The sequence below is a fragment of the Aethina tumida genome, chromosome 5 (genome assembly GCF_024364675.1).
Source record: "Aethina tumida isolate Nest 87 chromosome 5, icAetTumi1.1, whole genome shotgun sequence".
NCBI lineage: Eukaryota > Metazoa > Arthropoda > Insecta > Coleoptera > Nitidulidae > Aethina > Aethina tumida.
Window position 1 is genome coordinate 8979131 of NC_065439.1, and position 72089 is coordinate 9051219.

Below are 72089 nucleotides of genomic sequence, written 5' to 3' on the forward strand. Positions count from 1 at the left end.
CTTTAGATTCTTTAGATTCTTTAGATTCTTTAGATTCTTTAGATTCTTTAGATTCTTTAGATTCTTTAGATTCTTTAGATTCTTTAGATTCTTTAGATTCTTTAGATTCTTTAGATTCTTTAGATTCTTTAGATTCTTTAGATTCTTTAGATTCTTTAGATTCTTTAGATTCTTTAGATTCTTTAGATTCTTTAGATTCTTTAGATTTTTTAGATTCTTTAGATTCTTTAGATTCTTTAGATTCTTTAGATTCTTTAGATTCTTTAGATCTTTTAGATTCTTTAGATACTTTAGATTCTTTAGATTCTTTAGATTCTTTAGATTTTTAGATTCTTTAGATACTTTAGATTCTTTAGATTCTTTAGATTATTTAGATTCCTTAGACTTTTTATATTCTTCAGATCCTTTAGATTCTTTAGATTCTTTAGATTCTTTAGATTCTTTAGATTCTTTAGATTCTTTAGATTCTTTAGATTCTTTAGATTCTTTAGATTCTTTAGATTCTTTAGATTCTTTAGATTCTTTAGATTCTTTAGATTCTTTAGATTCTTTAGATTCTTTAGATTCTTTAGATTCTTTAGATTCTTTAGATTCTTTAGATTCTTTAGATTCTTTAGATTCTTTAGATTCTTTAGATTCTTTAGATACTTTAGATTCTTTAGATTCTTTAGATTCTTTAGATTCTTTAGATTCTTTAGATTCTTTAGATTCTTTAGATTCTTTAGATTCTTTAGATTCTTTAGATTATTTAGATTATTTAGATTCTTTAGATTCTTTAGATTTTTTAGATTCTTTAGATTCTTTAGATTCTTTAGATTCTTTAAATTCTTTAGGTTCTTTAGATTCTTTAAATTCTTTAGATTCTTTAGTTTCTTTGGATTCTTTAGATCATTTAGATTCTTTAGATTCTTTTGATTCCTTAGATTCTTTAGATTCTTTAGATTCTTTAGAATCTTTAGATTCTTTAGTTTCTTTAGATTCTTTAGATTCTTTAGATTCTTTAGATTCATTAGACTTTTTAGATTTTTTAAATACTTTAGATTCTTTAGATTCTTTAGATTCTTCAGATTCTTTAGATTTTTTAGATTCTTTAGATTCTTTAGATTCTTTAGATTCTTTAGATTTTTAGATTCTTTAGATACTTTAGATTCTTTAGATTCTTTAGATTATTTAGATTCCTTAGACTTTTTATATTTTTCAGAACTTTTAGATTCTTTAGATTCTTTAGATTCTTTAGATTCTTCAGATTGTTTAGATTCTTTAGATTCTTTAGATTCTTTAGATTCTTTAGATTCTTTAGATTCTTTAGATTCTTTAGATTGTTTAGATTCTTTAGATTCTTTAGATTTTTTAGATTCTTTAGATTTTTTAGATTCTTTAGATTCTTTAGGTTCTTTAGATTCTTTAGATTCTTTAGATTCTTTAGATTCTTTAGATTCTTTAGATTCTTTAGATTCTTTAGATTCTTTAGATTCTTTAGATTCTTTAGATTCTTTAGATTCTTTAGATTCTTTAGATTCTTTAGATTCTTTAGATTCTTTAGATTCTTTAGATTCTTTAGATTCTTTAGATTCTTTAGATTCTTTAGATTCTTTAGATTCTTTAGATTCTTTAGATTCTTTAGATTCTTTAGATATTTTAGATTCTTTAGATTCTTTAGATTCTTTAGATTCTTTAGATTCTTTAGATTCTTTAGATTCTTTAGATTCTTTAGATTCTTTAGATTCTTTAGATTCTTTAGATTCTTTAGATTCTTTAGATTCTTTAGATTCTTTAGATTCTTTAGATTCTTTAGATTCTTTAGATTCATTAGATTCTTTAGATTCTTTAGAATCTTTAGATTCTTTAGATTCATTAGATTTTTTAGATTTTTTAAATACTTTAGATTCTTTAGATTCTTTAGATTCTTCAGATTCTTTAGATTTTTTAGATTCTTTAGATTCTTTAGATTCTTTAGATTCTTTAGATTTTTAGATACTTTAGATACTCTAGATTCTTTAGATTCTTTAGATTCCTTAGATTCTTTAGATTCTTTAGATTCTTTAGATTCTTTAGATTCTTTAGATTCTTTAGATTATTTAGATTATTTAGATTCTTTAGATTCTTTAGATTTTTTAGATTCTTTAGATTCTTTAGATTCTTTAGATTCTTTAAATTCTTTAGGTTCTTTAGATTCTTTAAATTCTTTAGATTCTTTAGTTTCTTTGGATTCTTTAGATCATTTAGATTCTTTAGATTCTTTTGATTCCTTAGATTCTTTAGATTCTTTAGATTCTTTAGATTCTTTAGAATCTTTAGATTCTTTAGTTTCTTTAGATTCTTTAGATTCTTTAGATTCTTTAGATTCTTTAGATTCATTAGACTTTTTAGATTTTTTAAATACTTTAGATTCTTTAGATTCTTTAGATTCTTCAGATTCTTTAGATTTTTTAGATTCTTTAGATTCTTTAGATTCTTTAGATTCTTTAGATTTTTAGATTCTTTAGATACTTTAGATTCTTTAGATTCTTTAGATTATTTAGATTCCTTAGACTTTTTATATTTTTCAGAACTTTTAGATTCTTTAGATTCTTTAGATTCTTTAGATTCTTCAGATTGTTTAGATTCTTTAGATTCTTTAGATTCTTTAGATTCTTTAGATTCTTTAGATTCTTTAGATTCTTTAGATTTTTTAGATTCTTTAGATTCTTTAGATTTTTTAGATTCTTTAGATTTTTTAGATTCTTTAGATTCTTTAGGTTCTTTAGATTCTTTAGATTCTTTAGATTCTTTAGATTCTTTAGATTCTTTAGATTCTTTAGATTCTTTAGATTCTTTAGATTCTTTAGATTCTTTAGATTCTTTAGATTCTTTAGATTCTTTAGATTCTTTAGATTCTTTAGATTCTTTAGATTCTTTAGATTCTTTAGATTCTTTAGATTCTTTAGATTCTTTAGATTCTTTAGATTCTTTAGATTCTTTAGATTCTTTAGATATTTTAGATTCTTTAGATTCTTTAGATTCTTTAGATTCTTTAGATTCTTTAGATTCTTTAGATTCTTTAGATTCTTTAGATTCTTTAGATTCTTTAGATTCTTTAGATTCTTTAGATTCTTTAGATTCTTTAGATTCTTTAGATTCTTTAGATTCTTTAGATTCATTAGATTCTTTAGATTCTTTAGAATCTTTAGATTCTTTAGATTCATTAGATTTTTTAGATTTTTTAAATACTTTAGATTCTTTAGATTCTTTAGATTCTTCAGATTCTTTAGATTTTTTAGATTCTTTAGATTCTTTAGATTCTTTAGATTCTTTAGATTTTTAGATACTTTAGATACTCTAGATTCTTTAGATTCTTTAGATTATTTAGATTCCTTAGACTTTTTATATTTTTCAGAACCTTTAGATTTTTTAGATTCTTTAGATTCATTAGATTCTTTAGATTCTTTAGATACTTTAGATTCTTTAGATTCTTTAGATTTTTTAGATTCTTTAGATTCTTTAGATTCTTTAGATTCTTTAGATTTTTTAGATTCTTTAGATTCTTTAGATTCTTTAGATTTTTAGATTCTTTAGATTCTTTAGATTCTTTAGATTCTTTAGATTCTTTAGATTCTTTAGATTCTTTAGATTCTTTAGATTCTTTAGATTCTTTAGATTCTTTAGATTCTTTAGATTCTTTAGATTCTTTAGATTCTTTAGATTCTTTAGATTCTTTAGATTCTTTAGATTCTTTAGATTCTTTAGATTCTTTAGATTCTTTAGATTCTTTAGTTTCTTTAGATTCTTTAGATTCTTTAGATTCTTTAGATTCTTTAGATTCTTTAGATTCTTTAGATTCTTTAGATTCTTTAGATTCTTTAGATTCTTTAGATTCTTTAGATTCTTTAGATTCTTTAGATTCTTTAGATTCTTTAGATTCTTTAGATTCTTTAGATTCTTTAGATTCTTTAGATTCTTTAGATTCTTTAGATTCTTTAGATTCTTTAGATTCTTTAGATTCTTTAGATTCTTTAGATTCTTTAGATTCTTTAGATTCTTTAGATTTTTTAGATTCTTTAGATTCTTTAGATTTTTTAGATTCTTTAGATTCTTTAGATTCTTTAGATTCTTTAGATTCTTTAGATTCTTTAGATTCTTTATATTCTTTCGATTCTTTGGATTCTTTAGATTCTTTAGATTCTTTAGATTCTTTAGATTCTTTAGATTCTTTAGATTCTTTAGATTCTTTAGATTCTTTAGATTCTTTAGATTCTTTAGATTCTTTAGATTCTTTAGATTCTTTAGATTCTTTAGATTCTTTAGATTCTTTAGATTCTTTAGATTCTTTAGATTCTTTAGATTCTTTAGATTCTTTAGATTCTTTAGATTCTTTAGATTCTTTAGATTCTTTAGATTCTTTAGATTCTTTAGATTCTTTAGATTCTTTAGATTCTTTAGATTCTTTAGATTCTTTAGATTCTTTAGATTCTTTAGATTCTTTAGATACTTTAGATTTTGTAGATTCTTTAGATTCTTTAGATTCTTTAGATTCCTTAGATCCTTTAGATTCTTTAGATTTTTAGATTATTTAGATACTTTAGATTCTTTAGATACTTTAGATTATTTAGATTCCTTAGACTTTTTATATTCTTCAGATCCTTTAGATTCTTTAGATTCTTTAGATTAATTAGATTCTTTAGATTCTTTAGATACTTTAGATTCTTTATATTCGTTAGATTCTTTAGATTCTTTAGATTCTTTAGATTATTTAGATTATTTAGATTCTTTAGATTCTTTAGATTTTTTAGATTCTTTAGATTCTTTAGATTCTTTAGATTCTTTAGATTCTTTAGATTCTTTAGATTCTTTAGATTCTTTAGATTCTTTAGATTCTTTAGATTCTTTAGATTCTTTAGATTCTTTAGATTCTTTAGATTCTTTAGATTCTTTAGATTCTTTAGATTCTTTAGATTCTTTAGATTCTTTAGATTCTTTAGATTCTTTAGATTCTTTAGATTCTTTAGATTTTTCAGATTCTTTAGATTCTTTAGATTCTTTAGATTCTTTAGATTCTTTAGATTCTTTAGATTCTTTAGATTCTTTAGATTCTTTAGATTCTTTAGATTCTTTAGATTCTTTAGATTCTTTAGATTTTTTAGATTCTTTAGATTTTTTAGATTCTTTAGATACTTTAGATTCTTTAGATTCTTTAGATTCTTTAGAATCTTTAGATTCTTTAGATTCTTTAGATTCTTTAGATTCTTTAGATTCTTTAGATTCTTTAGATTCTTTAGATTCATTATATTCTTTAGATTCTTTAGATTCTTTAGATTCTTTAGATTCTTTAGATTCTTTAGATTCTTTAGATTCTTTAGATTCTTTAGATTCTTTAGATTCTTTAGATTCTTTAGATTCTTTAGATTCTTTAGATTCTTTAGATTCTTTAGATTCTTTAGATTCTTTAGATTCTTTAGATTCTTTAGATTCTTTAGATTCTTTAGATTTTTTAGATTCTTTAGATACTTTAGATTCTTTAGATTCTTTAGATTCTTTAGATTTTTAGATTCTTTAGATACTTTAGATTCTTTAGATTCTTTAGATTATTTAGATTCCTTAGACTTTTTATATTCTTCAGATCCTTTAGATTCTTTAGATTCTTTAGATTCTTTAGATTCTTTAGATTCTTTAGATTCTTTAGATTCTTTAGATTCTTTAGATTCTTTAGATTCTTTAGATTCTTTAGATTCTTTAGATTCTTTAGATTCTTTAGATTCTTTAGATTCTTTAGATTCTTTAGATTCTTTAGATTCTTTAGATTCTTTAGATTCTTTAGATTCTTTAGATTCTTTAGATTCTTTAGATTCTTTAGATTCTTTAGATTCTTTAGATTCTTTAGATTCTTTAGATTCTTTAGATTCTTTAGATTCTTTAGATTCTTTAGATTCTTTAGATTCTTTAGATTCTTTAGATTCTTTAGATTTTTTAGATTCTTTAGATTCTTTAGATTCTTTAGATTATTTAGATTATTTAGATTCTTTAGATTCTTTAGATTTTTTAGATTCTTTAGATTCTTTAGATTCTTTAGATTCTTTAGATTCTTTAAATTCTTTAGGTTCTTTAGATTCTTTAAATTCTTTAGATTCTTTAGTTTCTTTGGATTCTTTAGATTCTTTAGATTCTTTAGATTCTTTAGATTCTTTTGATTCCTTAGATTCTTTAGATTCTTTAGATTCTTTAGATTCTTTAGATTCTTTAGATTCTTTAGATTCTTTAGATTCTTTAGATTCTTTAGATTCTTTAGATTCTTTAGATTCTTTAGATTCTTTAGATTCTTTAGATTCTTTAGATTCTTTAGATTCTTTAGATTCTTTAGATTCTTTAGATTCTTTAGATTCTTTAGATTCTTTAGATTCTTTAGATTCTTTAGATTCTTTAGATTCTTTAGATTCTTTAGATTCTTTAGATTCTTTAGATTCTTTAGATTCTTTAGATTCTTTAGATTCTTTAGATTCTTTAGATTCTTTAGATTCTTTAGATTCTTTAGATTCTTTAGATTCTTTAGATTCTTTAGATTCTTTAGATTCTTTAGATTCTTTAGATTCTTTAGATTCTTTAGATTCTTTAGATTCTTTAGATTCTTTAGATTCTTTAGATTCTTTAGATTCTTTAGATTCTTTAGATTCTTTAGATTCTTTAGATTCTTTAGATTCTTTAGATTCTTTAGATTCTTTAGATTCTTTAGATTCTTTAGATTTTTTAGATTCTTTAGATTTTTTAGATTCTTTAGATTCTTTAGATTTTTTAGATTGTTTAGATTCTTTAGATTCTTTAGATTCTTTAGATTCTTTAGATTCTTTAGATTCTTTAGATTCTTTAGATTCTTTAGATTCTTTAGATTCTTTAGATTCTTTAGATTCTTTAGATTCTTTAGATTCTTTAGATTCTTTAGATTCTTTAGATTCTTTAGATTCTTTAGATTCTTTAGAATCTTTAGATTCTTTAGATTCATTAGATTTTTTAGATTTTTTAAATACTTTAAATTCTTTAGATTCTTTAGATTCTTCAGATTCTTTAGATTTTTTAGATTCTTTAGATTCTTTAGATTCTTTAGATTCTTTAGATTTTTAGATTCTTTAGATACTTTAGATTCTTTAGATTCTTTAGATTATTTAGATTCCTTAGACTTTTTTTATATTTTTCAGAACTTTTAGATTCTTTAGATTCTTTAGATTCTTCAGATTGTTTAGATTCTTTAGATTCTTTAGATTCTTTAGATTCTTTAGATTCTTTAGATTCTTTAGATTCTTTAGATTCTTTAGATTCTTTAGATTCTTTAGATTCTTTAGATTCTTTAGATTCTTTAGATTCTTTAGATTCTTTAGATTCTTTAGATTCTTTAGATTCTTTAGATTCTTTAGATTCTTTAGATTCTTTAGATTCTTTAGATTCTTTAGATTCTTTAGATTCTTTAGATTCTTTAGATTCTTTAGATTCTTTAGATTCTTTAGATTCTTTAGATTCTTTAGATTCTTTAGATTCTTTAGATTCTTCAGATTTTTTAAATTATTTAGATTCTTTAGATTCTTTAGATTCTTTAGATTTTTTTGATTCTTTAGATTTTTTAGATTCCTTAGATTCGTTAGATTTTGTAGATTTTTTAAATACTTTAGATTCTTTAGATTCTTTATATTCTTTAGATTCTTCAGATTCTTTAGATTCTTTAGATTCTTTAGATTTTTTAGATTTTTTAGATTCTTTAGATTCTTTAGATTCTTTAGATTCTTTAGATTCTTTAGATTCTTTAGATTCTTTAGATTCTTTAGATTCTTTAGATTCTTTATATTCTTTAGATTCTTTATATTCTTTAGATTATTTAGATTCTTTAGGTTATTTAGATTCTTTAGGTTATTTAGATTCTTTAAAATCTTTATATTCTTTAGATTCTTTATATTCTTTAGATTATTTAGATTCTTTAGGTTATTTAGATTCTTTAGATTTTTTAGATTCTTTAGATTCTTTAGATCCTTTAGATTCTTTAGATTCTTTAGATTCTTTAGATTCTTTAGATTCTTTAGATTCTTTAGATTCTTTAGATTCTTTAGATTCTTTAGATTCTTTAGATTCTTTAGATTCTTTAGATTCTTTAGATTCTTTAGATTCTTTAGATTCTTTAGATTCTTTAGATTCTTTAGATTCTTTAGATTCTTTAGATTCTTTAGATTCTTTAGTTTCTCTAGATTCTTTAGATTCTTTAGATTCTTTAGATTCTTTAGATTCTTTAGATTCTTTAGATTCTTTAGATCCTTTAGATTCTTTAGATTCTTTAGATTCTTTAGATTCTTTAGATTCTTTAGATTCTTTAGATTCTTTAGATTCTTTAGATTCTTTAGATTCTTTAGATTCTTTAGATTCTTTAGATTCTTTAGATTCTTTAGATTCTTTAGATTCTTTAGATTCTTTAGATTCTTTAGATTCTTTAGATTCTTTAGATTCTTTACATTCTTTAGATTCTTTAGATTCTTTAGATTCTTTAGATTCTTTAGATTCTTTAGATTCTTTAGATTCTTTAGATTCTTTAGATTCTTTAGATTCCTTAGATTCTTTAGATTCTTTACATTCTGTAGATTCTTTAGATTCTTTAGATTCTTTAGATTATTTAGATTATTTAGATACTTTAGATTCTTTAGATTCTTTAGAATCCTCAGATTTTTTAGGTTCTTTAGATTCTTTAAATTCTTTAGATTCTTTAGATTCTTTAGATTCTTTAGATTCTTTAGATTCTTTAGATTCTTTATATTCTTTAGATTCTTTAGATTCTTTAGATTCTTTAGATTCTTTAGATTCTTTAAATTCTTTAGATTCTTTAGATTCTTTAGATTCTTTAGATTCTTTAGATTCTTTAGATTCTTTAGATTCTTTAGATTCTTTAGATTCTTTAGATTCTTTAGATTCTTTAGATTCTTTAGATTCTTTAGATTCTTTAGATTCTTTAGATTCTTTAGATTCTTTAGATTCTTTAGATTCTTTAGATTCTTTAGATTCTTTAGATTCTTTAGATTCTTTAGATTCTTTAGATTCTTTAGATTCTTTAGATTCTTTAGATTCTTTAGATTCTTTAGATTCTTTAGATTCTTTAGATTCTTTAGATTCTTTAGATTCTTTAGATTCTTTAGATTCTTTAGATTCTTTAGATTCTTTAGATTCTTTAGATTCTTTAGATTCTTTAGATTCTTTGGATTTTTTGGATTCTTTAGATTCATTAGATTCTTTAGATTCTTTGGATTCTTTAGATTCTTTAGATTCTTTAGATTCTTTAGATTCTTTAGATTCTTTAGATTCTTTAGATTCTTTAGATTCTTTAGATTCTTTAGATTCTTTAGATCCTTTAGATTCTTTAGATTCTTTAGATTCTTTAGATTCTTTAGATTCTTTAGATTCTTTAGATTCTTTAGATTCTTTAGATTCTTTAGATTCTTTAGATTCTTTAGATTCTTTAGATTCTTTAGATACTTTAGATTCTTTAGATTCTTTAGATTATTTAGATTCCTTAGACTTTTTTTATATTTTTCAGAACTGTTAGATTCTTTAGATTCTTTAGATTCTTCAGATTGTTTAGATTCTTTAGATTCTTTAGATTCTTTAGATTCTTTAGATTCTTTAGATTCTTTAGATTCTTTAGATTCTTTAGATTCTTTAGATTCTTTAGATTCTTTAGATTCTTTAGATTCTTTAGATTCTTTAGATTCTTTAGATTCTTTAGATTCTTTAGATTCTTTAGATTCTTTAGATTCTTTAGATTCTTTAGATTCTTTAGATTCTTTAGATTCTTTAGATTCTTTAGATTCTTTAGATTCTTTAGATTCTTTAGATTCTTTAGATTCTTTAGATTCTTTAGATTCTTTAGATTCTTTAGATTCTTTAGATTCTTCAGATTTTTTAAATTATTTAGATTCTTTAGATTCTTTAGATTCTTTAGATTTTTTTGATTCTTTAGATTTTTTAGATTCCTTAGATTCGTTAGATTTTGTAGATTTTTTAAATACTTTAGATTCTTTAGATTCTTTATATTCTTTAGATTCTTCAGATTCTTTAGATTCTTTAGATTCTTTAGATTTTTTAGATTTTTTAGATTCTTTAGATTCTTTAGATTCTTTAGATTCTTTAGATTCTTTAGATTCTTTAGATTCTTTAGATTCTTTAGATTCTTTAGATTCTTTATATTCTTTAGATTCTTTATATTCTTTAGATTATTTAGATTCTTTAGGTTATTTAGATTCTTTAGGTTATTTAGATTCTTTAAAATCTTTATATTCTTTAGATTCTTTATATTCTTTAGATTATTTAGATTCTTTAGGTTATTTAGATTCTTTAGATTTTTTAGATTCTTTAGATTCTTTAGATCCTTTAGATTCTTTAGATTCTTTAGATTCTTTAGATTCTTTAGATTCTTTAGATTCTTTAGATTCTTTAGATTCTTTAGATTCTTTAGATTCTTTAGATTCTTTAGATTCTTTAGATTCTTTAGATTCTTTAGATTCTTTAGATTCTTTAGATTCTTTAGATTCTTTAGATTCTTTAGATTCTTTAGATTCTTTAGTTTCTTTAGATTCTTTAGATTCTTTAGATTCTTTAGATTCTTTAGATTCTTTAGATTCTTTAGATTCTTTAGATCCTTTAGATTCTTTAGATTCTTTAGATTCTTTAGATTCTTTAGATTCTTTAGATTCTTTAGATTCTTTAGATTCTTTAGATTCTTTAGATTCTTTAGATTCTTTAGATTCTTTAGATTCTTTAGATTCTTTAGATTCTTTAGATTCTTTAGATTCTTTAGATTCTTTAGATTCTTTAGATTCTTTAGATTCTTTACATTCTTTAGATTCTTTAGATTCTTTAGATTCTTTAGATTCTTTAGATTCTTTAGATTCTTTAGATTCTTTAGATTCTTTAGATTCTTTAGATTCCTTAGATTCTTTAGATTCTTTACATTCTGTAGATTCTTTAGATTCTTTAGATTCTTTAGATTATTTAGATTATTTAGATACTTTAGATTCTTTAGATTCTTTAGAATCCTCAGATTTTTTAGGTTCTTTAGATTCTTTAAATTCTTTAGATTCTTTAGATTCTTTAGATTCTTTAGATTCTTTAGATTCTTTAGATTCTTTATATTCTTTAGATTCTTTAGATTCTTTAGATTCTTTAGATTCTTTAGATTCTTTAAATTCTTTAGATTCTTTAGATTCTTTAGATTCTTTAGATTCTTTAGATTCTTTAGATTCTTTAGATTCTTTAGATTCTTTAGATTCTTTAGATTCTTTAGATTCTTTAGATTCTTTAGATTCTTTAGATTCTTTAGATTCTTTAGATTCTTTAGATTCTTTAGATTCTTTAGATTCTTTAGATTCTTTAGATTCTTTAGATTCTTTAGATTCTTTAGATTCTTTAGATTCTTTAGATTCTTTAGATTCTTTAGATTCTTTAGATTCTTTAGATTCTTTAGATTCTTTAGATTCTTTAGATTCTTTAGATTCTTTAGATTCTTTAGATTCTTTAGATTCTTTAGATTCTTTAGATTCTTTAGATTCTTTAGATTCTTTAGATTCTTTAGATTCTTTAGATTCTTTAGATTCTTTAGATTCTTTAGATTCTTTAGATTCTTTAGATTCTTTAGATTCTTTAGATTCTTTAGATTCTTTAGATTCTTTAGATTCTTTAGATTCTTTAGATTCTTTAGATTCTTTAGATTCTTTAGAATCTTTAGATTCTTTAGATTCATTAGATTTTTTAGATTTTTTAAATACTTTAAATTCTTTAGATTCTTTAGATTCTTCAGATACTTTAGATTTTTTAGATTCTTTAGATTCTTTAGATTCTTTAGATTCTTTAGATTTTTAGATTCTTTAGATACTTTAGATTCTTTAGATTCTTTAGATTATTTAGATTCCTTAGACTTTTTTTATATTTTTCAGAACTTTTAGATTCTTTAGATTCTTTAGATACTTTAGATTCTTCAGATTGTTTAGATTCTTTAGATTCTTTAGATTCTTTAGATTCTTTAGATTCTTTAGATTCTTTAGATTCTTTAGATTCTTTAGATTCTTTAGATTCTTTAGATTCTTTAGATTCTTTAGATTCTTTAGATTCTTTAGATTCTTTAGATTCTTTAGATTCTTTAGATTCTTTAGATTCTTTAGATTCTTTAGATTCTTTAGATTCTTTAGATTCTTTAGATTCTTTAGATTCTTTAGATTCTTTAGATTCTTTAGATTCTTTAGATTCTTTAGATTCTTTAGATTCTTTAGATTCTTCAGATTTTTTAAATTATTTAGATTCTTTAGATTCTTTAGATTCTTTAGATTTTTTTGATTCTTTAGATTTTTTAGATTCCTTAGATTCGTTAGATTTTGTAGATTTTTTAAATACTTTAGATTCTTTAGATTCTTTATATTCTTTAGATTCTTCAGATTCTTTAGATTCTTTAGATTCTTTAGATTTTTTAGATTTTTTAGATTCTTTAGATTCTTTAGATTCTTTAGATTCTTTAGATTCTTTAGATTCTTTAGATTCTTTAGATTCTTTAGATTCTTTAGATTCTTTAGATTCTTTATATTCTTTAGATTCTTTATATTCTTTAGATTATTTAGATTCTTTAGGTTATTTAGATTCTTTAGGTTATTTAGATTCTTTAAATTCTTTATATTCTTTAGATTCTTTATATTCTTTAGATTATTTAGATTCTTTAGGTTATTTAGATTCTTTAGATTTTTTAGATTCTTTAGATTCTTTAGATCCTTTAGATTCTTTAGATTCTTTAGATTCTTTAGATTCTTTAGATTCTTTAGATTCTTTAGATTCTTTAGATTCTTTAGATTCTTTAGATTCTTTAGATTCTTTAGATTCTTTAGATTCTTTAGATTCTTTAGATTCTTTAGATTCTTTAGATTCTTTAGTTTCTTTAGATTCTTTAGATTCTTTAGATTCTTTAGATTCTTTAGATTCTTTAGATTCTTTAGATCCTTTAGATTCTTTAGATTCTTTAGATTCTTTAGATTCTTTAGATTCTTTAGATTCTTTAGATTCTTTAGATTCTTTAGATTCTTTAGATTCTTTAGATTCTTTAGATTCTTTAGATTCTTTAGATTCTTTAGATTCTTTAGATTCTTTAGATTCTTTAGATTCTTTAGATTCTTTAGATTCTTTAGATTCTTTAGATTCTTTAGATTCTTTAGATTCTTTAGATTCTTTACATTCTTTAGATTCTTTAGATTCTTTAGATTCTTTAGATTCTTTAGATTCTTTAGATTCTTTAGATTCTTTAGATTCTTTAGATTCTTTAGATTCTTTAGATTCTTTAGATTCTTTAGATTCTTTAGATTCTGTAGATTCTTTAGATTCTTTAGATTATTTAGATTATTTAGATACTTTAGATTCTTTAGATACTTTAGAATCCTCAGATTTTTTAGGTTCTTTAGATTCTTTAAATTCTTTAGATTCTTTAGATTTTTTAGATTCTTTAGATTCTTTAGATTCTTTAGATTCTTTATATTCTTTAGATTCTTTAGATTCTTTAGATTCTTTAGATTCTTTAGATTCTTTAAATTCTTTAGATTCTTTAGATTCTTTAGATTCTTTAGATTCTTTAGATTCTTTAGATTCTTTAGATTCTTTAGATTCTTTAGATTCTTTAGATTCTTTAGATTCTTTAGATTCTTTAGATTCTTTAGATTCTTTAGATTCTTTAGATTCTTTAGATTCTTTAGATTCTTTAGATTCTTTAGATTCTTTAGATTCTTTAGATTCTTTAGATTCTTTAGATTCTTTAGATTCTTTAGATTCTTTAGATTCTTTAGATTCTTTAGATTCTTTAGATTCTTTAGATTCTTTAGATTCTTTAGATTCTTTAGATTCTTTAGATTCTTTAGATTCTTTAGATTCTTTAGATTCTTTAGATTCTTTAGATTCTTTAGATTCTTTAGATTCTTTAGATTCTTTAGATTCTTTAGATTCTTTAGATTCTTTAGATTCTTTAGATTCTTTAGATTCTTTAGATTCTTTAGATACTTTAGATTCTTTAGATTCTTTAGATTTTTTTGATTCTTTAGATTTTTTAGATTCCTTATATTCGTTGGATTTTGTAGATTTTTTAAATACTTTAGATTCTTTAGATTATTTATATTCTTTAGATTCTTCAGATTCTTTAGATTCTTTAGATTCTTTAGATTTTTTAGATTCTTTAGATTCTTTAGATTCTTTAGAATCTTTAGATTCTTTAGATTCATTAGATTTTTTAGATTTTTTAAATACTTTAGATTCTTTAGATTATTTAGATTCTTTAGATTCTTTAGATTCTTTAGATTCTTTAGATTCTTTAGATTCATTAGATTTTTTAGATTTTTTAAATACTTTAGATTCTTTAGATTCTTTAGATTCTTCAGATTCTTTAGATTTTTTAGATTCTTTAGATTCTTTAGATTCTTTAGATTCTTTAGATTCTTTAGATTCTTTAGATTCTTTAGATTCTTTAGATTCTTTATATTCTTTAGATTCTTTATATTCTTTAGATTATTTAGATTCTTTAGATTTTTTAGATTCTTTAGATTTTTTAGATTCTTTAGATTCTTTAGATTTTTTAGATTCTTTAGATTCTTTAGATTCTTTAGATTCTTTAGATTCTTTAGATTCTTTAGATTGTTTAGATTCTTTAGATTCTTTAGATTCTTTAGATTCTTTAGATTCTTTAGATTCTTTAGATTCTTTAGATTCTTTAGATTCTTTAGATTCTTTAGATTCTTTAGATTCTTTAGATTCTTTAGATTCTTTAGATTCTTTAGATTCTTTAGAATCTTTAGATTCTTTAGATTCTTTAGATTCTTTAGATTCTTTAGATTCTTTAGATTCTTTAGATTCTTTAGATTCTTTAGATTCTTTAGATTCTTTAGATTCTTTAGATTCTTTAGATTCTTTAGATTCTTTAGATTCTTTAGATTCTTTAGATTCTTTAGATTCTTTAGATTCTTTAGATTCTTTAGATTCTTTAGATTCTTTAGATTCTTTAGATTCTTTAGATTCTTTAGATTCTTTAGATTCTTTAGATTCTTTAGATTCTTTAGATTCTTTAGAATCTTTAGATTCTTTAGATTCATTAGATTTTTTAGATTTTTTAAATACTTTAGATTCTTTAGATTCTTTAGATTCTTCAGATTCTTTAGATTTTTTAGATTCTTTAGATTCTTTAGATTCTTTAGATTCTTTAGATTTTTAGATACTTTAGATACTCTAGATTCTTTAGATTCTTTAGATTATTTAGATTCCTTAGACTTTTTATATTTTTCAGAACCTTTAGATTCTTTAGATTCTTTAGATTCATTAGATTCTTTAGATTCTTTAGATACTTTAGATTCTTTAGATTCTTTAGATTTTTTAGATTCTTTAGATTCTTTAGATTCTTTAGATTCTTTAGATTCTTTAGATTCTTTAGATTCTTTAGATTCTTTAGATTCTTTAGATTCTTTAGATTCTTTAGATTCTTTAGATTCTTTAGATTCTTTAGATTCTTTAGATTCTTTAGATTCTTTAGATTCTTTAGATTCTTTAGATTCTTTAGATTCTTTAGATTCTTTAGATTCTTTAGATTCTTTAGATTCTTTACATTCTTTAGATTTTTTAGATTTTTTAGATTCTTTAGATTCTTTAGATTTTTTAGATTCTTTAGATTCTTTAGATTCTTTAGATTCTTTAGATTTTTTAGATTCTTTAGATTCTTTAGATTCTTTAGATTCTTTAGATTCTTTAGATTCTTTAGATTCTTTAGATTCTTTAGATTCTTTAGATTCTTTAGTTTCTTTAGATTCTTTAGATTCTTTAGATTCTTTAGATTCTTTAGATTCTTTAGATTCTTTAGATTCTTTAGATTCTTTAGATTCTTTAGATTCTTTAGATTCTTTAGATTCTTTAGATTCTTTAGATTCTTTAGATTCTTTAGATTCTTTAGATTCTTTAGATTCTTTAGATTCTTTAGATTCTTTAGATTCTTTAGATTCTTTAGATTCTTTAGATTCTTTAGATTCTTTAGATTCTTTAGATTCTTTAGATTCTTTAGATTCTTTAGATTTTTTAGATTCTTTAGATTCTTTAGATTTTTTAGATTCTTTAGATTCTTTAGATTCTTTAGATTCTTTAGATTCTTTAGATTCTTTAGATTCTTTAGATTCTTTAGATTCTTTAGATTATTTAGAATCTTTAGATTCTTTATATTCTTTCGATTCTTTGGATTCTTTAGATTCTTTAGATTCTTTAGATTCTTTAGATTCTTTAGATTCTTTAGATTCTTTAGATTCTTTAGATTCTTTAGATTCTTTAGATTCTTTAGATTCTTTAGATTCTTTAGATTCTTTAGATTCTTTAGATTCTTTAGATTCTTTAGATTCTTTAGATTCTTTAGATTCTTTAGATTCTTTAGATTCTTTAGATTCTTTAGATTCTTTAGATTCTTTAGATTCTTTAGATTCTTTAGATTCTTTAGATTCTTTAGATTCTTTAGATTCTTTAGATTCTTTAGATTCTTTAGATTCTTTAGATTCTTTAGATTCTTTAGATTCTTTAGATTCTTTAGATTCTTTAGATTCTTTAGATTCTTTAGATTCTTTAGATACTTTAGATACTTTAGATTTTGTAGATTCTTTAGATTCTTTAGATTCTTTAGATTCCTTAGATCCTTTAGATTCTTTAGATTTTTAGATTATTTAGATACTTTAGATTCTTTAGATACTTTAGATTATTTAGATTCCTTAGACTTTTTATATTCTTCAGATCCTTTAGATTCTTTAGATTCTTTAGATTAATTAGATTCTTTAGATTCTTTAGATACTTTAGATTCTTTATATTCGTTAGATTTTTTAGATTCTTTAGATTCTTTAGATTATTTAGATTATTTAGATTCTTTAGATTCTTTAGATTTTTTAGATTCTTTAGATTCTTTAGATTCTTTAGATTCTTTAGATTCTTTAGATTCTTTAGATTCTTTAGATTCTTTAGATTCTTTAGATTCTTTAGATTCTTTAGATTCTTTAGATTCTTTAGATTCTTTAGATTCTTTAGATTCTTTAGATTCTTTAGATTCTTTAGATTCTTTAGATTCTTTAGATTCTTTAGATTCTTTAGATTCTTTAGATTCTTTAGATTCTTTAGATTCTTTAGATTCTTTAGATTTTTTAGATTCTTTAGATTCTTTAGATTCTTTAGATTCTTTAGATTCTTTAGATTCTTTAGATTCTTTAGATTCTTTAGATTCTTTAGATTCTTTAGATTCTTTAGATCCTTTAGATTCTTTAGATTCTTTAGATTCTTTAGATTCTTCAGATTCTTTAGATTTTTTAGATTCTTTAGATTTTTTAGATTCTTTAGATTCTTTAGATTCTTTAGATTCTTTAGATTCTTTAGATTCTTTAGATTCTTTAGATTCTTTAGATTCTTTAGATTCTTTAGATTCTTTAGATTCTTTAGATTCTTTAGATTCTTTAGATTCTTTAGATTCTTTAGATTCTTTAGATTCTTTAGATTCTTTAGATTCTTTAGATTCTTTAGATTCTTTAGATTCTTTAGATTCTTTAGATTCTTTAGATTCTTTAGATTCTTTATATTCTTTAGATTCTTTAGATTCTTTAGATTCTTTAGATTTTTTAGATTCTTTAGATACTTTAGATTCTTTAGATTCTTTAGATTCTTTAGATTTTTAGATTCTTTAGATACTTTAGATTCTTTAGATTCTTTAGATTATTTAGATTCCTTAGACTTTTTATATTCTTCAGATCCTTTAGATTCTATAGATTCTTTAGATTTTTTAGATTCTTTAGATTCTTTAGATTCTTTAGATTCTTTAGATTCTTTAGATTCTTTAGATTCTTTAGATTCTTTAGATTCTTTAGATTCTTTAGATTCTTTAGATTCTTTAGATTCTTTAGATTCTTTAGATTCTTTAGATTCTTTAGATTCTTTAGATTCTTTAGATTCTTTAGATTCTTTAGATTCTTTAGATTCTTTAGATTCTTTAGATTCTTTAGATTCTTTAGATTCTTTAGATTCTTTAGATTCTTTAGATTCTTTAGATTCTTTAGATTCTTTAGATTATTTAGATTATTTAGATTCTTTAGATTCTTTAGATTATTTAGATTCTTTAGATTCTTTAGATTCTTTAGATTCTTTAGATTCTTTAAATACTTTAGGTTCTTTAGATTCTTTAAATTCTTTAGATTCTTTAGTTTCTTTGGATTCTTTAGATTTTTTAGATTCTTTAGATTTTTTAGATTCTTTAGATTCTTTAGATTTTTTAGATTGTTTAGATTGTTTAGTTTCTTTAGATTCTTTAGATTCTTTAGATTCTTTAGATTCTTTAGATTCTTTAGATTCTTTAGATTATTTAGATTATTTAGATTCTTTAGATTCTTTAGATTTTTTAGATTCTTTAGATTCTTTAGATTCTTTAGATTCTTTAAATTCTTTAGGTTCTTTAGATTCTTTAAATTCTTTAGATTCTTTAGTTTCTTTGGATTCTTTAGATTCTTTAGATTCTTTAGATTCTTTTGATTCCTTAGATTCTTTAGATTCTTTAGATTCTTTAGATTCTTTAGATTCTTTAGATTCTTTAGATTCTTTAGATTCTTTAGATTCTTTAGATTCTTTAGATTCTTTAGATTCTTTAGATTCTTTAGATTCTTTAGATTCTTTAGATTGTTTAGATTCTTTAGATTCTTTAGATTCTTTAGATTCTTTAGATTCTTTAAATTCTTTAGATTCTTTAGATTCTTTAGATTCTTTAGAATCTTTAGATTCTTTAGATTCATTAGATTTTTTAGATTTTTTAAATACTTTAAATTCTTTAGATTCTTTAGATTCTTCAGATTCTTTAGATTTTTTAGATTCTTTAGATTCTTTAGATTCTTTAGATTCTTTAGATTCTTTAGATTTTTAGATTCTTTAGATACTTTAGATTCTTTAGATTCTTTAGATTATTTAGATTCCTTAGACTTTTTATATTTTTCAGAACTTTTAGATTCTTTAGATTCTTTAGATTCTTTAGATTCTTTAGATTCTTTAGATTCTTCAGATTGTTTAGATTCTTTAGATTCTTTAGATTCTTTAGATTCTTTAGATTCTTTAGATTCTTTAGATTCTTTAGATTCTTTAGATTCTTTAGATTCTTTAGATTCTTTAGATTCTTTAGATTCTTTAGATTCTTTAGATTCTTTAGATTCTTTAGATTCTTTAGATTCTTTAGATTCTTTAGATTCTTTAGATTCTTTAGATTCTTTAGATTCTTTAGATTCTTTAGATTCTTTAGATTCTTTAGATTCTTTAGATTCTTCAGATTTTTTAAATTATTTAGATTCTTTAGATTCTTTAGATTCTTTAGATTCTTTAGATTTTTATGATTCTTTAGATTTTTTAGATTCCTTAGATTCGTTAGATTTTGTAGATTTTTTAAATACTTTAGATTCTTTAGATTCTTTATATTCTTTAGATTCTTCAGATTCTTTAGATTCTTTAGATTCTTTAGATTTTTTAGATTTTTTAGATTCTTTAGATTCTTTAGATTCTTTAGATTCTTTAGATTCTTTAGATTCTTTAGATTCTTTAGATTCTTTAGATTCTTTAGATTCTTTATATTCTTTAGATTCTTTATATTCTTTAGATTATTTAGATTCTTTAGGTTATTTAGATTCTTTAGGTTATTTAGATTCTTTAAATTCTTTATATTCTTTAGATTCTTTATATTCTTTAGATTATTTAGATTCTTTAGGTTATTTAGATTCTTTAGATTTTTTAGATTCTTTAGATTCTTTAGATCCTTTAGATTCTTTAGATTCTTTAGATTCTTTAGATTCTTTAGATTCTTTAGATTCTTTAGATTCTTTAGATTCTTTAGATTCTTTAGATTCTTTAGATTCTTTAGATTCTTTAGATTCTTTAGATTCTTTAGATTCTTTAGATTCTTTAGATTCTTTAGATTCTTTAGATTCTTTAGATTCTTTAGATTCTTTAGATTCTTTAGATTCTTTAGATTCTTTAGATTCTTTAGATTCTTTAGATTCTTTAGATTCTTTAGATTCTTTAGATTCTTTAGATTCTTTAGATTCTTTAGATTCTTTAGATTCTTTAGATTCTTTAGATTCTTTAGATTCTTTAGATTCTTTAGATTCTTTAGATTCTTTAGATTCTTTAGATTCTTTAGATTCTTTAGATTCTTTAGATTCTTTAGATTCTTTAGATTCTTTAGATTCTTTAGATTCTTTAGATTCTTTAGATTCTTTAGATTCTTTAGATTCTTTAGATTCTTTAGATTCTTTAGATTCTTTAGATTCTTTAGATTCTTTAGATTCTTTAGATTCTTTAGATTCTTTAGATTCTTTAGATTCTTTAGATTCTTTAGATTCTTTAGATTCTTTAGATTCTTTAGATTCTTTAGATTCTTTAGATTCTTTAGATTCTTTAGATTCTTTAGATTCTTTAGATTCTTTAGATTCTTTAGATTCTTTAGATTCTTTAGATTCTGTAGATTCTTTAGATTCTTTAGATTATTTAGATTATTTAGATACTTTAGATTCTTTAGATTCTTTAGATTCTTTAGATTCTTTAGATTCTTTAGATTCTTTAGATTCTTTAGATTCTTTAGATTCTTTAGATTCTTTAGATTCTTTAGATTCTTTAGATTCTTTAGATTCTTTAGATTCTTTAGATTCTTTAGATTCTTTAGATTCTTTAGATTCTTTAGATTCTTTAGATTCTTTAGATACTTTAGATTCTTTAGATTCTTTAGATTTTTTGATTCTTTAGATTTTTTAGATTCCTTATATTCGTTAGATTTTGTAGATTTTTTAAATACTTTAGATTCTTTAGATTATTTATATTCTTTAGATTCTTCAGATTCTTTAGATTCTTTAGATTCTTTAGATTTTTTAGATTCTTTAGATTCTTTAGATTCTTTAGAATCTTTAGATTCTTTAGATTCATTAGATTTTTTAGATTTTTTAAATACTTTAGATTCTTTAGATTATTTAGATTCTTTAGATTCTTTAGATTCTTTAGATTCTTTAGATTCATTAGATTTTTTAGATTTTTTAAATACTTTAGATTCTTTAGATTCTTTAGATTCTTCAGATTCTTTAGATTTTTTAGATTCTTTAGATTCTTTAGATTCTTTAGATTCTTTAGATTCTTTAGATTCTTTAGATTCTTTAGATTCTTTAGATTCTTTATTTTCTTTAGATTCTTTATATTCTTTAGATTATTTAGATTCTTTAGATTTTTTAGATTCTTTAGATTTTTTAGATTCTTTAGATTCTTTAGATTTTTTAGATTCTTTAGATTCTTTAGATTCTTTAGATTCTTTAGATTCTTTAGATTGTTTAGATTCTTTAGATTCTTTAGATTCTTTAGATTCTTTAGATTCTTTAGATTCTTTAGATTCTTTAGATTCTTTAGATTCTTTAGATTCTTTAGATTCTTTAGATTCTTTAGATTCTTTAGATTCTTTAGATTCTTTAGATTCTTTAGATTCTTTAGATTCTTTAGATTCTTTAGATTCTTTAGATTCTTTAGATTCTTTAGATTCTTTAGATTCTTTAGATTCTTTAGATTCTTTAGATTCTTTAGATTCTTTAGATTCTTTAGATTCTTTAGATTCTTTAGATTCTTTAGATTCTTTAGATTCTTTAGATTCTTTAGATTCTTTAGATTCTTTAGATTCTTTAGATTCTTTAGATTCTTTAGATTCTTTAGATTCTTTAGATTCTTTAGATTCTTTAGATTCTTTAGATTCTTTAGATTCTTTAGATTCTTTAGATTCTTTAGATTCTTTAGATTCTTTAGATTCTTTAGATTCTTTAGATTCTTTAGATTCTTTAGATTCTTTAGAATCTTTAGATTCTTTAGATTCATTAGATTTTTTAGATTTTTTAAATACTTTAGATTCTTTAGATTCTTTAGATTCTTCAGATTCTTTAGATTTTTTAGATTCTTTAGATTCTTTAGATTCTTTAGATTCTTTAGATTTTTAGATACTTTAGATACTCTAGATTCTTTAGATTCTTTAGATTATTTAGATTCCTTAGACTTTTTATATTTTTCAGAACCTTTAGATTCTTTAGATTCTTTAGATTAATTAGATTCTTTAGATTCTTTAGATACTTTAGATTCTTTAGATTCTTTAGATTTTTTAGATTCTTTAGATTCTTTAGATTCTTTAGATTCTTTAGATTCTTTAGATTCTTTAGATTCTTTAGATTCTTTAGATTCTTTAGATTCTTTAGATTCTTTAGATTCTTTAGATTCTTTAGATTCTTTATATTCTTTAGATTCTTTAGATTCTTTAGATTCTTTAGATTCTTTATATTCTTTAGATTCTTTAGATTCTTTAGATTCTTTAGATTCTTTAGATTCTTTAGATTCTTTAGATTCTTTAGATTCTTTAGATTCTTTAGATTCTTTAGATTCTTTAGATTCTTTAGATTCTTTAGATTCTTTAGATTCTTTAGATTCTTTAGATTCTTTAGATTCTTTAGATTCTTTAGATTCTTTAGATTCTTTAGATTCTTTAGATTCTTTAGATTCTTTAGATTCTTTAGAATCTTTAGATTCTTTAGATTCATTAGATTTTTTAGATTTTTTAAATACTTTAGATTCTTTAGATTCTTTAGATTCTTCAGATTCTTTAGATTTTTTAGATTCTTTAGATTCTTTAGATTCTTTAGATTCTTTAGATTTTTAGATACTTTAGATACTCTAGATTCTTTAGATTCTTTAGATTATTTAGATTCCTTAGACTTTTTATATTTTTCAGAACCTTTAGATTCTTTAGATTCTTTAGATTAATTAGATTCTTTAGATTCTTTAGATACTTTAGATTCTTTAGATTCTTTAGATTTTTTAGATTCTTTAGATTCTTTAGATTCTTTAGATTCTTTAGATTCTTTAGATTCTTTAGATTCTTTAGATTCTTTAGATTCTTTAGATTCTTTAGATTCTTTAGATTCTTTAGATTCTTTAGATTCTTTAGATTCTTTAGATTCTTTAGATTCTTTAGATTCTTTAGATTCTTTAGATTCTTTAGATTCTTTAGATTTTTTACATTCTTTAGATTTTTTAGATTTTTTAGATTCTTTAGATTCTTTAGATTTTTTAGATTCTTTAGATTCTTTAGATTCTTTAGATTCTTTAGATTTTTTAGATTCTTTAGATTCTTTAGATTCTTTAGATTCTTTAGATTCTTTAGATTCTTTAGATTCTTTAGATTCTTTAGATTCTTTAGATTCTTTAGTTTCTTTAGATTCTTTAGATTCTTTAGATTCTTTAGATTCTTTAGATTCTTTAGATTCTTTAGATTCTTTAGATTCTTTAGATTCTTTAGATTCTTTAGATTCTTTAGATTCTTTAGATTCTTTAGATTCTTTAGATTCTTTAGATTCTTTAGATTCTTTAGATTCTTTAGATTCTTTAGATTCTTTAGATTCTTTAGATTCTTTAGATTCTTTAGATTCTTTAGATTCTTTAGATTCTTTAGATTCTTTAGATTCTTTAGATTCTTTAGATTCTTTAGATTTTTTAGATTCTTTAGATTCTTTAGATTTTTTAGATTCTTTAGATTCTTTAGATTCTTTAGATTCTTTAGATTCTTTAGATTCTTTAGATTCTTTAGATTCTTTAGATTATTTAGAATCTTTAGATTCTTTATATTCTTTCGATTCTTTGGATTCTTTAGATTCTTTAGATTCTTTAGATTCTTTAGATTCTTTAGATTCTTTAGATTCTTTAGATTCTTTAGATTCTTTAGATTCTTTAGATTCTTTAGATTCTTTAGATTCTTTAGATTCTTTAGATTCTTTAGATTCTTTAGATTCTTTAGATTCTTTAGATTCTTTAGATTCTTTAGATTCTTTAGATTCTTTAGATTCTTTAGATTCTTTAGATTCTTTAGATTCTTTAGATTCTTTAGATTCTTTAGATTCTTTAGATTCTTTAGATTCTTTAGATTCTTTAGATTCTTTAGATTCTTTAGATTCTTTAGATTCTTTAGATTCTTTAGATTCTTTAGATTCTTTAGATTCTTTAGATTCTTTAGATTCTTTAGATTCTTTAGATTCTTTAGATTCTTTAGATTCTTTAGATTCTTTAGATTCTTTAGATTCCTTAGATCCTTTAGATTCTTTAGATTTTTAGATTATTTAGATACTTTAGATTCTTTAGATACTTTAGATTATTTAGATTCCTTAGACTTTTTATATTCTTCAGATCCTTTAGATTCTTTAGATTCTTTAGATTAATTAGATTCTTTAGATTCTTTAGATACTTTAGATTCTTTATATTCGTTAGATTTTTTAGATTCTTTAGATTCTTTAGATTATTTAGATTATTTAGATTCTTTAGATTCTTTAGATTTTTTAGATTCTTTAGATTCTTTAGATTCTTTAGATTCTTTAGATTCTTTAGATTCTTTAGATTCTTTAGATTCTTTAGATTCTTTAGATTCTTTAGATTCTTTAGATTCTTTAGATTCTTTAGATTCTTTAGATTCTTTAGATTCTTTAGATTCTTTAGATTCTTTAGATTCTTTAGATTCTTTAGATTCTTTAGATTCTTTAGATTCTTTAGATTCTTTAGATTCTTTAGATTCTTTAGATTCTTTAGATTCTTTAGATTCTTTAGATTTTTTAGATTCTTTAGATTCTTTAGATTCTTTAGATTCTTTAGATTCTTTAGATTCTTTAGATTCTTTAGATTCTTTAGATTCTTTAGATTCTTTAGATCCTTTAGATTCTTTAGATTCTTTAGATTCTTTAGATTCTTCAGATTCTTTAGATTTTTTAGATTCTTTAGATTTTTTAGATTCTTTAGATTCTTTAGATTCTTTAGATTCTTTAGATTCTTTAGATTCTTTAGATTCTTTAGATTCTTTAGATTCTTTAGATTCTTTAGATTCTTTAGATTCTTTAGATTCTTTAGATTCTTTAGATTCTTTAGATTCTTTAGATTCTTTAGATTCTTTAGATTCTTTAGATTCTTTAGATTCTTTAGATTCTTTAGATTCTTTAGATTCTTTAGATTCTTTAGATTCTTTAGATTCTTTAGATTCTTTAGATTCTTTAGATTTTTTAGATTCTTTAGATACTTTAGATTCTTTAGATTCTTTAGATTCTTTAGATTTTTAGATTCTTTAGATACTTTAGATTCTTTAGATTCTTTAGATTATTTAGATTTCTTAGACTTTTTATATTCTTCAGATCCTTTAGATTCTATAGATTCTTTAGATTTTTTAGATTCTTTAGATTCTTTAGATTCTTTAGATTCTTTAGATTCTTTAGATTCTTTAGATTCTTTAGATTCTTTAGATTCTTTAGATTCTTTAGATTCTTTAGATTCTTTAGATTCTTTAGATTCTTTAGATTCTTTAGATTCTTTAGATTCTTTAGATTCTTTAGATTCTTTAGATTCTTTAGATTCTTTAGATTCTTTAGATTCTTTAGATTCTTTAGATTCTTTAGATTCTTTAGATTCTTTAGATTCTTTAGATTCTTTAGATTCTTTAGATTATTTAGATTATTTAGATTCTTTAGATTCTTTAGATTATTTAGATTCTTTAGATTCTTTAGATTCTTTAGATTCTTTAGATTCTTTAAATACTTTAGGTTCTTTAGATTCTTTAAATTCTTTAGATTCTTTAGTTTCTTTGGATTCTTTAGATTTTTTAGATTCTTTAGATTTTTTAGATTCTTTAGATTCTTTAGATTTTTTAGATTGTTTAGATTGTTTAGTTTCTTTAGATTCTTTAGATTCTTTAGATTCTTTAGATTCTTTAGATTCTTTAGATTATTTAGATTATTTAGATTCTTTAGATTCTTTAGATTTTTTAGATTCTTTAGATTCTTTAGATTCTTTAGATTCTTTAGATTCTTTAAATTCTTTAGGTTCTTTAGATTCTTTAAATTCTTTAGATTCTTTAGTGTCTTTGGATTCTTTAGATTCTTTAGATTCTTTAGATTCTTTTGATTCCTTAGATTCTTTAGATTCTTTAGATTCTTTAGATTCTTTAGATTCTTTAGATTCTTTAGATTGTTTAGTTTCTTTAGATTCTTTAGATTCTTTAGATTCTTTAGATTCTTTAGATTCTTTAGATTCTTTAGATTATTTAGATTATTTAGATTCTTTAGATTCTTTAGATTTTTTAGATTCTTTAGATTCTTTAGATTCTTTAGATTCTTTAAATTCTTTAGGTTCTTTAGATTCTTTAAATTCTTTAGATTCTTTAGTGTCTTTGGATTCTTTAGATTCTTTAGATTCTTTAGATTCTTTTGATTCCTTAGATTCTTTAGATTCTTTAGATTCTTTAGATTCTTTAGATTCTTTAGATTCTTTAGATTCTTTAGATTCTTTAGATTCTTTAGATTCTTTAGATTCTTTAGATTCTTTAGATTCTTTAGATTCTTTAGGTTATTTAGATTCTTTAGGTTATTTAGATTCTTTAAATTCTTTATATTCTTTAGATTCTTTATATTCTTTAGATTATTTAGATTCTTTAGGTTATTTAGATTCTTTAGATTTTTTAGATTCTTTAGATTCTTTAGATCCTTTAGATTCTTTAGTTTCTTTAGATTCTTTAGATTCTTTAGATTCTTTAGATTCTTTAGATTCTTTAGATTCTTTAGATTCTTTAGATTCTTTAGATTCTTTAGATTCTTTAGATTCTTTAGATTCTTTAGATTCTTTAGATTCTTTAGATTCTTTAGATTCTTTAGATTTTTTAGATTCTTTAGATTCTTTAGATTCTTTAGATTCTTTAGATTCTTTAGATTCTTTAGATTCTTTAGATTCTTTAGATTCTTTAGATTCTTTAGTTTCTTTAGATTCTTTAGATTCTTTAGATTCTTTAGATTCTTTAGATTCTTTAGATTCTTTAGATTCTTTAGATTCTTTAGATTCTTTAGATTCTTTAGATTCTTTAGATTCTTTAGATTCTTTAGATTCTTTAGATTCTTTAGATTCTTTAGATTCTTTAGATTCTTTAGATTCTTTAGATTCTTTAGATTCTTTAGATTCTTTAGATTCTTTAGATTCTTTAGATTCTTTAGATTCTTTAGATTCTTTAGATTCTTTAGATTCTTTAGATTTTTTAGATTCTTTAGATTCTTTAGATTTTTTAGATTCTTTAGATTCTTTAGATTCTTTAGATTCTTTAGATTCTTTAGATTCTTTAGATTCTTTAGATTCTTTAGATTCTTTAGATTATTTAGAATCTTTAGATTCTTTATATTCTTTCGATTCTTTGGATTCTTTAGATTCTTTAGATTCTTTAGATTCTTTAGATTATTTAGATTCTTTAGATTCTTTAGATTCTTTAGATTCTTTAGATTCTTTAGATTCTTTAGATTCTTTAGATTCTTTAGATTCTTTAGATTCTTTAGATTCTTTAGATTCTTTAGATTCTTTAGATTCTTTAGATTCTTTAGATTCTTTAGATTCTTTAGATTCTTTAGATTCTTTAGATTCTTTAGATTCTTTAGATTCTTTAGATTCTTTAGATTCTTTAGATTCTTTAGATTCTTTAGATTCTTTAGATTCTTTAGATTCTTTAGATTCTTTAGATTCTTTAGATTCTTTAGATTCTTTAGATTCTTTAGATTCTTTAGATTCTTTAGATTCTTTAGATTCTTTAGATTCTTTAGATTCTTTAGATTCTTTAGATTCCTTAGATCCTTTAGATTCTTTAGATTTTTAGATTATTTAGATACTTTAGATTCTTTAGATACTTTAGATTATTTAGATTCCTTAGACTTTTTATATTCTTCAGATCCTTTAGATTCTTTAGATTCTTTAGATTAATTAGATTCTTTAGATTCTTTAGATACTTTAGATTCTTTATATTCGTTAGATTATTTAGATTCTTTAGATTCTTTAGATTCTTTAGATTCTTTAGATTCTTTAGATTCTTTAGATTCTTTAGATTCTTTAGATTCTTTAGATTCTTTAGATTCTTTAGATTCTTTAGATTCTTTAGATTCTTTAGATTCTTTAGATTCTTTAGATTCTTTAGATTCTTTAGATTCTTTAGATTCTTTAGATTCTTTAGATTCTTTAGATTCTTTAGATTCTTTAGATTCTTTAGATTCTTTAGATTCTTTAGATTCTTTAGATTCTTTAGATTCTTTAGATTTTTTAGATTCTTTAGATTCTTTAGATTCTTTAGATTCTTTAGATTCTTTAGATTCTTTAGATTCTTTAGATTCTTTAGATTCTTTAGATTCTTTAGATCCTTTAGATTCTTTAGATTCTTTAGATTCTTTAGATTCTTCAGATTCTTTAGATTTTTTAGATTCTTTAGATTTTTTAGATTCTTTAGATTCTTTAGATTTTTTAGATTCTTTAGATTCTTTAGATTCTTTAGATTATTTAGATTCTTTAGATTCTTTAGATTCTTTAGATTCTTTAGATTCTTTAGATTCTTTAGATTCTTTAGATTCTTTAGATTCTTTAGATTCTTTAGATTCTTTAGATTCTTTAGATTCTTTAGATTCTTTAGATTCTTTAGATTCTTTAGATTCTTTAGATTCTTTAGATTCTTTAGATTCTTTAGATTCTTTAGATTCTTTAGATTCTTTAGATTCTTTAGATTCTTTAGATTCTTTAGATTCTTTAGATACTTTAGATTCTTTAGATTCTTTAGATTCTTTAGATTTTTAGATTCTTTAGATACTTTAGATTCTTTAGATTCTTTAGATTATTTAGATTTCTTAGACTTTTTATATTCTTCAGATCCTTTAGATTCTATAGATTCTTTAGATTTTTTAGATTCTTTAGATTCTTTAGATTCTTTAGATTCTTTAGATTCTTTAGATTCTTTAGATTCTTTAGATTCTTTAGATTCTTTAGATTCTTTAGATTCTTTAGATTCTTTAGATTCTTTAGATTCTTTAGATTCTTTAGATTCTTTAGATTCTTTAGATTCTTTAGATTCTTTAGATTCTTTAGATTCTTTAGATTCTTTAGATTCTTTAGATTCTTTAGATTCTTTAGATTCTTTAGATTCTTTAGATTCTTTAGATTCTTTAGATTCTTTAGATTCTTTAGATTCTTTAGATTATTTAGATTATTTAGATTCTTTAGATTCTTTAGATTATTTAGATTCTTTAGATTCTTTAGATTCTTTAGATTCTTTAGATTCTTTAAATACTTTAGGTTCTTTAGATTCTTTAAATTCTTTAGATTCTTTAGTTTCTTTGGATTCTTTAGATTTTTTAGATTCTTTAGATTTTTTAGATTCTTTAGATTCTTTAGATTTTTTAGATTGTTTAGATTGTTTAGTTTCTTTAGATTCTTTAGATTCTTTAGATTCTTTAGATTCTTTAGATTCTTTAGATTCTTTAGATTATTTAGATTATTTAGATTCTTTAGATTCTTTAGATTTTTTAGATTCTTTAGATTCTTTAGATTCTTTAGATTCTTTAAATTCTTTAGGTTCTTTAGATTCTTTAAATTCTTTAGATTCTTTAGTGTCTTTGGATTCTTTAGATTCTTTAGATTCTTTAGATTCTTTTGATTCCTTAGATTCTTTAGATTCTTTAGATTCTTTAGATTCTTTAGATTCTTTAGATTCTTTAGATTGTTTAGTTTCTTTAGATTCTTTAGATTCTTTAGATTCTTTAGATTCTTTAGATTCTTTAGATTCTTTAGATTATTTAGATTATTTAGATTCTTTAGATTCTTTAGATTTTTTAGATTCTTTAGATTCTTTAGATTCTTTAGATTCTTTAAATTCTTTAGGTTCTTTAGATTCTTTAAATTCTTTAGATTCTTTAGTGTCTTTGGATTCTTTAGATTCTTTAGATTCTTTAGATTCTTTTGATTCCTTAGATTCTTTAGATTCTTTAGATTCTTTAGATTCTTTAGATTCTTTAGATTCTTTAGATTCTTTAGATTCTTTAGATTCTTTAGATTCTTTAGATTCTTTAGATTCTTTAGATTCTTTAGATTCTTTAGATTCTTTAGATTCTTTAGGTTATTTAGATTCTTTAGGTTATTTAGATTCTTTAAATTCTTTATATTCTTTAGATTCTTTATATTCTTTAGATTATTTAGATTCTTTAGGTTATTTAGATTCTTTAGATTTTTTAGATTCTTTAGATTCTTTAGATCCTTTAGATTCTTTAGTTTCTTTAGATTCTTTAGATTCTTTAGATTCTTTAGATTCTTTAGATTCTTTAGATTCTTTAGATTCTTTAGATTCTTTAGATTCTTTAGATTCTTTAGATTCTTTAGATTCTTTAGATTCTTTAGATTCTTTAGATTCTTTAGATTCTTTAGATTCTTTAGATTCTTTAGATTCTTTAGATTCTTTAGATTCTTTAGATTCTTTAGATTCTTTAGATTCTTTAGATTCTTTAGATTCTTTAGATTCTTTAGATTCTTTAGATTCTTTAGATTCTTTAGATTCTTTAGATTCTTTAGATTCTTTAGATTCTTTAGATTCTTTAGATTCTTTAGATTCTTTAGATTCTTTAGATTCTTTAGATTCTTTAGATTCTTTAGATTCTTTAGATTCTTTAGATTCTTTAGATTCTTTAGATTCTTTAGATTCTTTAGATTCTTTAGATTCTTTAGATTCTTTAGATTCTTTAGATTCTTTAGATTCTTTAGATTCTTTAGATTCTTTAGATTCTTTAGATTCTTTAGATTCTTTAGATTCTTTAGATTCTTTAGATTCTTTAGATTCTTTAGATTCTTTAGATTCTTTAGATTCTTTAGATTCTGTAGATTCTTTAGATTCTTTAGATTCTTTAGATTATTTAGATTATTTAGATACTTTAGATTCTTTAGATTCTTTAGAATCCTTAGATTTTTTAGGTTCTTTAGATTCTTTAAATTCTTTAGATTCTTTAGATTCTTTAGATTCATTAGATTCTTTAGATTCTTTAGATTCTTTAGATTCTTTAGATTCTTTAGATTCTTTAGATTCTTTAGATTCTTTAGATTCTTTAGATTCTTTAGATTCTTTAGATTCTTTAGATTCTTTAGATTCTTTAGATTCTTTAGATTCTTTAGATTCTTTAGATTCTTTAGATTCTTTAGATTCTTTAGATTCTTTAGATTCTTTAGATTCTTTAGATTCTTTAGATTCTTTAGATTCTTTAGATTCTTTAGATTCTTTAGATTCTTTAGATTCTTTAGATTCTTTAGATTCTTTAGATTCTTTAGATTCTTTAGATTCTTTAGATTCTTTAGATTCTTTAGATTCTTTAGATACTTTAGATTCTTTAGATTCTTTAGATTTTTTTGATTCTTTAGATTTTTTAGATTCCTTATATTCGTTAGATTTTGTAGATTTTTTAAATACTTTAGATTCTTTAGATTCTTTATATTCTTTAGATTCTTCAGATTCTTTAGATTCTTTAGATTCTTTAGATTTTTTAGATTCTTTAGATTCTTTAGATTCTTTAGATTCTTTAGAATCTTTAGATTCTTTAGATTCATTAGATTTTTTAGATTTTTTAAATACTTTAGATTCTTTAGATTATTTAGATTCTTCAGATTCTTTAGATTCTTTAGAATCTTTAGTTTCTTTAGATTCATTAGATTTTTTAGATTTTTTAAATACTTTAGATTTTTAGATTCTTTAGATTCTTCAGATTCTTTAGATTCTTTAGATTCTTTAGAATCTTTAGATTCTTTAGATTCATTAGATTTTTTAGATTTTTTAAATACTTTAGATTCTTTAGATTCTTTAGATTCTTCAGATTCTTTAGATTTTTTAGATTCTTTAGATTCTTTAGATTCTTTAGATTCATTAGATTTTTTAGATTTTTTAAATACTTTAGATTCTTTAGATTCTTTAGATTCTTCAGATTCTTTAGATTTTTTAGATTCTTTAGATTCTTTAGAATCTTTAGATTCTTTAGATTCATTAGATTTTTTAGATTTTTTAAATACTTTAGATTCTTTAGATTCTTTAGATTCTTCAGATTCTTTAGATTTTTTAGATTCTTTAGATTCTTTAGATTCTTTAGATTCTTTAGATTTTTAGATTCTTTAGATACTTTAGATTCTTTAGATTCTTTAGATTATTTAGATTCCTTAGACTTTTTATATTTTTCAGAAATTTTAGATTCTTTAGATTCTTTAGATTCTTTAGATTCTTCAGATTCTTTAGAATCTTTAGATTCTTTAGATTCTTTAGATTCTTTAGATTCTTTAGATTCTTTAGATTCTTTAGATTCTTTGGATTCTTTAGATTCTTTAGATTCTTTAGATTCTTTAGATTCTTTAGATTCTTTAGATTCTTTAGATTCTTTAGATTCTTTAGATTCTTTAGATTCTTTAGATTCTTTAGATTCTTTAGATTCTTCAGATTCTTTAAATTATTTAGATTCTTTAGATTCTTTAGATTCTTTAGATTCTTTAGATTTTTTTGATTCTTTAGATTTTTTAGATTCCTTAGATTCGTTAGATTTTGTAGATTTTTTAAATACTTTAGATTCTTTAGATTCTTTATATTCTTTAGATTCTTCAGATTCTTTAGATTCTTTAGATTCTTTAGATTTTTTAGATTCTTTAGATTCTTTAGATTCTTTAGATTCTTTAGATTCTTTAGATCCTTTAGATTCTTTAGATTCTTTAGATTCTTTAGATTCTTTATATTCTTTAGATTCTTTATATTCTTTAGATTATTTAGATTTTTTAGGTTATTTAGATTCTTTAGATTCTTTAGATTTTTTAGATTCTTTAGATTCTTTAGATTCTTTAGATCCTTTAGATTCTTTAGATTCTTTAGATTCTTTAGATTTTTTAGATTCTTTAGATTCTTTATATTCTTTAGATTCTTTAGATTCTTTAAATTCTTTATATTCTTTAGATTCTTTAGATTCTTTAGATTCTTTAGATTCTTTAGATTCTTTAGATTCTTTAGATTCTTTAGATTCTTTAGATTCTTTAGATTCTTTAGATTCTTTAGATTCATTAGATTCTTTAGATTCTTTAGATTCTTTAGATTCTTTAGATTTTTTAGATTCTTTAGATTCTTTAGATTCTTTAGATTCTTTAGATTCTTTAGATTCTTTAGATTCTTTAGATTCTTTAGATTCTTTAGATTCTTTAGATTCTTTAGATTCTTTAGATTCTTTAGATTCTTTAGATTCTTTAGATTCTTTAGATTCTTTAGATTCTTTAGATTCTTTAGATTCTTTAGATTTTTTAGATTCTTTAGATTCTTTAGATTCTTTAGATTCTTTAGATTCTTTAGATTCTTTAGATTCTTTAGATTCTTTAGATTCTTTAGATTCTTTAGATTCTTTAGATTCTTTAGATTCTTTAGATTCTTTAGATTCTTTAGATTCTTTAGATTCTTTAGATTCTTCAGATTCTTTAAATTATTTAGATTCTTTAGATTCTTTAGATTCTTTAGATTCTTTAGATTCTTTAGATTTTTTTGATTCTTTAGATTTTTTAGATTCCTTAGATTCGTTAGATTTTGTAGATTTTTTAAATACTTTAGATTCTTTAGCTTCTTTATATTCTTTAGATTCTTCAGATTCTTTAGATTCTTTAGATTCTTTAGATTCTTTAGATTCTTTAGATTCTTTAGATTCTTTAGATTCTTTAGATTCTTTAGATTCTTTAGATTCTTTAGATTCTTTAGATTCTTTAGATTCTTTAGATTCTTTAGATTCTTTAGATTCTTTAGATTCTTTAGATTCTTTAGATTCTTTAGATTCTTTAGATTCTTTAGATTCTTTAGATTCTTTAGATTCTTTAGATTCTTTAGATTCTTTAGATTCTTTAGATTCTTTAGATTCTTTAGATTCTTTAGATTCTTTAGATTCTTTAGATTCTTTAGATTCTTTAGATTCTTTAGATTCTTTAGATTCTTTAGATTCTTTAGATTCTTTAGATTCTTTAGATTCTTTAGATTCTTTAGATACTTTAGATTCTTTAGATTCTTTAGATTCTTTAGATTCTTTAGATTCTTTAGATTCTTTAGATTCTTTAGATTCTTTAGAATCTTTAGATTCTTTAGATTCATTAGATTTTTTAGATTTTTTAAATACTTTAGATGCTTTAGATTCTTTAGATTCTTCAGATTCTTTAGATTTTTTAGATTCTTTAGATTCTTTAGATTCTTTAGATTCTTTAGATTTTTAGATTCTTTAGATACTTTAGATTCTTTAGATTCTTTAGATTATTTAGATTCCGTAGACTTTTTATTTTCCTCAGATTCTTTAGATTCTTTAGATTCTTTAGATTCATTAGATTCTCTAGATTCTTTAGATACTTTAGATTCTTTAGATTCCTTAGTTTCTTTAGATTTTTTAGATTCTTTATATTCTATAGATTCATTAGATTCTTTAGATTCTTTAGATATGTTAGATTTTTTGGTTTTTTAAATACTTTAGATTATTTAGATCCTTTAGATTCTTTAGATTCTTTAGATTCTTCAGATTCTTTAGATTTTTTAGATTCTTTAGAATCTTTAGATTCTTTAGATTCTTTAGATTTTTAGATTCTTTGGATTCTTTAGATTCTTTAGATTCTTTAGATTCTTTAGATTCTTTAGATTCTTTAGATTCTTTAGATTCTTTAGATTTTTTAGATTCTTTAGATTCTGTAGATTCTTTAGATTCTTTAGATTCTTTAGATTCTTTAGATTATTTAGATTATTTAGATACTTTAGATTCTTTAGATTCTTTAGAATCCTTAGATTTTTTAGGTTCTTTAGATTCTTTAAATTCTTTAGATTCTTTAGATTCTTTAGATTCTTTAGATTCTTTAGATTCTTTAGATTCTTTAGATTCTTTAGATTCTTTAGATTCTTTAGATTCTTTAGATTCTTTAGATTCTTTAGATTCTTTAGATTCTTTAGATTCTTTAGATTCTTTAGATTCTTTAGATTCTTTAGATTCTTTAGATTCTTTAGATTCTTTAGATTCTTTAGATTCTTTAGATTCTTTAGATTCTTTAGATTCTTTAGATTCTTTAGATTCTTTAGATACTTTAGATTCTTTAGATTCTTTAGATTCTTTAGATTCTTTAGATTCTTTAGATTCTTTAGATTCTTTAGATTCTTTAGATTCTTTAGAATCTTTAGATTCTTTAGATTCATTAGATTTTTTAGATTTTTTAAATACTTTAGATGCTTTAGATTCTTTAGATTCTTTAGATTTTTTAGATTCTTTAGATTCTTTAGATTCTTTAGATTCTTTAGATTTTTAGATTCTTTAGATACTTTAGATTCTTTAGATTCTTTAGATTATTTAGATTCCGTAGACTTTTTATATTCCTCAGATTCTTTAGATTCTTTAGATTCTTTAGATTCATTAGATTCTCTAGATTCTTTAGATACTTTAGATTCTTTAGATTCCTTAGTTTCTTTAGATTTTTTAGATTCTTTATATTCTATAGATTCATTAGATTCTTTAGATTCTTTAGATATGTTAGATTTTTTGGTTTTTTAAATACTTTAGATTATTTAGATCCTTTAGATTCTTTAGATTCTTTAGATTCTTCAGATTCTTTAGATTTTTTAGATTCTTTAGAATCTTTAGATTCTTTAGATTCTTTAGATTTTTAGATTCTTTGGATTCTTTAGATTCTTTAGATTCTTTAGATTCTTTAGATTCTTTAGAATCTTTAGATTTTTTAGAATTTTTAGATCCTTTAGATTCTTTAGATTCTTTAGATTCTTTAGATTCTTTAGATTCTTTAGATTCTTTAGATTCTTTAGATTCTTTAGATTCTTTAGATTCTTTAGATTATTTAGATTCCTTAGACTTTTTATATTCTTCAGATCCTTTAGATTCTTTAGATTCATTAGATTCTTTAGATTCATTAGATTCTTTAGATTCTTTAGATACTTTAGATTCTTTAGATTCTTTAGATTTTTTAGATTCTTTGGATTCTTTAGATTCTTTAGATTCTTTAGATTCGTTAGATTTTTTAGATTTTTTAAATACTTTAGATTATTTAGATCCTTTAGATTCTTTAGATTTTTTAGATTCTTTAGATTCTTTAGATACTTTAGATTCTTTAGATTCTTTAGATTTTTTAGATTCTTTGGATTCTTTAGATTCTTTAGATTCTTTAGATTCGTTAGATTTTTTAGATTTTTTAAAAACTTTAGATTATTCAGATTCTTTAGATTCTTTAGATTATTTAGATTCCTTAGACTTTTTATATTCTTCAGATCCTTTAGATTCTTTAGATTCTTTAGATTCTTTAGATTCATTAGATTCTTTAGATTCTTTAGATACTTTAGATTCTTTAGATTCTTTAGATTCTTTAGATTTTTTAGATTCTTTAGATTCTTTAGATTCTTTAGATTCTTTAGATTCTTTAGTTTCTTTAGATTCTTTAGATTCTTTAGATTCTTTAGATTCTTTAGATTCTTTAGATTCTTTAGATTCTTTAGATTCTTTAGATTCTTTAGATACTTTAGATTCCTTAGATTATTTAGATTATTTAGATTCTTTAGATTCTTTAGATTCTTTAGATTCTTTAGATTCTTTAGATTCTTTAGATTCTTTAGATTCTTTAGATTCTTTGGATTCTTTAGATTCTTTAGATTCTTTAGATTCTTTAGATTCTTTAGATTCTTTAGAATCTTTAGATTCTTTAGATTCTTTAGATTCTTTAGATTCTTTAGATTCTTTAGATTCTTTAGATTCTTTAGATTCTTTAGATTCTTTAGATTCTTTAGATTCTTTAGATTCTTTAGATTCTTTAGATTCTTTAGATTCTTTAGATTCTTTAGATTCTTTAGATTCTTTAGATTCTTTAGATTTTTTAGATTCTTTAGGTTCTTTAGATTTTTTAAATTCTTTAGATTCTTTAGATTCTTTAGATTCTTTAGATTCTTTAGATTTTTTAGATTCTTTAGATTCTTTAGATTCTTTAGATTCTTTAGATTCTTTAGATTCTTTAGATTCTTTGGATTCTTTGGATTCTTTAGATTCTTTAGATTCTTTAGATTCTTTAGATTCTTTAGATTCTTTAGATTCTTTAGATTCTTTAGATTCTTTAGATTCTTTAGATTCTTTAGATTCTTTAGATTCTTTAGATTCTTTAGATTCTTTAGATTCTTTAGATTCTTTAGATTCTTTAGATTCTTTAGATTCTTTAGATTCTTTAGATTCTTTAGATTCTTTAGATTCTTTAGATTCTTTAGATTTTTTAGATTCTTTAGGTTCTTTAGATTTTTTAAATTCTTTAGATTCTTTAGATTCTTTAGATACTTTAGATTCTTTAGATTCTTTAGATTCTTTAGATTTTTTAGATTCTTTAGATTCTTTAGATTCTTTAGATTCTTTAGATTCTTTAGTTTCTTTAGATTCTTTAGATTCTTTAGATTCTTTAGATTCTTTAGATTCTTTAGATTCTTTAGATTCTTTAGATTCTTTAGATTCTTTAGATTCTTTAGATTCTTTAGATTCCTTAGATTATTTAGATTATTTAGATTCTTTAGATTCTTTAGATTCTTTAGATTCTTTAGATTCTTTAGATTCTTTAGATTCTTTAGATTCTTTAGATTCTTTGGATTCTTTAGATTCTTTAGATTCTTTAGATTCTTTAGATTCTTTAGATTCTTTAGAATCTTTAGATTCTTTAGATTCTTTAGATTCTTTAGATTCTTTAGATTCTTTAGATTCTTTAGATTCTTTAGATTCTTTAGATTCTTTAGATTCTTTAGATTCTTTAGATTCTTTAGATTCTTTAGATTCTTTAGATTCTTTAGATTCTTTAGATTCTTTAGATTCTTTAGATTCTTTAGATTCTTTAGATTTTTTAGATTCTTTAGGTTCTTTAGATTTTTTAAATTCTTTAGATTCTTTAGATTCTTTAGATTCTTTAGATTCTTTAGATTTTTTAGATTCTTTAGATTCTTTAGATTCTTTAGATTCTTTAGATTCTTTAGATTCTTTAGATTCTTTAGATTCTTTAGATTCGTTAGATTCTTTAGATTCTTTAGATTCTTTAGATTCTTTAGATTCTTTAGATTCTTTAGATTCTTTAGATTCTTTAGATTCTTTAGATTCTTTAGATTCTTTAGATTCTTTAGATTCTTTAGATTCTTTAGATTCTTTAGATTCTTTAGATTCTTTAGATTCTTTAGATTCTTTAGATTCTTTAGATTCTTTAGATTCTTTAGATTCTTTAGATTCTTTAGATTCTTTAGATTCTTTAGATTCTTTAGATTCTTTAGATTCTTTCGAATCTTTAGATTCTTTAGATTCGTTAGATTTTTTAGATTCTTTAGGTTCTTTAGATTTTTTAGATTCTTTAGATTCTTTAGATTCTTTAGATTCTTTAGATTCTTTAGATTCTTTAATTTCTTTAGATTCTTTAGATTCTTTAGATTCTTTAGATTCTTTAGATTCTTTAGATTCTTTAGATTTTTTAGATTCTTTAGATTCTTTAGATTCTTTAGATTCTTTAGATTCTTTAGATTCTTTAGATTCTTTAGATACTTTAGATTCTTTAGATTCTTTAGATTCTTTAGATTCTTTAGATTCTTTAGATTCTTTAGATTCTTTAGATTCTTTAGATTTTTTAGATTCTTTAGATTCTTTAGATTCTTTAGATTCTTTAGATTCTTTAGATTCTTTAGATTCTTTAGATTCTTTAGATTCTTTAGATTCTTTAGATTCTTTAGATTCTTTAGATTCTTTAGATTCGTTAGATTCTTTAGATTCTTTAGATTCTTTAGATTCTTTAGATTCTTTAGATTCTTTAGATTCTTTAGATTCTTTAGATTCTTTAGATTCTTTAGATTCTTTAGATTCTTTAGATTCTTTAGATTCTTTAGATTCTTTAGATTCTTTAGATTCTTTAGATTCTTTAGATTCTTTAGATTCTTTAGATTCTTTAGATTCTTTAGATTCTTTAGATTCTTTAGATTCTTTAGATTCTTTAGATTCTTTAGATTCTTTAGATTTTTAGATACTTTAGATTCTTTAGATTCTTTAGATTATTTGGATTCCTTAGACTTTTTATATTCTTCAGATCCTTTAGATTCTTTAGATTCTTTAGATTCTTTAGATTCTTTAGATTCATTAGATTCTCTAGATTCTTTAGATACTTTAGATTCTTTAGATTCTTTAAATTCTTTAGATTCTTTAGATTCTTTAGATTCTTTAGATTCTTTAGATTCTTTAGATTCTTTAGATTCTTTAGATTCTTTAGATTCTTTAGATTCGTTAGATTTTTTAGATTTTTTAAAAATTTTAGATTATTTAGATTCTTTAGATTCTTTAGATTATTTAGATTCCTTAGACTTTTTATATTCTTCAGATCCTTTAGATTCTTTAGATTCTTTAGATTCTTTAGATTCATTAGATTCTTTAGATTCTTTAGATACTTTAGATTCTTTAGATTCTTTAGATTCTTTAGATTCTTTAGATTCTTTAGATTCTTTAGATTCTTTAGATTCTTTAGATTCTTTAGATTCTTTAGATTCTTTAGATTCTTTAGATTCTTTAGATTCTTTAGATTCTTTAGATTCTTTAGATTCTTTAGATTCTTTAGATTCTTTAGATTCTTTAGATTCTTTAGATTCTTTAGATTCTTTAGATTCTTTAGATTCTTTAGATTCTTTAGATTCTTTAGATTCTTTAGATTCTTTAGATTCTTTAGATTCTTTAGATTCTTTAGATTCTTTAGATTCTTTAGATTCTTTAGATTCCTTAGATTATTTAGAATATTTAGATTCTTTAGATTTTTTAGATTCTTTAGATTCTTTAGATTCTTTAGATTCTTTAGATTCTTTAGATTCTTTGGATTCTTTGGATTCTTTAGATTCTTTAGATTCTTTAGATTCTTTAGATTCTTTAGATTCTTTAGATTCTTTAGATTCTTTAGATTCTTTAGATTCTTTAGATTCTTTAGATTCTTTAGATTCTTTAGATTCTTTAGATTCTTTAGATTCTTTAGATTCTTTAGATTCTTTAGATTCTTTAGATTCTTTAGATTCTTTAGATTCTTTAGATTCTTTAGATTCTTTAGATTCTTTAGATTTTTTAGATTCTTTAGGTTCTTTAGATTTTTTAAATTCTTTAGTTTCTTTAGATTCTTTAGATTCTTTAGATTTGTTAGATTCTTTAGATTCTTTAGATTCTTTAGATTCTTTAGATTCTTTAGATTCTTTAGATTCTTTAGATTCTTTAGATTCTTTAGATTCTTTAGATTCTTTAGATTCTTTAGATTCTTTAGATTCTTTAGATTCTTTAGATTCTTTAGATTCTTTAGATTCTTTAGATTCTTTAGATTCTTTAGATTCTTTAGATTCTTTAGATTCTTTAGATTTTTTAGATTCTTTAGATTCTTTAGATTCTTTAGATTCTTTAGATTCTTTAGATTCTTTAGATTCTTTAGATTCTTTAGATTCTTTAGATTCTTTAGATTCTTTAGATTCTTTAGATTCTTTAGATTCTTTAGATTCTTTAGATTCTTTAGATTCTTTAGATTCTTTCGAATCTTTAGATTCTTTAGATTCGTTAGATTTTTTAGGTTCTTTAGATTTTTTAGATTCTTTAGATACTTTAGATTCTTTAGATTCTTTAGATCCTTTAGATTCTTTAGATACTTTAGATTCTTTAGATTCTTTAGATTTTTTAGATTCTTTAGATTCTTTAGATTCTTTAGATTCTTTAGATTCTTTAGATTCTTTAGTTTCTTTAGATTATTTAGATTCTTTAGATTCTTTAGATTCTTTAGATTCATTAGATTTTTTAGATTCTTTAGATACTTTAGATTCTTTAGATTCTTTAGAATATTTAGATTTCTTAGACTTTTTATATTCTTCAGATCCTTTAGATTCTTTAGATTCTTTGGATTCTTTAGATTCACTAGATTCTTTAGATTCTTTAGATTCTTTAGATTCTTTAGATTCTTTAGATTCTTTAGATTCTTTAGATTCTTTAGATACTTTAGATTCTTTAGATTCTTTAGATTCTTTAGATTCTTTAGATTCTTTAGATCTTTAGATTTTTTAGATACTTTAGATTCTTTAGATTCTTTAGAATATTTAGATTCCTTAGACTTTTTATATTCTTCAGATCCTTTAGATTCTTTAGATTCTTTAGATTCTTTAGATTCTTTAGATTCATTAGATACTTTAGATTCTTTAGATACTTTAGATTCTTTAGATTCTTTAGATTCTTTAGATTCTTTAGATACTTTAGATACTTTAGATTCTTTAGATTCTTTAGATTCTTTAGATTCTTTAGATTCTTTAGATTCTTTAGATTATTTAGATTATTTAGATTATTTAGATTCTTTAGATTCTTTAGATTCTTTAGATTCTTTAGATTCCTTAGATTCTTTAGGTTCTTTAGAATCTTTAAATTATTTAGATTCTTTAGGTTCTTTAGATTCTTTTGATTATTTAGATTCTTTAGATTCTTTAGATTCTTTAGATTCTTTAGATTCTTTAGATTCTTTAGATTCTTTAGATTCTTTAGATTCTTTAGATTCTTTAGATTCTTTAGATTCTTTAGATTCTTTAGATTCTTTAGATTCTTTAGATTCTTTAGATTCTTTAGATACTTTAGATTCTTTAGATTCTTTAGATTCTTTAGATTCTTTATATTCTTTAGATTCTTTAGATCCTTTAGATTCTTTAGATTCTTTAGATTCTTTAGATTCTTTAGATACTTTAGAATCTTTAGATTCTTTAGATTCATTAGATTTTTTAGATTTTTTAAATACTTTAGATTCTTTAGATTCTTTAGATTCTTTAGATACTTCAGATTCTTTAGATTTTTTAGATTCTTTAGATTCTTTAGATTTTTAGATACTTTAGATTCTTTAGATTCTTTAGATTATTTGGATTCCTTAGACTTTTTATATTCTTCAGATCCTTTAGATTCTTTAGATTCTTTAGATTCTTTAGATTCTTTAGATTCTTTAGATTCATTAGATTCTCTAGATTCTTTAGATACTTTAGATTCTTTAGATTCTTTAAATTCTTTAGATTCTTTAGATTCTTTAGATTCTTTAGATTCTTTAGATTCCTTAGATTCTTTAGATCCTTTAGATTCTTTAGATTCTATAGGTTCATTAGATCCTTTAGATTCTTTAGATTTGTTAGATTTTTTAGATTTTTTAAATACTTTAGATTATTTAGATCCTTTAGATTCTTTAGATTCTTTAGATTCTTTAGATTTTTTAGATTCTTTGGATTCTTTAAATTCTTTAGATTCTTTAGATTCTTTAGATTCTTTAGATTGTTTAGATTCCTTAGACTTTTTATATTTTTCAGATCCTTTAGATTCTTTAGATTCTTTAGATTCTTTAGATTTATTAGATTCTCTAGATTCTTTAGATACTTTAGATTCTTTAGTTTCTTTAGATTCTTTAGATTCTTTAGATACTTTAGATTCTTTAGATTCTTTAGATTCTTTAGATTCTTTAGATTTTTAGATTCTTTAGGTTCTTTAGATTCTTTAAATTCTTTAGATTCTTTAGATTCTTTAGATTCTTTAGATTCTTTAGATTCTTTTCTTTAGATTCTTTAGATTCTTTAGATTCTTTAGATTCTTTAGATTCTTTAGATTCTTTAGATTCTTTAGATTCTTTAGATTCTTTAGATTCTTTAGATTCTTTAGATTCTTTAGATTCTTTAGATTCTTTAGATTCTTTAGATTCTTTAGATACTTTAGATTCTTTAGATTCTTTAGATTCTTTAGATTCTTTAGATTCTTTAGATTCTTTAGATTCTTTAGATTCTTTAGATTCTTTAGATTCTTTAGATTCTTTAGATTCTTTAGATTCTTTAGATTCTTTAGATTCTTTAGATTCTTTAGATTCTTTAGATTCTTTAGATTCTTTAGATTCTTTAGATTCTTTAGATTCTTTAGATTCTTTAGATTCTTTAGATTCTTTAGATTCTTTAGATTCTTTAGATTCTTTAGATTCTTTAGATTCTTTAGATTCTTTAGATTCTTTAGATTCTTTAGAAACTTTAGATCCTTTAGATTTTTAGATTTTTTAGATACTTTAGATTCTTTAGATTCTTTAGAATATTTAGATTCCTTAGACTTTTTATATTCTTCAGATCCTTTAGATTCTTTAGATTTTTAGATTCTTTAGATTCACTAGATTCTTTAGATTTTTTAGATACTTTAGATTCTTTAGATTCTTTAGATTCTTCAGATTCTTTAGATTCCTTAGATTCTTTAAATTCTTTAGATTCTTTAGATTCTTTAGATTCTTTAGATTATTTAGATTCTTTAGATTCTTTAGATTCTTTAGATTCTTTAGATTCCTTAGATTCTTTAGGTTCTTTAGATTCTTTAAATTCTTTAGATTCTTTAGATTCTTTAGATTCTTTAGATTCTTTAGATTCTTTAGATTCTTTATATTCTTTATATTCTTTAGATTCTTTAGATTCTTTAGATTCTTTAGATTCTTTAGATTCTTTAGATTCACTAGATTTTTTAGATTCTTTAGATATTTTAGATTCTTTAGACTCTTTAGATTCTTTAGATTCTTTAGATTCTTTAGATTCTTTAGATCTTTAGATTTTTTAGATACTTTAGATTCTTTAGATTCTTTAGATTCTTTAAAATATTTAGATTCCTTAGACTTTTTATATTCTTCAGATCCTTTAGATTCTTTAGATTCTTTGGATTCTTTAGATTCATTAGATTCTTTAGATTCTTTAGATACTTTAGATTCTTTAGATTCTTTAGATTCTTTAGATACTTTAGATTTTTAGATTCTTTAGATTCTTTAGATTCTATAGATTCTTTAGATTCTTTAGATTCTTTAGATTCTTTAGATTATTTAGATTATTTAGATTCTTTAGATTCTTTAGATTCTTTAGATTCTTTAGATTCTTTAGATTCCTTAGATTCTTTAAGTTCTTTAGAACCTTTAAATTATTTAGATTCTTTAGGTTCTTAGATTCTTTAGATTCTTTAGATTCTTTAGATTCTTTAGATTCTTTAGATTCTTTAGATTCTTTAGATTCTTTAGATTCTTTAGATTCTTTAGATTCTTTAGATTCTTTAGATTCTTTAGATTCTTTAGATTCTTTAGATTCTTTAGATTCTTTAGATTCTTTAGATTCTTTAGTTTCTTTAGATTCTTTAGATTCTTTAGATTCTTTAGATTCTTTAGATTCTTTAGATTCTTTAGATTCTTTAGATTCTTTAGATTCTTTAGATTCTTTAGATTCTTTAGATTCTTTAGATTCTTTAGATTCTTTAGATTCTTTAGATTCTTTAGATTCTTTAGATTCTTTAGATTCTTTAGATTCTTTAGATTCTTTAGATTCTTTCGAATCTTTAGATTCTTTAGATTCTTCAGATTCTTTAGATTTTTTAGATTCTTTAGATTCTTTAGATCCTTTAGATTCTTTAGATACTTTAGATTCTTTAGATTCTTTAGATTTTTTAGATTCTTTAGATTCTTTAGATTCTTTAGATTCTTTAGTTTCTTTAGTTTCTTTAGATTATTTAGATTCTTTAGATTCTTTAGATTCTTTAGATTCATTAGATTTTTTAGATTCTTTAGATACTTTACATTCTTTAGATTCTTTAGAATATTTAGATTTCTTAGACTTTTTATATTCTTCAGATCCTTTAGATTCTTTAGATTCTTTAGATTCTTTAGATTCACTAGATACTTTAGATTCTTTAGATACTTTAGATTCTTTAGATTCTTTAGATTCTTTAGATTCTTTAGATTCTTTAGATTCTTTAGATTCTTTAGATTCTTTAGATTCTTTAGATCTTTAGATTTTTTAGATACTTTAGATTCTTTAGATTCTTTAGATTTTTTAGAATATTTAGTTTCCTTAGACTTTTTATATTCTTCAGATCCTTTAGATTCTTTAGATTCTTTAGATTCTTTAGATTCATTAGATACTTTAGATTCTTTAGATACTTTAGATTCTTTAGATTCTTTAGATTCTTTAGATACTTTAGATACTTTAGATTCTTTAGATTCTTTAGATTCTTTAGATTCTTTAGATTCTTTAGATTCTTTAGATTATTTAGATTATTTAGATTATTTAGATTCTTTAGATTCTTTAGATTCCTTAGATTCTTTAGGTTCTTTAGAATCTTTAAATTATTTAGATTCTTTAGGTTCTTTAAATTCTTTAGATTCTTTAGATTCTTTAGATTCTTTAGATTCTTTAGATTCTTTAGATTCTTTAGATTCTTTAGATTCTTTAGATTCTTTAGATTCTTTAGATTCTTTAGATTCTTTAGATTCTTTAGATTCTTTAGATTCTTTAGATTCCTTAGATTCTTTAGATTCTTTAGATTCTTTAGATACTTTAGATTCTTTAGATTCTTTAGATTCTTTATATTCTTTAGATTCTTTAGATTCTTTAGATTCTTTAGATTCTTTAGATTCATTAGATTCTTTAGATACTTTAGAATCTTTAGATTCTTTAGATTCATTAGATTTTTTAGATTTTTTAAATACTTTAGATTCTTTAGATTCTTTAGATTCTTTAGATTCTTTAGATTCATTAGATTCTCTAGATTCTTTAGATACTTTAGATTCTTTAGATTCTTTAAATTCTTTAGATTCTTTAGATTCTTTAGATTCTTTAGATTCTTTAGATTCTTTAGATTCTTTAGATTCTTTAGATTCTTTAGATCCTTTAGATTCTTTAGATTCTATAGGTTCATTAGATTCTTTAGATTCTTTAGATTTGTTAGATTTTTTAGATTTTTTAAATACTTTAGATTATTTAGATCCTTTAGATTCTTTAGATTCTTTAGATTCTTTAGATTTTTTAGATTTTTTGGATTCTTTAAATTCTTTAGATTCTTTAGATTCTTTAGATTCTTTAGATTGTTTAGATTCCTTAGACTTTTTATATTCTTCAGATCCTTTAGATTCTTTAGATTCTTTAGATTCTTTAGATTCTTTAGATTTATTAGATTCTCTAGATTCTTTAGATACTTTAGATTCTTTAGTTTCTTTAGATTCTTTAGATTCTTTAGATACTTTAGATTCTTTAGATTCTTTAGATTCTTTAGATTTTTAGATTCTTTAGGTTCTTTAGATTCTTTAAATTCTTTAGATTCTTTAGATTCTTTAGATTCTTTAGATTCTTTAGATTCTTTAGATTCTTTAGATTCTTTAGATTCTTTTTATTCTTTAGATTCTTTAGATTCTTTAGATTCTTTAGATTCTTTAGATTCTTTAGATTCTTTAAATTCTTTAGATTCTTTAGATTCTTTAGATTCTTTAGATTCTTTAGATTATTTAGATTCTTTAGATTCTTTAGATTCTTTAGATTCTTTAGATTCTTTAGGTTCTTTAGATTCTTTAGATTCTTTAGATTCTTTAGATTCTTTAGATTCTTTGGATTCTTTAGATTCTTTAGATTATTTAGATTCTTTAGATTCTTTAGATTCTTTAGATTCTTTAGATTCTTTAGATTCTTTAGAATCTTTAGATCCTTTAGATTTTTAGATTTTTTAGATACTTTAGATTCTTTAGATTCTTTAGAATATTTAGATTCCTTAGACTTTTTATATTCTTCAGATCCTTTAGATTCTTTAGATTTTTAGATTCTTTAGATTCACTAGATTCTTTAGATTCTTTAGATACTTTAGATTCTTTAGATTCTTTAGATTCTTTAGATTCTTTAGATTCCTTAGATTCTTTAGATTCTTTAGATTCTATAGATTCTTTAGATTCTTTAGATTCTTTAGATTATTTAGATTCTTTAGATTCTTTAAATTCTTTAGATTCTTTAGATTCCTTAGATTCTTTAGGTTCTTTAGATTCTTTAAATTCTTTAGATTCTTTAGATTCTTTAGATTCTTTAGATTCTTTAGATTCTTTAGATTCTTTAGATTCTTTATATTCTTTAGATACTTTTGATTCTTTAGATTCACTAGATTTTTTAGATTCTTTAGATACTTTAGATTCTTTAGACTCTTTAGATTCTTTAGATTCTTTAGATTCTTTAGATTCTTTAGATTCTTTAGATCTTTAGATTTTTTAGATACTTTAGATTCTTTAGATTCTTTAGATTCTTTAGATTCTTTAGAATATTTAGATTCCTTAGACTTTTTATATTCTTCAGATCCTTTAGATTCTTTAGATTCTTTAGATTCATTAGATTCTTTAGATTCTTTAGATACTTTAGATTCTTTAGATTCTTTAGATTCTTTAGATACTTTAGATTTTTAGATTCTTTAGATTCTTTAGATTCTTTAGATTCTATAGATTCTTTAGATTCTTTAGATTCTTTAGATACTTTAGATTATTTAGATTATTTAGGTTATTTAGATTATTTAGATTCTTTAGATTCTTTAGATTCTTTAGATTCCTTAGATTCTTAAGTTCTTTAGAATCTTTAAATTATTTAGATTCTTTAGGTTCTTTAGATTATTTAGATTCTTTAGATTCTTTAGATTCTTTAGATTCTTTAGATTCTTTAGATTCTTTAGATTCTTTAGATTCTTTAGATTCTTTAGATTCTTTAGATTCTTTAGATTCTTTAGATTCTTTAGATTCTTTAGATTCTTTAGATTCTTTAGATTCTTTAGATTCTTTAGATTCTTTAGATTCTTTATATTCTTTAGATTCTTTAGATTCTTTAGATTCTTTAGATTCTTTAGATTCTTTAGATTCTTTAGATTCTTTAGATTCTTTAGATTCTTTAGATTCGTTAGATTCTTTAGATTCTTTAGATTCTTTAGATTCTTTAGATTCTTTAGATTTTTTAGATTCTTTAGATTCTTTAGATTCTTTAGATTCTTTAGATTCTTTAGATTCTTTAGATTATTTAGATTATTTAGATTATTTAGATTCTTTAGATTCTTTAGATTACTTAGATTTTTTAGGTTCTTTAGATTCTTTAAATTCTTTAGATTCTTTAGATTCTTTAGATTCTTTAAATTCTTTAGATTCTTTAGATTCTTTAGATTCTTTAGATTCTTTAGATTCTTTAGATTCTTTAGATTATTTAGATTATTTAGATACTTTAGATTCTTTAGATTCTTTAGATTACTTAGATTTTTTAGGTTCTTTAGATTCTTTAAATTCTTTAGATTCTTTAGATTCTTTAGATTCTTTAGATTCTTTAGATTCTTTAGATTCTTTAGATTCTTTAGATTCTTTAGATTCTTTAGATTCTTTAGATTCTTTAGATTCTTTAGATTCTTTAGATTCTTTAGATTCTTTAGATTCTTTAAATTCTTTAGAATCTTTAGATTCTTTAGATTCATTAGATTTTTTAGATTTTTTAAATACTTTAGATGCTTTAGATTCTTTAGATCCTTCAGATTCTTTAGATTTTTTAGATTCTTTAGATTCTTTAGATTCTTTAGATTTTTAGATTCTTTAGATTCTTTAGATTCTTTAGATTATTTAGATTCCTTAGACTTTTTATATTCTTCAGATACTTTAGATTCTTTAGATTCTTTAGATTCATTAGATTCTCTAGATTCTTTAGATACTTTAGATTCTTTAGATTCTTTAGATTCTTTAGATTCTTTAGATTCTTTAGATTCTTTAGATTCTTTAGATTCTTTAGATTCTTTAGATTCTTTAGATTCTTTAGATTCTTTAGATTCTTTAGATTCTTTAGATTCTTTAGATTCTTTAGATTCTTTAGATTCTTTAGATTCTTTAGATTCTTTAGATTCTTTAGATTCTTTAGATTCTTTCGAATCTTTAGATTCTTTAGATTCTTCAGATTCTTTAGATTTTTTAGATTCTTTAGATTCTTTAGATTCTTTAGATTCTTTAGATTCTTTAGATTCTTTAGATTCTTTAGATTCTTTAGATTCTTTAGATTCTTTAGATTCTTTAGATTCTTTAGATTCTTTAGATTCTTTAGATTCTTTAGATTCTTTAGATTCTTTAGATTCTTTAGATTCTTTCGAATCTTTAGATTCTTTAGATTCTTCAGATTCTTTAGATTTTTTAGATTTTTTAGATTCTTTAGATCCTTTAGATTCTTTAGATACTTTAGATTCTTTAGATTCTTTAGATTTTTTAGATTCTTTAGATTCTTTAGATTCTTTAGATTCTTTAGTTTCTTTAGTTTCTTTAGATTATTTAGATTCTTTAGATTCGTTAGATTCTTTAGATTCATTAGATTTTTTAGATTCTTTAGATACTTTACATTCTTTAGATTCTTTAGAATATTTAGATTTCTTAGACTTTTTATATTCTTCAGATCCTTTAGATTCTTTAGATTCTTTAGATTCTTTAGATTCACTAGATACTTTAGATTCTTTAGATACTTTAGATTCTTTAGATTCTTTAGATTCTTTAGATTCTTTAGATTCTTTAGATTCTTTAGATTCTTTAGATCTTTAGATTTTTTAGATACTTTAGATTCTTTAGATTCTTTAGATTTTTTAGAATATTTAGTTTCCTTAGACTTTTTATATTCTTCAGATCCTTTAGATTCTTTAGATTCTTTAGATTCTTTAGATTCATTAGATACTTTAGATTCTTTAGATACTTTAGATTCTTTAGATTCTTTAGATTCTTTAGATACTTTAGATACTTTAGATTCTTTAGATTCTTTAGATTCTTTAGATTCTTTAGATTCTTTAGATTCTTTAGATTATTTAGATTATTTAGATTATTTAGATTCTTTAGATTCTTTAGATTCTTTAGATTCTTTAGATTATTTAGATTCTTTAGATTCTTTAGATTCTTTAGATTCTTTAGATTCCTTAGATTCTTTAGGTTCTTTAGATTCTTTAAATTCTTTAGATTCTTTAGATTCTTTAGATTCTTTAGATTCTTTAGATTCTTTAGATTCTTTAGATTCTTTATATTCTTTAGATTCTTTAGATTCTTTAGATTCTTTAGATTCTTTAGATTCACTAGATTTTTTAGATTCTTTAGATATTTTAGATCCTTTAGACTCTTTAGATTCTTTAGATTCTTTAGATTCTTTAGATTCTTTAGATCTTTAGATTTTTTAGATACTTTAGATTCTTTAGATTCTTTAGATTCTTTAAAATATTTAGATTCCTTAGACTTTTTATATTCTTCAGATCCTTTAGATTCTTTAGATTCTTTGGATTCTTTAGATTCATTAGATTCTTTAGATTCTTTAGATACTTTAGATTCTTTAGATTCTTTAGATTCTTTAGATACTTTAGATTTTTAGATTCTTTAGATTCTTTAGATTCTATAGATTCTTTAGATTCTTTAGATTCTTTAGATTCTTTAGATTATTTAGATTATTTAGATTCTTTAGATTCTTTAGATTCTTTAGATTCTTTAGATTCTTTAGATTCCTTAGATTCTTTAAGTTCTTTAGAACCTTTAAATTATTTAGATTCTTTAGGTTCTTAGATTCTTTAGATTCTTTAGATTCTTTAGATTCTTTAGATTCTTTAGATTCTTTAGATTCTTTAGATTCTTTAGATTCTTTAGATTCTTTAGATTCTTTAGATTCTTTAGATTCTTTAGATTCTTTAGATTCTTTAGATTCTTTAGATTCTTTAGATTCTTTAGATTCTTTAGATTCTTTAGTTTCTTTAGATTCTTTAGATTCTTTAGATTCTTTAGATTCTTTAGATTCTTTAGATTCTTTAGATTCTTTAGATTCTTTAGATTCTTTAGATTCTTTAGATTCTTTAGATTCTTTAGATTCTTTAGATTCTTTAGATTCTTTAGATTCTTTAGATTCTTTAGATTCTTTCGAATCTTTAGATTCTTTAGATTCTTCAGATTCTTTAGATTTTTTAGATTCTTTAGATTCTTTAGATCCTTTAGATTCTTTAGATACTTTAGATTCTTTAGATTCTTTAGATTTTTTAGATTCTTTAGATTCTTTAGATTCTTTAGATTCTTTAGTTTCTTTAGTTTCTTTAGATTATTTAGATTCTTTAGATTCTTTAGATTCTTTAGATTCATTAGATTTTTTAGATTCTTTAGATACTTTACATTCTTTAGATTCTTTAGAATATTTAGATTTCTTAGACTTTTTATATTCTTCAGATCCTTTAGATTCTTTAGATTCTTTAGATTCTTTAGATTCACTAGATACTTTAGATTCTTTAGATACTTTAGATTCTTTAGATTCTTTAGATTCTTTAGATTCTTTAGATTCTTTAGATTCTTTAGATTCTTTAGATTCTTTAGATCTTTAGATTTTTTAGATACTTTAGATTCTTTAGATTCTTTAGATTTTTTAGAATATTTAGTTTCCTTAGACTTTTTATATTCTTCAGATCCTTTAGATTCTTTAGATTCTTTAGATTCATTAGATACTTTAGATTCTTTAGATACTTTAGATTCTTTAGATTCTTTAGATTCTTTAGATACTTTAGATACTTTAGATTCTTTAGATTCTTTAGATTCTTTAGATTCTTTAGATTCTTTAGATTCTTTAGATTATTTAGATTATTTAGATTATTTAGATTCTTTAGATTCTTTAGATTCCTTAGATTCTTTAGGTTCTTTAGAATCTTTAAATTATTTAGATTCTTTAGGTTCTTTAAATTCTTTAGATTCTTTAGATTCTTTAGATTCTTTAGATTCTTTAGATTCTTTAGATTCTTTAGATTCTTTAGATTCTTTAGATTCTTTAGATTCTTTAGATTCTTTAGATTCTTTAGATTCTTTAGATTCTTTAGATTCTTTAGATTCTTTAGATTCCTTAGATTCTTTAGATTCTTTAGATTCTTTAGATACTTTAGATTCTTTAGATTCTTTAGATTCTTTATATTCTTTAGATTCTTTAGATCCTTTAGATTCTTTAGATTCTTTAGATTCATTAGATTCTTTAGATACTTTAGAATCTTTAGATTCTTTAGATTCATTAGATTTTTTAGATTTTTTAAATACTTTAGATTCTTTAGATTCTTTAGATTCTTTAGATTCTTTAGATTCATTAGATTCTCTAGATTCTTTAGATACTTTAGATTCTTTAGATTCTTTAAATTCTTTAGATTCTTTAGATTCTTTAGATTCTTTAGATTCTTTAGATTCTTTAGATTCTTTAGATTCTTTAGATCCTTTAGATTCTTTAGATTCTATAGGTTCATTAGATTCTTTAGATTCTTTAGATTTGTTAGATTTTTTAGATTTTTTAAATACTTTAGATTATTTAGATCCTTTAGATTCTTTAGATTCTTTAGATTCTTTAGATTTTTTAGATTTTTTGGATTCTTTAAATTCTTTAGATTCTTTAGATTCTTTAGATTCTTTAGATTGTTTAGATTCCTTAGACTTTTTATATTCTTCAGATCCTTTAGATTCTTTAGATTCTTTAGATTCTTTAGATTCTTTAGATTTATTAGATTCTCTAGATTCTTTAGATACTTTAGATTCTTTAGTTTCTTTAGATTCTTTAGATTCTTTAGATACTTTAGATTCTTTAGATTCTTTAGATTCTTTAGATTTTTAGATTCTTTAGGTTCTTTAGATTCTTTAAATTCTTTAGATTCTTTAGATTCTTTAGATTCTTTAGATTCTTTAGATTCTTTAGATTCTTTTTATTCTTTAGATTCTTTAGATTCTTTAGATTCTTTAGATTCTTTAGATTCTTTAGATTCTTTAAATTCTTTAGATTCTTTAGATTCTTTAGATTCTTTAGATTCTTTAGATTCTTTAGATTATTTAGATTCTTTAGATTCTTTAGATTCTTTAGATTCTTTAGATTCTTTAGGTTCTTTAGATTCTTTAGATTCTTTAGATTCTTTAGATTCTTTAGATTCTTTAGATTCTTTAGATTCTTTAGATTATTTAGATTCTTTAGATTCTTTAGATTCTTTAGATTCTTTAGATTCTTTAGATTCTTTAGAATCTTTAGATCCTTTAGATTTTTAGATTTTTTAGATACTTTAGATTCTTTAGATTCTTTAGAATATTTAGATTCCTTAGACTTTTTATATTCTTCAGATCCTTTAGATTCTTTAGATTTTTAGATTCTTTAGATTCACTAGATTCTTTAGATTCTTTAGATACTTTAGATTCTTTAGATTCTTTAGATTCTTTAGATTCTTTAGATTCCTTAGATTCTTTAGATTCTTTAGATTCTATAGATTCTTTAGATTCTTTAGATTCTTTAGATTATTTAGATTCTTTAGATTCTTTAAATTCTTTAGATTCTTTAGATTCCTTAGATTCTTTAGGTTCTTTAGATTCTTTAAATTCTTTAGATTCTTTAGATTCTTTAGATTCTTTAGATTCTTTAGATTCTTTAGATTCTTTAGATTCTTTATATTCTTTAGATTCTTTAGATTCTTTAGATTCACTAGATTTTTTAGATTCTTTAGATACTTTAGATTCTTTAGACTCTTTAGATTCTTTAGATTCTTTAGATTCTTTAGATTCTTTAGATTCTTTAGATCTTTAGATTTTTTAGATACTTTAGATTCTTTAGATTCTTTAGATTCTTTAGATTCTTTAGAATATTTAGATTCCTTAGACTTTTTATATTCTTCAGATCCTTTAGATTCTTTAGATTCTTTAGATTCATTAGATTCTTTAGATTCTTTAGATACTTTAGATTCTTTAGATTCTTTAGATTCTTTAGATACTTTAGATTTTTAGATTCTTTAGATTCTTTAGATTCTATAGATTCTTTAGATTCTTTAGATTCTTTAGATACTTTAGATTATTTAGATTATTTAGGTTATTTAGATTATTTAGATTCTTTAGATTCTTTAGATTCTTTAGATTCCTTAGATTCTTAAGTTCTTTAGAATCTTTAAATTATTTAGATTCTTTAGGTTCTTTAGATTATTTAGATTCTTTAGATTCTTTAGATTCTTTAGATTCTTTAGATTCTTTAGATTCTTTAGATTCTTTAGATTCTTTAGATTCTTTAGATTCTTTAGATTCTTTAGATTCTTTAGATTCTTTAGATTCTTTAGATTCTTTAGATTCTTTAGATTCTTTATATTCTTTAGATTCTTTAGATTCTTTAGATTCTTTAGATTCTTTAGATTCTTTAGATTCTTTAGATTCTTTAGATTCTTTAGATTCTTTAGATTCGTTAGATTCTTTAGATTCTTTAGATTCTTTAGATTCTTTAGATTCTTTAGATTTTTTAGATTCTTTAGATTCTTTAGATTCTTTAGATTCTTTAGATTCTTTAGATTCTTTAGATTATTTAGATTATTTAGATTATTTAGATTCTTTAGATTCTTTAGATTACTTAGATTTTTTAGGTTCTTTAGATTCTTTAGATTCTTTAGATTCTTTAAATTCTTTAGATTCTTTAGATTCTTTAGATTCTTTAGATTCTTTAGATTCTTTAGATTCTTTAGATTATTTAGATTATTTAGATACTTTAGATTCTTTAGATTCTTTAGATTACTTAGATTTTTTAGGATCTTTAGATTCTTTAAATTCTTTAGATTCTTTAGATTCTTTAGATTCTTTAGATTCTTTAGATTCTTTAGATTCTTTAGATTCTTTAGATTCTTTAGATTCTTTAGATTCTTTAGATTCTTTAGATTCTTTAGATTCTTTAGATTCTTTAAATTCTTTAGAATCTTTAGATTCTTTAGATTCATTAGATTTTTTAGATTTTTTAAATACTTTAGATGCTTTAGATTCTTTAGATCCTTCAGATTCTTTAGATTTTTTAGATTCTTTAGATTCTTTAGATTCTTTAGATTTTTAGATTCTTTAGATTCTTTAGATTCTTTAGATTATTTAGATTCCTTAGACTTTTTATATTCTTCAGATACTTTAGATTCTTTAGATTCTTTAGATTCATTAGATTCTCTAGATTCTTTAGATACTTTAGATTCTTTAGATTCTTTAGATTCTTTAGATTCTTTAGATTCTTTAGATTCTTTAGATTCTTTAGATTCTTTAGATTCTTTAGATTCTTTAGATTCTTTAGATTCTTTAGATTCTTTAGATTCTTTAGATTCTTTAGATTCTTTAGATTCTTTAGATTCTTTAGATTCTTTAGATTCTTTAGATTCTTTAGATTCTTTAGATTCTTTAGATTCTTTAGATTCTTTCGAATCTTTAGATTCTTTAGATTCTTCAGATTCTTTAGATTTTTTAGATTCTTTAGATTCTTTAGATTCTTTAGATTCTTTAGATTCTTTAGATTCTTTAGATTCTTTAGATTCTTTAGATTCTTTAGATTCTTTAGATTCTTTAGATTCTTTAGATTCTTTAGATTCTTTAGATTCTTTAGATTCTTTCGAATCTTTAGATTCTTTAGATTCTTCAGATTCTTTAGATTTTTTAGATTTTTTAGATTCTTTAGATCCTTTAGATTCTTTAGATACTTTAGATTCTTTAGATTCTTTAGATTTTTTAGATTCTTTAGATTCTTTAGATTCTTTAGATTCTTTAGTTTCTTTAGTTTCTTTAGATTATTTAGATTCTTTAGATTCGTTAGATTCTTTAGATTCATTAGATTTTTTAGATTCTTTAGATACTTTACATTCTTTAGATTCTTTAGAATATTTAGATTTCTTAGACTTTTTATATTCTTCAGATCCTTTAGATTCTTTAGATTCTTTAGATTCTTTAGATTCACTAGATACTTTAGATTCTTTAGATACTTTAGATTCTTTAGATTCTTTAGATTCTTTAGATTCTTTAGATTCTTTAGATTCTTTAGATACTTTAGATCTTTAGATTTTTTAGATACTTTAGATTCTTTAGATTCTTTAGATTTTTTAGAATATTTAGTTTCCTTAGACTTTTTATATTCTTCAGATCCTTTAGATTCTTTAGATTCTTTAGATTCTTTAGATTCATTAGATACTTTAGATTCTTTAGATACTTTAGATTCTTTAGATTCTTTAGATTCTTTAAATACTTTAGATACTTTAGATTCTTTAGATTCTTTAGATTCTTTAGATTCTTTAGATTCTTTAGATTCTTTAGATTATTTAGATTATTTAGATTATTTAGATTCTTTAGATTCTTTAGATTCCTTAGATTCTTTAGGTTCTTTAGAATCTTTAAATTATTTAGATTCTTTAGGTTCTTTAAATTCTTTAGATTCTTTAGATTCTTTAGATTCTTTAGATTCTTTAGATTCTTTAGATTCTTTAGATTCTTTAGATTCTTTAGATTCTTTAGATTCTTTAGATTCTTTAGATTCTTTAGATTCTTTAGATTCTTTAGATTCTTTAGATTCTTTAGATTCTTTAGATTCTTTAGATTCTTTAGATTCCTTAGATTCTTTAGATTCTTTAGATTCTTTAGATACTTTAGATTCTTTAGATTCTTTAGATTCTTTATATTCTTTAGATTCTTTAGATCCTTTAGATTCTTTAGATTCTTTAGATTCATTAGATTCTTTAGATACTTTAGTATCTTTAGATTCTTTAGATTCATTAGATTTTTTAGATTTTTTAAATACTTTAGATTCTTTAGATTCTTTAGATTCTTTAGATTCTTTAGATTCATTAGATTCTCTAGATTCTTTAGATACTTTAGATTCTTTAGATTCTTTAAATTCTTTAGATTCTTTAAATTCTTTAGATTCTTTAGATTCTTTAGATTCTTTAGATTCTTTAGATTCTTTAGATCCTTTAGATTCTTTAGATTCTATAGGTTCATTAGATTCTTTAGATTCTTTAGATTTGTTAGATTTTTTAGATTTTTTAAATACTTTAGATTATTTAGATCCTTTAGATTCTTTAGATTCTTTAGATTCTTTAGATTTTTTAGATTCTTTGGATTCTTTAAATTCTTTAGATTCTTTAGATTCTTTAGATTCTTTAGATTGTTTAGATTCCTTAGACTTTTTATATTCTTCAGATCCTTTAGATTCTTTAGATTCTTTAGATTCTTTAGATTCTTTAGATTTATTAGATTCTCTAGATTCTTTAGATACTTTAGATTCTTTAGTTTCTTTAGATTCTTTAGATTCTTTAGATACTTTAGATTCTTTAGATTCTTTAGATTCTTTAGATTTTTAGATTCTTTAGGTTCTTTAGATTCTTTAAATTCTTTAGATTCTTTAGATTCTTTAGATTCTTTAGATTCTTTAGATTCTTTAGATTCTTTAGATTCTTTTTATTCTTTAGATTCTTTAGATTCTTTAGATTCTTTAGATTCTTTAGATTCTTTAGATTCTTTAAATTCTTTAGATTCTTTAGATTCTTTAGATTCTTTAGATTCTTTAGATTCTTTAGATTATTTAGATTCTTTAGATTCTTTAGATTCTTTAGATTCTTTAGATTCTTTAGGTTCTTTAGATTCTTTAGATTCTTTAGATTCTTTAGATTCTTTAGATTCTTTAGATTCTTTAGATTCTTTAGATTATTTAGATTCTTTAGATTCTTTAGATTCTTTAGATTCTTTAGATTCTTTAGATTCTTTAGAATCTTTAGATCCTTTAGATTTTTAGATTTTTTAGATACTTTAGATTCTTTAGATTCTTTAGAATATTTAGATTCCTTAGACTTTTTATATTCTTCAGATCCTTTAGATTCTTTAGATTTTTAGATTCTTTAGATTCACTAGATTCTTTAGATTCTTTAGATACTTTAGATTCTTTAGATTCTTTAGATTCTTTAGATTCTTTAGATTCCTTAGATTCTTTAGATTCTTTAGATTCTATAGATTCTTTAGATTCTTTAGATTCTTTAGATTATTTAGATTCTTTAGATTCTTTAAATTCTTTAGATTCTTTAGATTCCTTAGATTCTTTAGGTTCTTTAGATTCTTTAAATTCTTTAGATTCTTTAGATTCTTTAGATTCTTTAGATTCTTTAGATTCTTTAGATTCTTTATATTCTTTAGATTCTTTAGATTCTTTAGATTCACTAGATTTTTTAGATTCTTTAGATACTTTAGATTCTTTAGACTCTTTAGATTCTTTAGATTCTTTAGATTCTTTAGATTCTTTAGATTCTTTAGATCTTTAGATTTTTTAGATACTTTAGATTCTTTAGATTCTTTAGATTCTTTAGATTCTTTAGAATATTTAGATTCCTTAGACTTTTTATATTCTTCAGATCCTTTAGATTCTTTAGATTCTTTAGATTCATTAGATTCTTTAGATTCTTTAGATACTTTAGATTCTTTAGATTCTTTAGATTCTTTAGATACTTTAGATTTTTAGATTCTTTAGATTCTTTAGATTCTATAGATTCTTTAGATTCTTTAGATTCTTTAGATACTTTAGATTATTTAGATTATTTAGGTTATTTAGATTATTTAGATTCTTTAGATTCTTTAGATTCTTTAGATTCCTTAGATTCTTAAGTTCTTTAGAATCTTTAAATTATTTAGATTCTTTAGGTTCTTTAGATTATTTAGATTCTTTAGATTCTTTAGATTCTTTAGATTCTTTAGATTATTTAGATTCTTTAGATTCTTTAGATTCTTTAGATTCTTTAGATTCTTTAGATTCTTTAGATTCTTTAGATTCTTTAGATTCTTTAGATTCTTTAGATTCTTTAGATTCTTTATATTCTTTAGATTCTTTAGATTCTTTAGATTCTTTAGATTCTTTAGATTCTTTAGATTCTTTAGATTCTTTAGATTCTTTAGATTCTTTAGATTCGTTAGATTCTTTAGATTCTTTAGATTCTTTAGATTCTTTAGATTCTTTAGATTCTTTAGATTTTTTAGATTCTTTAGATTCTTTAGATTCTTTAGATTCTTTAGATTCTTTAGATTCTTTAGATTCTTTAGATTATTTAGATTATTTAGATACTTTAGATTCTTTAGATTCTTTAGATTACTTAGATTTTTTAGGTTCTTTAGATTCTTTAAATTCTTTAGATTCTTTAGATTCTTTAGATTCTTTAGATTCTTTAAATTCTTTAGATTCTTTAGATTCTTTAGATTCTTTAGATTCTTTAGATTCTTTAGATTCTTTAGATTATTTAGATTATTTAGATACTTTAGATTCTTTAGATTCTTTAGATTACTTAGATTTTTTAGGTTCTTTAGATTCTTTAAATTCTTTAGATTCTTTAGATTCTTTAGATTCTTTAGATTCTTTAGATTCTTTAGATTCTTTAGATTCTTTAGATTCTTTAGATTCTTTAGATTCTTTAGATTCTTTAGATTCTTTAGATTCTTTAGATTCTTTAGATTCTTTAAATTCTTTAGAATCTTTAGATTCTTTAGATTCATTAGATTTTTTAGATTTTTTAAATACTTTAGATGCTTTAGATTCTTTAGATCCTTCAGATTCTTTAGATTTTTTAGATTCTTTAGATTCTTTAGATTCTTTAGATTTTTAGATTCTTTAGATTCTTTAGATTCTTTAGATTATTTAGATTCCTTAGACTTTTTATATTCTTCAGATACTTTAGATTCTTTAGATTCTTTAGATTCATTAGATTCTCTAGATTCTTTAGATACTTTAGATTCTTTAGATTCTTTAGATTCTTTAGATTCTTTAGATTTTTTAGATTCTTTAGATTCTTTAGATTATTTAGATTCCTTAGACTTTTTATATTCTTCAGATCCTTTAGATTCTTTAGATTCATTAGATTCTTTAGATTCATTAGATTCTTTAGATTCTTTAGATTCTTTAGATTCTTCAGATTCGTTAGATTTTTTAGATTCTTTAGATTCTTTAGATTTTTAGATTCTTTAGATTCTTTGGATTTTTTAGATTCTTTAGATTCTTTAGATTCTTTAGATTCTTTAGATTTTTTAGATTTTTTAGATCCTTTAGATTCTTTAGATTCTTTAGAATCTTTAGATTCTTTAGATTCATTAAATTTTTTAGATTTTTTAAATACTTTATATGCTTTAGATTCTTTAGATTCTTCAGATTCTTTAGATTTTTTAGATTCTTTAGATTCTTTAGATACTTTAGATTTTTAGATTCTTTAGATTCTTTAGATTCTTTAGATTCTTTAGATTCTTTAGATTCTTTAGATTCTTTAGATTATTTAGATTCCTTAGACTTTTTATATTCTTCAGATACTTTAGATTTTTTAGATTCTTTAGATTCATTAGATTCTCTAGATTCTTTAGATACTTTAGATTCTTTAGATTCTTTAGATTCTTTAGATTCTTTAGATTCTTTAGATTCTTCAGATTCTTTAGATTTTTTAGATTCTTTAGATTCTTTAGATTTTTAGATTCTTTAGATTCTTTGGATTCTTTAGATTCTTTAGATTCTTTGGATTCTTTAGAATCTTTAGATATTTTAGATTTTTTAGATCCTTTAGATTCTTTAGATTCTTTAGATTCTTTAGATTCTTTAGATTCTTTAGATCCTTTAGATTCTTTAGATTCTTTAGATTCTTTAGACTCTTTAGATTCTTTAGATTCTTTAGATTCTTTAGATTCTTTAGATTCTTTAGATTCTTTAGATTCTTTAGATTCTTTAGATTCTTTAGATCCTTTAGATTCTTTAGATTCTATAGGTTCATTAGATTCTTTAGATTCTTTAGATTTGTTAGATTTTTTAGATTTTTTAAATACTTTAGATTATTTAGATCCTTTAGATTCTTTAGATTCTTTAGATTCTTTAGATTTTTTAGATTCTTTGGATTCTTTAAATTCTTTAGATTCTTTAGATTCTTTAGATTCTTTAGATTGTTTAGATTCCTTAGACTTTTTATATTCTTCAGATCCTTTAGATTCTTTAGATTCTTTAGATTCTTTAGATTCTTTAGATTTATTAGATTCTCTAGATTCTTTAGATACTTTAGATTCTTTAGTTTCTTTAGATTCTTTAGATTCTTTAGATACTTTAGATTCTTTAGATTCTTTAGATTCTTTAGATTTTTAGATTCTTTAGGTTCTTTAGATTCTTTAAATTCTTTAGATTCTTTAGATTCTTTAGATTCTTTAGATTCTTTAGATTCTTTAGATTCTTTAGATTCTTTTTATTCTTTAGATTCTTTAGATTCTTTAGATTCTTTAGATTCTTTAGATTCTTTAGATTCTTTAAATTCTTTAGATTCTTTAGATTCTTTAGATTCTTTAGATTCTTTAGATTCTTTAGATTATTTAGATTCTTTAGATTCTTTAGATTCTTTAGATTCTTTAGATTCTTTAGGTTCTTTAGATTCTTTAGATTCTTTAGATTCTTTAGATTCTTTAGATTCTTTAGATTCTTTAGATTCTTTAGATTATTTAGATTCTTTAGATTCTTTAGATTCTTTAGATTCTTTAGATTCTTTAGAATCTTTAGATCCTTTAGATTTTTAGATTTTTTAGATACTTTAGATTCTTTAGATTCTTTAGAATATTTAGATTCCTTAGACTTTTTATATTCTTCAGATCCTTTAGATTCTTTAGATTTTTAGATTCTTTAGATTCACTAGATTCTTTAGATTCTTTAGATACTTAAGATTCTTTAGATTCTTTAGATTCTTTAGATTCTTTAGATTCCTTAGATTCTTTAGATTCTTTAGATTCTATAGATTCTTTAGATTCTTTAGATTCTTTAGATTATTTAGATTCTTTAGATTCTTTAAATTCTTTAGATTCTTTAGATTCCTTAGATTCTTTAGGTTCTTTAGATTCTTTAAATTCTTTAGATTCTTTAGATTCTTTAGATTCTTTAGATTCTTTAGATTCTTTAGATTCTTTATATTCTTTAGATTCTTTAGATTCTTTAGATTCACTAGATTTTTTAGATTCTTTAGATACTTTAGATTCTTTAGACTCTTTAGATTCTTTAGATTCTTTAGATTCTTTAGATTCTTTAGATTCTTTAGATCTTTAGATTTTTTAGATACTTTAGATTCTTTAGATTCTTTAGATTCTTTAGATTCTTTAGAATATTTAGATTCCTTAGACTTTTTATATTCTTCAGATCCTTTAGATTCTTTAGATTCTTTAGATTCATTAGATTCTTTAGATTCTTTAGATACTTTAGATTCTTTAGATTCTTTAGATTCTTTAGATACTTTAGATTTTTAGATTCTTTAGATTCTTTAGATTCTATAGATTCTTTAGATTCTTTAGATTCTTTAGATACTTTAGATTATTTAGATTATTTAGGTTATTTAGATTATTTAGATTCTTTAGATTCTTTAGATTCTTTAGATTCCTTAGATTCTTAAGTTCTTTAGAATCTTTAAATTATTTAGATTCTTTAGGTTCTTTAGATTATTTAGATTCTTTAGATTCTTTAGATTCTTTAGATTCTTTAGATTCTTTAGATTCTTTAGATTCTTTAGATTCTTTAGATTCTTTAGATTCTTTAGATTCTTTAGATTCTTTAGATTCTTTAGATTCTTTAGATTCTTTAGATTCTTTAGATTCTTTATATTCTTTAGATTCTTTAGATTCTTTAGATTCTTTAGATTCTTTAGATTCTTTAGATTCTTTAGATTCTTTAGATTCTTTAGATTCTTTAGATTCTTTAGATTCGTTAGATTCTTTAGATTCTTTAGATTCTTTAGATTCTTTAGATTCTTTAGATTTTTTAGATTCTTTAGATTCTTTAGATTCTTTAGATTCTTTAGATTCTTTAGATTCTTTAGATTCTTTAGATTATTTAGATTCTTTAGATTCTTTAGATTCTTTAAATTCTTTAGATTCTTTAGATTCTTTAGATTCTTTAGATTCTTTAGATTCTTTAGATTCTTTAGATTCTTTAGATTCTTTAGATTCTTTAGATTCTTTATATTCTTTAGATTCTTTAGATTCTTTAGATTCTTTAGATTCTTTAGATTCTTTAGATTCTTTAGATTCTTTAGATTCTTTAGATTCTTTAGATTCGTTAGATTCTTTAGATTCTTTAGATTCTTTAGATTCTTTAGATTCTTTAGATTTTTTAGATACTTTAGATTCTTTAGATTCTTTAGATTACTTAGATTTTTTAGGTTCTTTAGATTCTTTAAATTCTTTAGATTCTTTAGATTCTTTAGATTCTTTAAATTCTTTAGATTCTTTAGATTCTTTAGATTCTTTAGATTCTTTAGATTCTTTAGATTCTTTAGATTATTTAGATTATTTAGATACTTTAGATTCTTTAGATTCTTTAGATTACTTAGATTTTTTAGGTTCTTTAGATTCTTTAAATTCTTTAGATTCTTTAGATTCTTTAGATTCTTTAGATTCTTTAGATTCTTTAGATTCTTTAGATTCTTTAGATTCTTTAGATTCTTTAGATTCTTTAGATTCTTTAGATTCTTTAGATTCTTTAGATTCTTTAGATTCTTTAAATTCTTTAGAATCTTTAGATTCTTTAGATTCTTTAGATTCTTTAGATTCTTTAGAATCTTTAGATCCTTTAGATTTTTAGATTTTTTAGATACTTTAGATTCTTTAGATTCTTTAGAATATTTAGATTCCTTAGACTTTTTATATTCTTCAGATCCTTTAGATTCTTTAGATTTTTAGATTCTTTAGATTCACTAGATTCTTTAGATTCTTTAGATACTTAAGATTCTTTAGATTCTTTAGATTCTTTAGATTCTTTAGATTCCTTAGATTCTTTAGATTCTTTAGATTCTATAGATTCTTTAGATTCTTTAGATTCTTTAGATTATTTAGATTCTTTAGATTCTTTAAATTCTTTAGATTCTTTAGATTCCTTAGATTCTTTAGGTTCTTTAGATTCTTTAAATTCTTTAGATTCTTTAGATTCTTTAGATTCTTTAGATTCTTTAGATTCTTTAGATTCTTTATATTCTTTAGATTCTTTAGATTCTTTAGATTCACTAGATTTTTTAGATTCTTTAGATACTTTAGATTCTTTAGACTCTTTAGATTCTTTAGATTCTTTAGATTCTTTAGATTCTTTAGATTCTTTAGATCTTTAGATTTTTTAGATACTTTAGATTCTTTAGATTCTTTAGATTCTTTAGATTCTTTAGAATATTTAGATTCCTTAGACTTTTTATATTCTTCAGATCCTTTAGATTCTTTAGATTCTTTAGATTCATTAGATTCTTTAGATTCTTTAGATACTTTAGATTCTTTAGATTCTTTAGATTCTTTAGATACTTTAGATTTTTAGATTCTTTAGATTCTTTAGATTCTATAGATTCTTTAGATTCTTTAGATTCTTTAGATACTTTAGATTATTTAGATTATTTAGGTTATTTAGATTATTTAGATTCTTTAGATTCTTTAGATTCTTTAGATTCCTTAGATTCTTAAGTTCTTTAGAATCTTTAAATTATTTAGATTCTTTAGGTTCTTTAGATTATTTAGATTCTTTAGATTCTTTAGATTCTTTAGATTCTTTAGATTCTTTAGATTCTTTAGATTCTTTAGATTCTTTAGATTCTTTAGATTCTTTAGATTCTTTAGATTCTTTAGATTCTTTAGATTCTTTAGATTCTTTAGATTCTTTAGATTCTTTAGATTCTTTATATTCTTTAGATTCTTTAGATTCTTTAGATTCTTTAGATTCTTTAGATTCTTTAGATTCTTTAGATTCTTTAGATTCTTTAGATTCTTTAGATTCTTTAGATTCGTTAGATTCTTTAGATTCTTTAGATTCTTTAGATTCTTTAGATTCTTTAGATTTTTTAGATTCTTTAGATTCTTTAGATTCTTTAGATTCTTTAGATTCTTTAGATTCTTTAGATTCTTTAGATTATTTAGATTCTTTAGATTCTTTAGATTCTTTAAATTCTTTAGATTCTTTAGATTCTTTAGATTCTTTAGATTCTTTAGATTCTTTAGATTCTTTAGATTCTTTAGATTCTTTAGATTCTTTAGATTCTTTATATTCTTTAGATTCTTTAGATTCTTTAGATTCTTTAGATTCTTTAGATTCTTTAGATTCTTTAGATTCTTTAGATTCTTTAGATTCTTTAGATTCGTTAGATTCTTTAGATTCTTTAGATTCTTTAGATTCTTTAGATTCTTTAGATTTTTTAGATACTTTAGATTCTTTAGATTCTTTAGATTACTTAGATTTTTTAGGTTCTTTAGATTCTTTAAATTCTTTAGATTCTTTAGATTCTTTAGATTCTTTAAATTCTTTAGATTCTTTAGATTCTTTAGATTCTTTAGATTCTTTAGATTCTTTAGATTCTTTAGATTATTTAGATTATTTAGATACTTTAGATTCTTTAGATTCTTTAGATTACTTAGATTTTTTAGGTTCTTTAGATTCTTTAAATTCTTTAGATTCTTTAGATTCTTTAGATTCTTTAGATTCTTTAGATTCTTTAGATTCTTTAGATTCTTTAGATTCTTTAGATTCTTTAGATTCTTTAGATTCTTTAGATTCTTTAGATTCTTTAGATTCTTTAGATTCTTTAAATTCTTTAGAATCTTTAGATTCTTTAGATTCATTAGATTTTTTAGATTTTTTAAATACTTTAGATGCTTTAGATTCTTTAGATCCTTCAGATTCTTTAGATTTTTTAGATTCTTTAGATTCTTTAGATTCTTTAGATTTTTAGATTCTTTAGATTCTTTAGATTCTTTAGATTATTTAGATTCCTTAGACTTTTTATATTCTTCAGATACTTTAGATTCTTTAGATTCTTTAGATTCATTAGATTCTCTAGATTCTTTAGATACTTTAGATTCTTTAGATTCTTTAGATTCTTTAGATTCTTTAGATTCTTTAGATTCTTTAGATTCTTTAGATTATTTAGATTCCTTAGACTTTTTATATTCTTCAGATCCTTTAGATTCTTTAGATTCATTAGATTCTTTAGATTCATTAGATTCTTTAGATTCTTTAGATTCTTTAGATTCTTTAGATTCTTCAGATTCGTTAGATTTTTTAGATTCTTTAGATTCTTTAGATTTTTAGATTCTTTAGATTCTTTGGATTTTTTAGATTCTTTAGATTCTTTAGATTCTTTAGAATCTTTAGATTTTTTAGATTTTTTAGATCCTTTAGATTCTTTAGATTCTTTAGAATCTTTAGATTCTTTAGATTCATTAAATTTTTTAGATTTTTTAAATACTTTATATGCTTTAGATTCTTTAGATTCTTCAGATTCTTTAGATTTTTTAGATTCTTTAGATTCTTTAGATACTTTAGATTTTTAGATTCTTTAGATTCTTTAGATTCTTTAGATTCTTTAGATTCTTTAGATTCTTTAGATTCTTTAGATTCTTTAGATTATTTAGATTCCTTAGACTTTTTATATTCTTCAGATACTTTAGATTTTTTAGATTCTTTAGATTCATTAGATTCTCTAGATTCTTTAGATACTTTAGATTCTTTAGATTCTTTAGATTCTTTAGATTCTTTAGATTCTTCAGATTCTTTAGATTTTTTAGATTCTTTAGATTCTTTAGATTTTTAGATTCTTTAGATTCTTTGGATTCTTTAGATTCTTTAGATTCTTTGGATTCTTTAGAATCTTTAGATTTTTTAGATTTTTTAGATCCTTTAGATTCTTTAGATTCTTTAGATTCTTTAGATTCTTTAGATTCTTTAGATTCTTTAGATTCTTTAGATTCTTTAGATTCTTTAGATTCTTTAGATTCTTTAGATTCTTTAGATTCTTTAGATTCTTTAGATTCTTTAGATTCTTTAGATTCTTTAGATTATTTAGATTCCTTAGACATTTTATATTCTTCAGATCCTTTAGATTCTTTAGATTCATTAGATTCTTTAGATTCATTATATTTTTAGATTCTTTAGATACTTTAGATTCTTTAGATTCTTTAGATTTTTTAGATTATTTGGATTCTTTAGATTCTTTAGATTCTTTAGATTCTTTAGATTCTTTAGATTCTTTAGATTCTTTAGATTCTTTAGATTCTTTAGATTATTTAGATTCCTTAGACTTTTTATATTCTTCAGATCCTTTAGATTCTTTAGATTCTTTAGATTCTTTAGATTCATTAGATTCTTTAGATTCTTTAGATACTTTAGATTCTTTAGATTCTTTAGATTCTTTAGATTCTTTAGATTCTTTAGATTCTTTAGATTCTTTAGATTCTTTAGATTCTTTAGATTCTTTATATTTTTAGATTCTTTAGATACTTTAGATTCTTTAGATTCTTTAGATTTTTTAGATTATTTGGATTCTTTAGATTCTTTAGATTCTTTAGATTCTTTAGATTCTTTAGATTCTTTAGATTCTTTAGATTCTTTAGATTCTTTAGATTATTTAGATTCCTTAGACTTTTTATATTCTTCAGATCCTTTAGATTCTTTAGATTCTTTAGATTCTTTAGATTCATTAGATTCTTTAGATTCTTTAGATACTTTAGATTCTTTAGATTCTTTAGATTCTTTAGATTCTTTAGATTCTTTAGATTCTTTAGATTCTTTAGATTCTTTAGATTCTTTAGATTCTTTAGATTCTTTAGATTCTTTAGATTCTTTAGATTCTTTAGATTCTTTAGATTCTTTGGATTCTTTAGATTCTTTAGATTCTTTAGATTCTTTAGATTCTTTAGATTCTTTAGATTCTTTAGATTCTTTAGATTCTTTAGATTCTTTAGATTCTTTAGATTCTTTAGATTATTTAGATTATTTAGATTCTTTAGATTCTTTAGATTCTTTAGATTCTTTAGATTCTTTAGATTTTTTAGATTCTTTAGATTCTTTAGATTCTTTAGACTCTTTAGATTCTTTAGATTCTTTAGATTCTTTAGATTTTTTAAATTCTTTAGATTCTTTAGATTCTTTAGATTCTTTAGATTCTTTAGATTCTTTAGATTCTTTAGATTCTTTAGATTCTTTAGATTCTTTAGATTCTTTAGATTCTTTAGATTCTTTAGATTCTTTAGATTCTTTAGATTCTTTAGATTCTTTAGATTCTTTAGATTCTTTAGATTCTTTAGATTCTTTAGATTCTTTAGATTCTTTAGATCCTTTAGATTCTTTAGATTCTTTAGATTCTTTAGATTCTTTAGATTCTTTAGGTTCTATAGATTCTTTAGATTCTTTAGATTCTTTAGATTCTTTAGATTCTTTAGATTCTTTAGATTCTTTATATTATTTAGATTGTTTCGAATCTTTAGATTCTTTAGATTCGTTAGATTTTTTAGATTTTTTAAATATTTTAGATTCTTTAGATCCTTTAGATTCTTTAGATTCTTTAGATTCTTTAGATTTTTTAGTTTCTTTAGATTTTTTAGATTCTTTAGAATCTTTAGATTCTTTAGATTCATTAGATTTTTTAGATTTTTTAAATACTTTAGATTCTTTAGATTCTTCAGATTCTTTAGATTTTTTAGATTCTTTAGATTCTTTAGATTCTTTAGATTCTTTAGATACTTTAGAATCTTTAGATTCCTTAGATTTTTAGATTTTTTAGATACTTTAGATTCTTTAGATTCTTTAGATTATTTAGATTCCTTAGAATTTTTATATTCTTCAGATCATTTAGATTCTTTAGATTTTTTAGATTCTTTAGATTCTTTAGATTCTTTAGATTCTTTAGATTCTTTAGATTCTTTAGATTCTTTAGATTCTTTAGATTCGTTAGATTTTTTAGATTTTTTAAATATTTTAGATTATTTAGATCCTTTAGATTCTTTAGATTTTTCAGATACTTTAGATTTTTTAGCTTCTTTAGATTCTTTAGATACTTTAGATTTTTAGATTCTTTAGATACTTTAGATTCTTTAGATTCTTTAGCTTATTTAGATTCCTTAGACTTTTTATATTCTTCAGATCCTTTAGATTCTTTGGATTCTTTTGATTCATTAGATTCTTTAGATTCTTTAGATACTTTAGATTCTTTAGATTCTTTAGATTCTTTAGATTCTTTAGATTCTTTAGATTCTTTAGATTCTTTAGATTCTTTAGATTCTTTAGATTCTTTAGATTCTTTAGATTCTTTAGTTTCTTTAGATTTTTTAGATTCTTTAGATTCTTTAGATTCTTTAGATTATTTAGATTCTTTAGATTCTTTGGATTATTTAGATTCTTTAGATTCTTCATATTCTTTAGATTTTTTAGATTCTTTAGATTCTTTAGATCCGTTAGATTCTTTAGATTTTTTAGATTCTTTAGATTCTTTAGATTCTTTAGATTCTTTAGATTCTTTAGATTCTTTAGATTCTTTAGATTCTTTGGATTCTTTAGATTCATTAGATTCTTTAGATTCTTTAGATTTTTTAGATTCTTTAGATTCTTTAGATTCTTTAGATTCTTTAGATTCTTTAGATTATTTAGATTCTTTAGATTCTTTAGATTCTTTACATTATTTAGATTCTTTAGATTCTTTAGATTCTTTAGATTTTTTAGATTCTTTAGATTCTTTAGATTCTTTAGATTCTTTAGATTCTTTAGATTCTTTAGATTCTTTAGATTCTTTAGATTATTTAGATTCTTTGGATTCTTTAGAATCTTTAGATTTTTTAGATTCTTTAGATTCTTTAGATTCTTTAGATTCTTTAGATTCTTTAGATTCTTTAGATTTTTTAGATTCTTTAGATTCTTTAGATTCTTTAGATTCTTTAGATTCTTTAGATTCTTTAGATTCTTTAGATTCTTTAGATTCTTTAGATTCTTTCGAATCTTTAGATTCTTTAGATTCGTTAGATTTTTTAGATTTTTTAAATACTTTAGATTATTTAGATCCTTTATTTTCTTTAGATTTTTCAGATTCTTTAGATTTTTTAGCTTCTTTAGATTCTTTAGATTTTTAGATTCTTTAGATACTTTAGATTCTTTAGATTCTTTAGATTATTTAGATTCCTTAGACTTTTTATATTCTGCAGATCCTTTAGATTCTTTGGATTCTTTAGATTCTTTAGATTCATTAGATTCTTTAGATTCTTTAGATTCTTTAGATTCTTTAGATTCTTTAGATTCTTTAGATTCTTTAGATTCTTTAGATTCTTTAGATTCTTTAGATTCTTTAGATTCTTTAGATTCTTTAGATTCTTTAGATTCTTTAGATTCTTTAGATTCTTTAGATTCTTTAGATTCTTTAGATTCTTTAGATTCTTTAGATTCTTTAGATTCTTTAGATTCTTTAGATTCTTTAGATTCTTTAGATTCTTTAAATTTTTTAGATTCTTTAGATTCTTTAGATTCTTTAGATTATTTAGATTCTTTAGATTCTTTAGATTCTTTAGATTCTTTAGATTCTTTAGATTCTTTAGATTCTTTAGATTCTTTAGATTCTTTAGATTCTTTAGATTCTTTAGATTCTTTAGATTCTTTAGATTCTTTAGATTCTTTAAATTCTTTAGATTCTTTAGATTCTTTAGATTCTTTAGATTCTTTAGATTCTTTAGATTCTTTAGATTCTTTAGATTCTTTAGATTCTTTAGATTCTTTAGATTCTTTAGATTCTTTAGATTCTTTAGATTATTTAGATTCTTTAGATTCTTTAGATTCTTTAGATTCTTTAGATTCTTTAGATTCTTTAGATTCTTTAGATTCTTTAGATTCTTTAGATTCTTTAGATTCTTTAGATTCTTTAGATTCTTTAGATTCTTTAGATTCTTTAGATTCTTTAGATTCTTTAGATTCTTTAGATTCTTTAGATTCTTTAGATTCTTTAGATTCTTTAGATTCTTTAGATTCTTTAGATTCTTTAGATTTTTTAGATTCTTTAGGTTCTTTAGATTCTTTAAATTCTTTAGATTCTTTAGATTCTTTAGATTCTTTAGATTCTTTATATTTTTTAGATTCTTTAGATTCTTTAGATTCTTTAGATTCTTTAGATTCTTTAGATTCTTTAGATTCTTTAGATTCTTTAGATTCTTTAGATTCTTTAGATTTTTTAGATTCTTTAGATTCTTTAGATTCTTTAGATTCTTTAGATTCTTTAGATTCTTTAGATTTTTTAGATTCTTTAGATTCTTTAGATTCTTTAGATTCTTTAGATTCTTTAGATTCTTTAGATTCTTTAGATTCTTTAGATTCTTTAGATTATTTAGATTCTTTAGATTCTTTAGATTCTTTAGATTCTTTAGATTTTTTAGATCCTTTAGATTCTTTAGATTCTTTAGATTCTTTAGATTCTTTTGATTCTTTTGATTCTTTAGATTCTTTAGATTCTTTAGATTCTTTAGATTATTTAGATTCTTTAGATTCTTTAGATTCTTTAGATTCTTTAGATTCTTTAGATTCTTTAGATTCTTTAGATTCTTTAGATTCTTTAGATTCTTTAGATCCTTTAGATTCTTTAGATTCTTTAGATTCTTTAGATTCTTTAGATTCTTTAGATTCTTTAGATTCTTTAGATTCTTTAGATTCTTTAGATTCTTTAGATTCTTTAGATTCTTTAGATTCTTTAGATTCTTTAGATTCTTTAGATTCTTTAGATTCTTTAGATTCTTTAGATTTTTTAGATTCTTTAGATTCTTTAGATTCTTTAGATTCTTTAGATTCTTTAGATTCTTTAGATTCTTTAGATTCTTTCGAATCTTTAGATTTTTAGATTCGTTAGATTTTTTAGATTTTTTAAATACTTTAGATTCTTTAGATCCTTTAGATTCTTTAGATTCTTTAGATTCTTTAGATTTTTTAGTTTCTTTAGATTTTTTAGATTCTTTAGAATCTTTAGATTCTTTAGATTCATTAGATTTTTTAGATTTTTTAAATACTTTAGATTCTTTAGATTCTTCAGATTCTTTAGATTTTTTAGATTCTTTAAATTCTTTAGATTCTTTAGATTCTTTAGATACTTTAGAATCTTTAGATTCCTTAGATTTTTAGATTTTTTAGATACTTTAGATTCTTTAGATTATTTAGATTCCTTAGAATTTTTATATTCTTCAGATCATTTAGATTGTTTAGATTTTTTAGATTCTTTAGATTCTTTAGATTCTTTAGATTCTTTAGATTCTTTAGATTCTTTAGATTCTTTAGATTCTTTAGATTCTTTAGATTCTTTAGATTCTTTAGATTCCTTAGACTTTTTATATTCTTCAGATTCTTTAGATTCTTTAGATTCTTTGGATTCTTTAGATTCATTAGATTCTTTAGATTCTTTAGATTCTTTAGATACTTTAGATTCTTTAGATTCTTTAGATTATTTAGATCCTTTAGATTCTTTGGATTTTTCAGATTCTTTAGATTTTTTAGCTTCTTTAGATTCTTTAGATTCTTTAGATTATTTAGATTCTTTAGATTCTTTAGATTCTTTAGATTCTTTAGATTCTTTAGATTCTTTAGATTCTTTAGATTCTTTAGATTCTTTAGATTCTTTAGATTATTTAGATTCCTTAGACTTTTTATATTCTTCAGATTCTTTAGATTCTTTAGATTCTTTGGATTCTTTAGATTCATTAGATTCTTTAGATTCTTTAGATACTTTAGATTCTTTAGATTCTTTAGATTCTTTAGATTCTTTAGATTCTTTAGATTCTTTAGATTCTTTAGATTCTTTAGA